At 45.6% G+C, this 64220-nt stretch overlaps 4 protein-coding genes and 1 pseudogene across 4 annotated transcripts; all 5 read right to left on the reverse strand.

The window, feature by feature from the left end:
- Positions 1–17431: 17431 nt before the first annotated feature.
- On the reverse strand, positions 17432–18690 carry Krtap29-1 (keratin associated like protein 29-1). Its single transcript, XM_039087847.2, has one exon. The coding sequence runs from the start codon at positions 18688–18690 to the stop codon at positions 17671–17673; it is 1020 nt and encodes a 339-aa protein (XP_038943775.1). The 3' UTR covers positions 17432–17670.
- Positions 18691–23803: 5113 nt separating this feature from the next.
- Krtap16-1 (keratin associated protein 16-1) lies at positions 23804–25672 on the reverse strand. The gene has a single exon (NM_001402081.1). The coding sequence runs from the start codon at positions 25655–25657 to the stop codon at positions 24176–24178; it is 1482 nt and encodes a 493-aa protein (NP_001389010.1). The 5' UTR covers positions 25658–25672; the 3' UTR covers positions 23804–24175.
- A 6935-nt stretch (positions 25673–32607) lies between these two features.
- Krtap17-1 (keratin associated protein 17-1) lies at positions 32608–33322 on the reverse strand. Its single transcript, NM_001421311.1, has one exon. It carries the CDS (start codon positions 33265–33267, stop codon positions 32947–32949), a length of 321 nt encoding a protein of 106 aa, NP_001408240.1. The 5' UTR covers positions 33268–33322; the 3' UTR covers positions 32608–32946.
- A 7853-nt stretch (positions 33323–41175) lies between these two features.
- Positions 41176–41798, reverse strand: Eno1-ps3 (enolase 1, pseudogene 3; annotated as a pseudogene).
- Positions 41799–51270: 9472 nt separating this feature from the next.
- Positions 51271–56230, reverse strand: Krt33a (keratin 33A). The gene is made up of 7 exons (NM_001008757.2): positions 55817–56230; positions 54758–54840; positions 54106–54262; positions 52591–52752; positions 52375–52500; positions 51977–52197; positions 51271–51795 (listed from the first exon to the last, which is right to left on the reverse strand). The coding sequence occupies exons 1-7, from the start codon at positions 56162–56164 to the stop codon at positions 51678–51680; spliced, it is 1215 nt and encodes a 404-aa protein (NP_001008757.1). The 5' UTR covers positions 56165–56230; the 3' UTR covers positions 51271–51677.
- Positions 56231–64220: the final 7990 nt, after the last annotated feature.

The following is a 64220-nucleotide window of genomic DNA, read 5'->3' on the forward strand; positions in this document are numbered from 1 at the left end:
GATAGTCAAACAAAGAGACAGGAAGAACTCCTCAAGTCTGCCTTTTCTGGGATACAGTCAAGGAATATTGATGGGATAAAGACCATAGTGACCCACGGTAGAGGCATAGCAGGTGGATGCAAAGTGAACTCATCCAGTTTGAACATGGGCAATCAAACGCCATGGCCTTTCCAGGACACGGGTGAAGAAAGCAACATACCAGGGTGGTTGTCCACCCTCTTATCTTGAAGAAATCACCCACAGAAATGTCCACAGTCCCAGTTGAAGTATCAATGGCTTCAACCCCATTGGGTTAGATAAGAAATCTGTCCCTGGAAAACATCTTAGGCAAATGCTATCATGAAGGCCCACACATCATCATCAGTGTTTTCTATAGCAAAGTCAGTGGTCATATAACAACACGGCCTAGCACAACCTGTAAAGTTGATGACCTCTAAGATTAAAGTCAGCTAAAAGAGAGTCATTGAAGGAAAAAAAGAAGATCGAACTGACTGTCAAGCTTCAAGTCAGCATTAACCTCGGTTCCTCTAGGGAGGATGCGAGGATGTGAGGATGCAATTCGGAGATTTTGGAGTTCATTTCGATTTCTTACTTCAGCCTTAACAGCATGGTTGTGTCCACTTCATGCTGTTCTCCTGAATTGGAAATTAATTATTATGTTCATTTAAGATGATTGAGAGTTCTGAGGAAACCTGTCAATGTCCCTGGTAAGTTGAGGACCATAGCAGCAACCCGTAACTCCTCCCTTGAATAAAAAGAAGATAGAATGGTAAGGCAAACAGAGTAAAATACAGATAGACAGGAAGAACACTGATCTAAGATCACTAGCCCTACTTCCACACAGGTTAGAACTGTATTTGTCTGGACCCCAGTTTGTTCAGGTCAGCAGCAGTTATATGACCAAACATCCTCTAGACTCATCTCATTTTATCTCAGACCTGGGAAATGAGAGCAAGACTATCACTGTATCCATTAATACCTCCCCCCTCCAGGGTATCCTGCTGCTTCAACGTCCTTGCGCTGACTGGCTAGGCTCTACTATGGAAAGCATTGTGCTTGACATCCTCTTCCCAATTTGCCTTTTGTTTTTCTTGGCAGCATCTCATATAGCCCAGGCTGATCTCAAACTCCCTATGTATCCAAGCATAACCTTGAACTTCTAATCCTCCACCTCTAACTCTCAAGTACTGAGACGTTAGCTATGCGCTACCATGCCTGGTTAATACAGTATTAGGAATTCACACCCTAACCAAGCATCCTTCCAACTGAGCTACATCATCAGTCCCTCACCCCAAACTGCCTTTGATGCATCTGGAACAACCAAGCAGAGGAGCTGGTACTGAGACAGATGCCCAGATGAGCCTATGGAGTCAGGCTTCTGTGAGTGAACAAGGAGCTAGTCATTCAGGTCATTTCTGAGCACCGCCAAGCCTCTCTCCTGAGTCTCTTCCTAACCTAAGTAGAGCCAAAGGAATAAAACTTTAAAGGGAGCCTCCTAGGGTTCAAGAGTGATCACACCATCAAGTGCCTGCAACGGTTTTTATTTTTTTAAATGAGTTGTTCTCAATTAAGGTCATTACTTTGAAAAACTTCATAACATTGAGAGAGCAATGCTTTCTTTGACAACATCAAACTGAATATGAAATATTACAGGAACAATGAAAGACATGCTGGTATGCAAAAGGCCTACACAGAAAATTGTCATTGTATTCTTGAAAACTGACTATTGAACAGAAGGCTAACCCCCCACTCTTACTGTTCCTCTGGCCGACAGCCTAGCTGTTGCAGAATCACCTGCTAGAGACCAAGCGGTGAGACCAGCTGCCGCCAGTCCGGCTACCAGCCCAGCTGTTCTGGGTACTCCTGCTGCCAATCCCAGTTGCTGCAATCCCAGTTGCTGCACACCCTGTTACCAGGCCAACTGGGCCAACCAACTTGCTGTGAAACCATCCGCTGCAAGACCATCTTCTGCATCACACCCTGCCACCATCTCTGCTGCTGTGGGTCTAGCTGCTGGAGGCCATGATGGTGATGGTGATGATGATGATGATGATGATGATGATGGTGGTGGTGGTGGTGATGATGGTGGTGGTGGTGGTGATGATGATGATGATGACGATGGCATCTTACTTGCCACACTGACACAATTCACTTCTTACCTTTCTGGTAACCACCAGGCTAGCACAGATAGTGTTCATCATCTCTGTTTTAAGAGATTCTGAGCCACTCTGAGGCAATGCAGAGATCTTGCTCTTATTTCCTTACGACTTATGGATGCATATTTTATAACCACATGTCCTTCATGTGGTCATATTCTAAAACCAAGGTCTTTAAGAAAACAATTCTTTATGACAATTGCATAGTTTTATGCAACCAACCCATCCCATTTAAGACTACCATTTCTTCTACAGTGAATTCTAGATTATACACTACTCTCTCCTTCCTGTCTACTTTAAGTTGTCTATCTAGGTGCGAGAATCCTCTGTAATTCTTAATAAAATCTATCCAATGATTTGGTCTGTTTATTTTTCAGTTGGAAGAACACTCAACATGAGGCCTACATATTCAAAGAGTGCGGTGCACACCTGGTCATCTCTTTATCACACACCATAGATGTCACATTATGCAGCTATCCTGCAAGTATCTGTTTTGCATGAATTAAAGTTCACATCCATTGACTTCCAGCTCCCCATTTCCCTCTATGCTTAGCCTCTGAGAACCGCCATCTAATTCTTCTTCTGAACTTTGCTATTTATTCATGTTATTTGGATGAAGTCAGGTAGTATATGACCTTCGTACATATCACAAATGGGAGGATTTCTTTCTCTTTAAAGGCTGAAAACTGACAACATCTCTCTCTCTCTCTCTCTCTCTCTCTCTCTCTCTCTCTCTCTCTCTGTGTGTGTGTGTGTGTGTGTGTGTGTGTGTGTGTGTGTGTGTGTATGCTGCCTGCATGTATGTCTGTATATGACATATGTGCCTGGTTCCTGCAGAGGAACAAAGATGGCATTGAACTCACTGGAGTTGCATACACACAACGTGAACCACAACGTGGTAATGGAACCTGAGTCTTCTGGATGAGTACTCAGTGGTCCTAATGCCTCAGCCACCTCTCCAGACCCTAATGAAGTTCTAAGCTAATCATTCATGGTAGAAACTTGAATTGCTCCCATATCCTGACTGTGGCTATTACTAATGCCCTGAATAATTCAATGCTTTGATTTCTAGAGTTACCTGTACATTCCAGATATTAACATCTTCTCTGATTGGCAAAGGTTTTTCCCATTCTATAGGCATTTTCTTTACTCTCCTGATTGGCTCCTTTGAGGTGGAGCATTTACATTTTCTGTCATCTCATTTGTCAATTCCTGGGATTAGTTTCTTGCCACCAGAGTCTTTCTATGTCTGTATCTTGAAGCGTTTTCCTTATATTTTTCTTGAGCAGGGCTAATGTTGCTGCCTTTCATTGAGGTTTTTGATCTATTTTAAATGGTTTTTACGTAGAGTGAAAGACATGAATCTAGTTTTATATTTGACATGTGACCACCTAGTTTTGCTGCTACCACTTGTCAAAGAGATTAATTATCCTTTAACCACTGTGGGCTTTGGGTGCTTTTGCCAAAGATTAAGTGCCTGTAGCTATGCGGTTTTATCTGTGGGTCCTCTCTTCTACTTTGTAGTCTGCATGTCTGGTTTTTCTTTTTTGGGGGACGGGGGTTATTATGTTTTGTCTGTGTGTGTGTGCCAGTACACGACCTAAACTATAAAGCTCGTTAAAAATTAAATATCAAAAAGTATAAATCAGTAAATGGACAAATAGAGTGTGTAGACAGTTCTCAAAAGAAGAAGCAAATTAACCAGCCCTGCGGAGGGCTGGCCTGACGCTGCTTATATTCTACTGCTAAGATTGCTTCCTCAAGATCTGGTTGCCCCAGAGAAGAGGGAGTTCGCCTAAGGACCGAAGTAACACTATGTGACCTTGCTCCCAAGTTATTTCCGATTGGTGAATAAAGATGTCGACAGCTAATAGCTAGGAGAAGAGACATAGGCAGGTTTTAGGATTTCCAGGCCTGGGGAGGGGGCAGGGGCAGAGGAGAAGGATGAGGAAGGGAGAGAGGCAAGGAAGAAGGAGAAGCCACCATGGATGCGGGGAGTTTGTGAAAACGTGGCCCTAAAGGCTGGCCCATTGGAGTTAAGAGCAGCCCAGATGAAACATAGCAAGTAATAACTTAGGGATATCTGTAGGAAAATAGATTCTACTAACATAGAGGGTAGATATCTGCCCAGCTCGTGTGCTATTTAAGGCTTATTATAAATAACAAAAGTTGTGCGTCTTTTATCTGGGAACAACGGAATGATCAAGGTGGGATAGAAATTCCAGATTGGGATTCAAACTTTCTACAACACAACCCACACCTGAAAATGCCACATCCTCGCCCCTTATGTCAGTGCAAGTCACTTGCTTTGAAATTCCGTCTTGCTCCAGTCCAAATGGCTCTCATAAAGAAAACAGAGACATACATCAATAGACATACATGCAGGCAAAATTCCCATACACCTAAAAATAAATGAATACTTAAAACAACAGCAAATGTTGGTGTGAGTATGAGAAATGGGGGCATTTATACACCACTGGTAGGAAAGCAAACTAGTACAGCTACTTGTGGACATCAATGTGGGGGTTCTTCTAAAAGCTAAAAATGAGAAAGTATTAGGGGAAAAGAGGGGTTAACAGGAGTGAGAGAGAAGATAGAGGATATGACAGTATGAGCAGAATATATTCCGCAAATGTATTAAAGTGTCATAATGAAACCATTATTGGCTGTAGTTGAACATGAACCTGGGAGTAAGCCAGGAAGCAACATTTCTCCATAGTTTCTGCTTCGAGCTTCCTCCTTAAGTCCGTGCTTTGGCTTCCCTTAAAAATACACCATAACCTGCCAGCTAAATTAAACAATTTCCCCAAGTTGCTTGCCTGTCATGTGTATCACAACAGGAAGTAAACAGAGCAGACTGTCAACAACTAGGTTAAGAAACAGTCTATAGAGTTGTTAGAGCACATTTCAGATTTGGGATTCTCCAAACCCTGGATCAGCTCAGCTTTCCTTGACAGAGCTCTGTGAGGGGAGCCCCATGATCTACCTGGTCTCTGGGTGTTTTGAGGCAAAACTGAAGCTGAGGACATAAAACTGGGATTTGAGAAAGAGAAGAAATCAAACACACCTAGACGTCTTATTGGATGTAATGGGTATGAATTTTGTTCTCCAAAGACAGAATAAGCATCAGTATAAGCAATATACTCAGATGCATAATAGTTTCTGACCAGAACTAGCTTGTGGTTAGTTAGAGCTCAGATGGACAAAGGAATTCTGGGAAGGGGCCACCAAGTTATCTTGTTTGCTACACGCTTACTCCCCTGGTCCATGATGAGGAGAAAGGTGAGCTGGGAAACTAGCATCTATTGATTATCTACTGGTATGAACCTGGGTATTTTCTCCTCCTATCTAATTCATAATCATTTTATCATGTCCATCTTGCACACGTGGCAACGGAGGCAAGGTGAGATAAGGCAGTTCATTCAGGGTTCCACAGCTAAGCCAAACTGTTGTTGCTATGCTCACTGGGAGTCCTACACAGTTTGCTCATACATGTCTAGAGGGATTGACGGAGCTATATAGACTGTGAAATTACCAATGATTACAAATTACCTGATCTGTCCACACGGTTTGACTGCATTTTCCTAATTGAGAATTCGATATGGAGAATGAAAACGAAGACTTCTGCCTGTTAAAGTGGTCCTTTGTGTCGATAGATTCATGGAGCACTTACTATAGAAGTACTGTGCCAGATGACAGGATTAAAGACATGAGCAAGACCCTCAAGCCATCTGCCGTCATTGTCTTGAAGAACGGAAAGAAGATAAGAAATGTGCATATCAGGAGTGAGAATCATGGACTCCCATCACAATTAAATAGGGACAGAAATGAAAGGGGTTTTACTCTGACTCACAGTTCCACAAGGAAAATGGCCTGTCGTAGCAGAGAAGACAAGACAGTAGGTAGGAAAGTCATGGTGACAGGAGCAGGATGCTGGCTGGTCACATTGGATTTATACTCAGGCAGGAGAGAGTCAACAGGAAGCAGGACCAGGCTATAAAACCTCAAGGCCTGTCCCCTTCCCTTATGACACCCTCCAGCAAGGATCCGCCTGCCAAGGGCACCACCCACTGGGGACTGAGTGCTCAAACACATGAACCCTTTGGGGAAGAGTTCACATCTAAACCACCCACATCAAAGACAGTAATATCTAGCAGGATGATGTCTTGCCAACCAAACAAGGCAGAAAAGAAGGAAAGAAAAACATTGAACACACAAATCACCGTGCAGGTGAGACAGCAGGGAGACAATGAGAAACTGGTACAGACGCTTCCAAAGTAAGTTCAAGTAAACCCAGTGGGAGCTGCAGGGACAGAGTGAATTCTCAAGTAAACGGAAGAGGAATGATGAGAATGTTCATGTCTCTGGCTCACGACCCAGCCTTTCCTGCCTCCTTCCACAGAGGGAAACATGCCGGTGAACCTAAGAAGAAAGATACAGACATGAGCTCTCTGTATGGGCATATCATACAATCTTCCTGGCAAGAGACAAAAGAAAATTAGTGGTGTGCTAAAGATGTACATCACAGAAATAGTGCACAGGCAGGCATGGCGGCACATGTCGGTACACCCAGCACTTGGGAGGCAATGGCACAAGCACTGTAATCTCAAGGCCAGCCTAGGCTGCACAGCAAGTTCCCAGTACAGCTGGATCTACAGGCTGAGACACTGTCTCAAAACCCCCAAATAAATAAATGGGTACATATGCTAGGAGAGGGATAATAATAGGAGAGGGAAAATAATAGACAATAAAATAATCTAGACATTTCCTGGAGACCTCACGCAGTACACCTAAAATGCAAAGCTCTTAGGCATCCAGGAAAACCACTCTGAACTTTAGGGTAACCGTGGTAGGTCCCACTAAACATTAGCGATGATAAATTTGCCGCCAGAGGACCTCTAAAATTTTGTATTAGCAAGGCAGAAAGGTATTTGCTTGTTAGAAACTGTATACCACATCAAAAGGGGGAAAAGTGCCACTGTGTTTAGAGAAAAATCTCTCTGACTTCCTAGCAAAGAGCCCCAGGTAGAGGATGGACATGACGACAGAGACGTGCTCAGAAGTACCATCCGGATTATCCAGCAATGTTTGCTGCTGATGGGGGAACATTTAGAGGACTCGGAATAGCAATAAACTAAAAGGTGGAGAAAGTTTGCAAAAGGCCTTCAGGGAAACACCCACCAGACCATCCATTTTCATGAAAACCAGGAGTTTTCAGCCAGAAGACAAACACTGGATCTGGCAACTGTCTGTCAGAAGATTCATGAGGATTCTTTCCATGCCTGGAATTCCCTGAGCTCTCTAAGCATTCTGCCTCGGCCTGTCATTACTAGATTGATTTATTGCCAAGCAGATTGCCCTCTGAAGTCCACAGCATTCAAACAGCACTTAAGGAGAGCAGATATATGGCTATGAACTACAGTGTTCCCTTGAAAGAATGCTACCTTCAAAGGACATTTGGGGCAGAACTCGCAGTTCTGATAAACTTAGAAGGATCTGGCCTTTAGCCTTGCAAACTCAGACTCATTTTTGTTTATATACCAAGGGTGAAGCCACCGCTTGGAGCCAACACACGCTAAGGAAGCCTATAAAACCAGGGCATCTGTTTATTAACTTATGGTAGTGTTAGCTTACAGAAACTTCTCATCCTCCATATGACCAAGAAATCAACACAGGAAATGGAAAGAACAGAATGTTGGGGGACATTGGATATGCTCATTACATAATGTCTCCCCAGTGAAGCATGAGAATTCACAGTCCCAAGACTAGTCCCCACCAGCGTGCCTCCATGGGCCGTCCAATGGCGGGGCACTGGCAGGCTTGTCTTAACTCTTGAGTGTCCATGCTTTGTCAATATTTTTCACATTTTTATATACTTAGTCAAGATCTCTGTCAACTCTTGAGATTTTCAAGATGTCTTTTCTTAAGTTGACTTTACATAGCTTGGTTCGAATGTTTTGTAAGAGAAATTCCTTTTTTATTGGATATTTTATGTATTTCCACTTCAAATGTTATCCCCTTTCCTGGTTCCCCTGTCTCCCATCCCCCCTTCCCCTGCTTCTATGAAGATGCTCTCCCTCCCACCCACCAACTCCTACCTCAACACCCTGGCATTCCCCTACACTGGGGAAACAAGTCTTCACAAGACCAAGGACTTCTCCTATTGATGCCAGACAATGCCATCCTCTGCTACATATGCAGCTGGAGCTATGGGTCCCTCCATGTGTACTTTTGGTTGGTGGCTTAGTCTCTGGGAGCTCTGGAGAGTCTGGTTGGTTGATACTGTTGTTCTTCCTATGAGGTTGCAACCCCTTCAGCTCCTTCAGTCCTATCCAACTCCTCCATTGGGTCCCCATGCTCAGTCTGATGGTTAGCTACAAGCATCCTTATCTGTATCAGCAAGGCTCTGGCAGAGCCTCTCAGGAGACATCCATATCAGGCTCCTGTCAGCAAGCACTTCTTGGCATCAGCAATAGTGACTGGGTTTGGTGGCTGTATATGGGATGGATCCCCATGTGGGGCAGTCTCTGGATGGTCTTTCCTTCCATCAATGCTCCACTCTTTGTCCTTGTATTTCCTCCCACAAGTATTTTGTTTCCCCTTCTAAGAAGGAGTGAAGGATCCACATTTTGGATCTTCCAAGTCAGAAGTAGCATCTAACTGTGGCTTCCAACTTGAGGTGACATTTCGCCAACACCACTGTGTCATGAATTCCCATGGTGGAATTTATTTTGGTATAGTTCATGCTATCTCATCAGAGTATTTTCAAGTGTCTTTCAAATTTTGCTGTTTATTAGTCTTTCTCTTGTCTTCTAAGGTCTTCAAACTTGAGAATTCTCAGTGAGGTAGAACTATTATACAATGTTAATGTGGAATTATCATCATAATATTTCCTGGGCAAGTGTATGTGTATCCGTGTGTCTATATATTTGTTTGTGTGTGTATGTCTGTGAGCATATGTGTTTATATGTATGTGTGGTCTGTGTGTATATGTGAGTGCATGTATGTGAGTGTATCCATGTGTGTTTAAATGTGTATGTATGTGTATATGTGCCTCTGTCCATCAGATTATGATCCAGCATCCCCAGCTTCATATAACTCTCTCTCTCTCTCTCTCTCTCTCTCTCTCTCTCTCTCTCTCTCTCTCTCATACACACACACACACACACACACACACACACACACACACACACCATATAACTTTCCTCCTTCAATATAGTGTACTAAAGGCTGTATCATAATTAGTGTTCTCATTGTTTAAATCAAACATGAAAGACCATCTCTGGGTTGGCCTTTCTTTAATCCATATTTATTTGATCTTTGAGAAACACATATATAAAAGCACTAAACTAAGAGGGACAAAATAGACTTATTCTACATGTATGATGTTGGTGCGAGCACAGGCAAACCTTATAGGGAACATGGGGACTTGAACTGTATTTTTTAATCTCTTGTGCGTTTAGGTATTGAGCTTTCCATCCACCCTTCTGAACCTGAGGCTGCCCTCCCCTCATCTGAACTGCCCCTGGTGGCCCTTTGCCCTTTGGCTTCTATCAGGCCTGTGCAGCAAATCCAAAGTTCTCAGTCATCCCCACCTTTCCACCTCAGCATCAATAACATAGAGAAAGACTTTTTTTAAAAAGACTAAAAAATGTTTCCATGCCCAGAGAGTGGACCCTAGACAGGCCTTACTCAGCTTCAAAACTGACAAAGGGATTTCTTCCTCTTCCAGAACTCCTTTTGAGAAATCTTGATTATGTCACTAGAGAGAAGCTGCTAGCTGCTTCCTCCATATAGAAAGCACAAGGAGGAAGTCCTGAGTTGTATAAATAATTTGATAAGGAGGGCACATACTCTTGCCCACTTTTATCATAGCCGTATTGGTAGTTGTTGTAACCTGACCCGGCCAGAGAACCCGTAGACCCCTTCTAAACAAAAGCCTTCCTCATCTGAGACTGCAGAAGGCAAGACTCGGGCTCTCTATCTTAAAGCAGATTCTTCTTTGAGATTAAGAGAGAAGGGAACAAGTTTCAATGATGTCGGTCCCCCTTGGGACTGATTCTCAGCAACATTAACCCAGTTCTTCCCAAGCATCCTGGTTAAGTGTCTCATAGTCATAAATATAACAGTGCACAAGTACACTAACAATCCATTAAGAGCCGAAGCAAATCCCCCATGAGACAATCTGCCCACACCTAATAGATGAGTAAATGAAGAAGTAAGATTTCAATGAGGGTCCTTTGGTTTAAAGAATGTTTATTATGGCCTAAGGAGTCTATACAATGCTGTCTGTGTATTAAAAAGTAATGTGTGGCCAGGCATGGTGGCACATGCCTATAATCCCAGAGCATGGGAGGCAGAGGCTGGAGGATTTCAAGTCCCAAGGCAGCCTGAGCTACCCAGTGAATTCCAGTACACACGGGCCTTGTCTGAAAAGCACAGGCTGTTATGTTTTCATACATGTTACACAGACTGAAAGCATGCACACATACCAAGAACAGGTTACCTTTATAAGGGAAGAAGAAGGGAAAATTGAAATGTTTCCTTCTGAACTGAATTGGGGAAATGAGAAAGACAGACAGACAGACACAAAGACCACAGACAGACAGACAGAGAAAAAGAGATTTTATTCCTCTTGATTTTAACATGACAGTTATAATTGCCCCCCCAACAAAAACCAAAAACCAAAATGCCGGTTTGCTGTGCAGTGGGCATCTCTGGGTGTGATTGGTTACTGATTTGTTTTTATCTTCAGGATGCATTTGTAGCCACCCCTCATCTAACTGTGACCCACAAACACGGATCACACCAGCACCTACACAGATATAGACTCCTAAAGGGAGTCTGGGAGTCTGGAATCCTTGGTTCATTGGGACACTGGAAATTGAGATTGGACAGAGAGGTACTGAAAGAGTGACGCGAAGGAATGTATGCTGGGCTGGAGACTTACGGACATGGCTTCTGTCTCTTCAGATGACGGGGAAAGACTGTGTTCTAAAGACTGACTGACTCACAGACACCGAGAATCTCTGAGTCCTTATTGCTGCACAGTCTGCATGCTTACGTCCAGAGCAGTTAGAGGCTGGAAGTGCCACAGGCTGGTCTTTGAGAAACCTTAGAAAACCGAAGCTGCTTGGTGTGTTTAAGACAGGCAAACACCACACTAGGTTTTCAAGTTCCTACAGGCTCTACCTCTAAGCTTGATCTTCTCTCAAAAAAAGAAAGAAAGAAAGAAAGAAAGAAAGAAAGAAAGAAAGAAAGAAAGAAAGAAAGGAAGGAAGGAAGGAAGGAAGGAAGGAAGGAAGGAAGGAAGGAAGAAAGAAAGAAAGAAAGAAAGAAAGAAAGAAAGAAAGAAAGAAAGAAAGGAAGAAAGAAAGAAAGGAAAGAAAGAAAGAAAGGAAAGAAAGAAGAAAAGAAAGGAAGAAAGGAAGAAAGGAAGAAAGAAGAAAAGAAAGGAAGGAAGGAAGGAAGAAAGAGAGAGAGAGAGAAAGAAAGAAAGAAAGAAAGAAAGAAAGAAAGAAAGAAAGGAAAGAAAGAGAGAAGTTAATTCTAGAATGGCTTATTCAAAGGACTCTTTGGGATTGTTTTGGAAAAGACAAAACATACCACCAATTAGACCAGTCATTTCAAACCATCCAATGTTTTGTTTTTGCTAGAGTATGCCGATAGGCGAAGCTCGGTGTAAATGATCCTGGATTCTGCAGGATGGGTGAAAGACCTCTCTTAATGCCTTAGGAGACAATGTGAAGGTATGGATCAAATCCAGTGGCAATTTGCCCAGGCCTGTTTCATTGTTATTATGGTCTTACTTCATCCAATCTTAGTGAGAATTTAAGCCCAAATTCAAGCTGAGATCCTGGTTAGGAAATGTGTCAGAGGGCTGGTTAGGCAGGCAGCCCGCCACAGAGGTACAGGATTTCCCAGTATAGGATTTCAGAGCATTGGAAGTTCTTATCAGCATTTCACTCAGATCCTAATTTAGAGGTACCAAGCTGAGCCACACCTGCATTTCTGTCCCACAGAAATACCAAGATGCTACGTGTTTATTGCTCTGAACAAATACTTTTTGAAATCATTTCTTTTGCAGCATAGATCATTAATAAAACTAAACAGATTTTCATGTTTAAAAGTGCATAGTTCATGTGAGCGTGTATGTGTGCATGTGTTTATGTGTATATAAGTGCATGTGCACATGCATGTGCTCATAAAGAACAGAGGTCAACTTCCAGAATCTTTTCTCAGGAGCCATTCGCCTTGGTTGTTGAAACAAGGTCCCTTCCTGGGACCTACAGTTCACCAGCCAACTCGCCCCACAGATTCTCCAGCATCTGCTTCTCTGGCCCTAGGATGTCAAGCACCCATCACCATACCTCCCTAGCCCTGTATGTGAGTCCCGGGGCTCAAGCACAGGCTTGCATTCTCTCACAGCAAACACTTCTCCACCTGGGCCAACTCCCCAGATGCACTGCTCTGTAAAGCAGTTTGAGAGAAGAATGAATAAGTGACACATTACATGGCGTATAGGAATCTTGAAGTTTGTACGGCCTGCATAGACTTTACTTAAACACTTCATGGGTGATACAGACTGTCTCCAGATGTGGATAAATAACAGTGGCAAGAACTACGCAACAAGGAAATCTCGGGGGAGGTTGGATCTAAGATGAGCTAAGGTGAGAGGATACAGAGGAGACGTCACCGCATGGACACCACTTTATTTCAGCTACATTTCTGTAAGGATCCAAAGCAAATGTTAAAAAAGAAAAGGAAGGAAGGAAAGGAGGAAAGGAAGAAGGGAGGGAGGAAGGGAGGAAGAGAGGAAGGATGAGAGGAGAGGAAAGGTGAAGGAAGAGGAAGGGAGGAAGGAGGAAGGGATGAAGAAGAGAGGGAGGGAGGGGGACGGAGGGAGGGGGAAGGAAGAAAAAAGGAAAAATTGTCTATGGTGGATGTTGGGCACTGGCATGCTCTCCTTATGTTTTGAAAATTGTTTCTCTATTCCAGACATAAGTGTAAATAGGGATTTTCTTATGATCATGTTCAGACTGAACGCTGTTTATAACAGGAGGTTCAGATGTTTTGTGGGCAAGTTCTAGCAAACCTACAAGAAGCAAACAAATGTTATCTGACCTGATGCCAAGCATCATTAAAAAGAAAACAAGTCACAGGTCTTCCCACCCCACCTCTTAAAGCCATTGTGCTTGCAGCCTACGGTCCGTGCGCTGACAGAGGAGCACTAAGTTGAGAAATCCATAACTGTGACCATGAAAAGAATAAGACAGTTGGATCTGGTAGCCCAGACGCTGGTTCAAAGGCTAACGCTAGCTACTCGGGAGATTGAGGCAGAAAGGTCTTAAGTTCAACACCTGCCTGGGGTTCACAATAAGCAAGTTCAAGGCAACCCTTGAGGGCAAAACTTTAAAAGAGTGAGAGGAGAACTCTCACAGTCCGGTTTTGCCTAACATGTGCAAAAACTGTAGCTTCAGTCACTGGCACCACAAAACCTAATTAATTTATTTATGGAAATAAATTTGATAGACCGAAAATACTGCAAAAGACTCAGGCATGCTGACATCTGGTATAGCTAAGGGAATTATTGGAGGAGATGGACCCTCCCCTGAAACACTGTAACATAAGGGACATTCTAGAGCATCCCCATCCGTAAAGAGTAAGAGGCATCCAACATGCAAGATCCCATCTCTTCCCCCACAAGACTGTCATCTTTGTCTGTCCCTACCTTTCATTTGGGACTCCAGTTACAAATAATGGGTAATTGTAACAGACACATCAACCAACAGCAGGATTGAACACTGATTCATGAAATCACACAAATATGGTCAGTTGACTTTTGACAGGAGTTCTAAAGGTCGCCCACAGAGAGAGACTAGTCTTTTCTGCAAATAAGGTTAGAATAACTAGACAGCCATATCCCAAAGCTAAAAGAATATCTCCACATTTTTCTGTTCTAAATTTGTTTTGTAATCCCTTCCTGCCATGAAAACCGATATGGGATCAACATTGTGATTGTGCTTTGGGGGGAGGGGACCCTGCTACTCTTGCCCTCATGATGAAAGCAGAAGGGTTCTGGGCCCCTGTGTATTTCTGCATGGAATTCCATTTTTCCCTCTCTTCTCTGCATGTTGAACCAGAGATTCCAGTGTCTCTATGTGAAGATGAACAGTGTAGCATTTGACAACGTATCTTCCTTCTCTCGTGCCATTGTATGTGTGGGGGACCAATTCTCCCCATCCATCGCGTGGGCACTTGGGAAAGTCACCAGAACCTACAGGATTTTATTTAGAGTGGATAATCCATATGATAACTTTTATCTTCAGGGTTTTCTTGTTTTCCCCTGGAAAGGAAAAGTGGTGCTCCGTTTTAAACTTTAAATGTATAAAGGTTTTTGATTACGGTACAGCTAAACCTGCACTCAGAGAACTGGATGCTTTTCTCTTGGAATAGAACTGTGGCCTTCCCAGATGGATTTTTTTTTATTAACTTGAATATTTCTTATTTACATTTCGAGTGTTATTCCCTTTCCCGGTTTCCAGGCAAACATCCCCCTAATCCCTCCCCCTCCCCTTCTTTATGGGTGTTCCCCTCCCCATCCTCCCCCCATTGCCGCCCTCCCCCCAACAATCTAGTTCACTGGGGGTTCAGTCTTAGCAGGACCCAGGGCTTCCCCTTCCACTGGTGCTCTTACTAGGATATTCATTGCTACCTATGAGGTCAGAGTCCAGGGTCAGTCCATGTATAGTCTTTAGGTAGTGGCTTAGTCCCTGGAAGCTCTGGTTGCTTGGCATTGTTGTTCATAAGGGGTCTCGAGCTCCTTCAAGCTCTTCCAGTTCTTTCTCTGATTCCTTCAACGGGGGTCCCGTTCTCAGTTCAGTGGTTTGCTGCTGGCATTCGCCTATGTATTTGCTGTATTCTGGCTGTGTCTCTCAGGAGCGATCTACATCCGGCTCCTGTCGGTCTGCACTTCTTTGCTTCATCCATCTTGTCTAATTGGGTGGCTGTATATGTATGGGCCACATGTGAGGCAGGCTCTGAATGGGTGTTCCTTCAGTCTCTGTTTTAATCTTTGCCTCTCTCTTCCCTGCCAAGGGTATTCTTGTTCCCCTTTTAAAGAAGGAGTGAAGCATTCACATTTTGATCATCCGTCTTGAGTTTCATTTGTTCTAGGCATCTAGGGTAATTCAAGCATTTGGGCTAATGCTTATCAATGAGTGCATACCATGTGTGTTTTTCTGTGATTGGGTTACCTCACTCAGGATGATATTTTCCAGTTCCAACCATTTGCCTACGAATTTCATAAAGTCATTGTTTTTGATAGCTGAGTAATATTCCATTGTGTAGATGTACCACATTTTCTGTATCCATTGCTCTGTTGAAGGGCACCCAGATGGATTCTTATAACAGCATCTTCCTCAGACTTGGTCACCCTAACTTTGTATCTTGTAGGCACGTTACAGGCTGACCTCCAGGCTGTGTAGATTGAATAAGGAGATCTGACTCAACGTCTTACTGTTTCCATAGCTAGACAACGTGGGTAGTTTGCTAGTGTAGGCTTCTACACTTGACTTTTTTTACTCTCTGTCACTCTTTTAAATAAGATTTAGTTACCCCGATACTACGGTAATTGTGTCTGCGACTACTGTCCCGCAGACCTGTTGCTCAAAGTCGAGGTATACAGAGGGCAGGTAAAAGTGGCAATACAAACGCTGGCCAAGAAGATGAGCCATCGTAAGAAGTTCGCACTGGCAGTTAGGAATACTTTCACTCTCTCGCTGGGTGTGTAGCAGGAAGTTCTTAGATGTGACCGTGGAGCTCTGAATAAAGAGGTCTTTCTGTCCGATGCCACCGTGAGAGAGAACCCCTGACTGCCTAAGCTTTTCAATGCTATAAAGCAGAGCTAAAATTCAATGCCTGATCAAACTCAAAGTTTTTTGATGTGTAAACTTTCTGAATTTAACTATTCCATCAATAAGCAGTGTGATCGAAACCTGTCTGCATGGGTAGGGTATCATTCCTGCACAGGACTTTGTTTAGTCAATGTATACCTGTCAGGAGTCTTGCCCCAGTAAAGAAACATATTTAGTATTTTTAGTTTTATTTTTTTTTCGGGGCTGGGGACTGAACCCAGGACCTTGCGCCTCCTAGGCAAGCGCTTTACCACTGAGCCAAATCCTCAACCCCTTTAGTTTTATTTTTAATTGGACATTAAATAAATTGTCTGTTTTTTAAAAAACCCTTAGATGGGCAATGGTGGTGCATGCCTTTAATCCCATTACTCAAGAGACAGAGGCAGGTAGATCTCTGAGTTCAAGACCAGCCCGCTCTACAGTGACAGTTCTAGGACAGCCAGGGCTACCGAGAGGAACCCTAATTCAGGAGATGGGGTAGGAGTGACTATCATTAGTTGAATATCCCTAAGCTGTCCTCCATGACCAATATCTCAGATTTGTGTTTACCTATTTCTATGTGGTCAGGTTTGATCTGGTTGGTTTGGTTCAATTTGAGGTCTCTGTAGGCCAAAGTAGCCTGGCATTCATTGTGTATCTGAAGATGTCCTTTAGCTGTTGTTCTTCCTCCCCGGTGCTAGGATTTCGGGAATGTACCAGCATTCAGTTTAGGAGGAGCTTGGGATCTAGCCCTGGGCTTCCTATATTCCAGGCAAGCTCGTTACCAACGCTGCTTCATCCCTGACCTATACAGCTATTGTTGTTATGGGATCTCCTTATATACCCTAGGCAGCCGGAAGCTCATGATCCTCTCAGTCTCCTGGGTGCTGGGGTTAAGGGCCTGCTACTTTACACTCAGTCCACAGGTTTGTGTTCCTCTAAAGCTCTCCTGAATTATCTCTGTTTTGAGTTTTTCAAATCCACTCGTCATGGAGAAACTAGGGCCACTCAGTTCCAAAGAGCTCTTGGTGATCAGAAGATCAGAAACAAGCTAGTTACTTGTCTTTTCTCCTTGCCCATCTATAGTTCCAGATACCTGCTACCCATGTAGATCGATGCAGATTTTCTGACCAGAGGGCTCCGGTCAGTGTGTTTAAATGTGACCTAAATGAATGCAGTCTGTAAGCTTTACACGATACATTTAACCACTCAAATTTTTATTAGCAGCCAGCAGCAAAACCGTCTCCAGGAACACCAGGCAAAACCAAAAGAAAGGAGAATTGGAGAGAAGGCTTTGCTGACATGAAATGAACTGACATCAGGAAATGCATTCTGAGAGGGCCGACCATGCCTGCTGATATGCCACTGTTGGGTAAGATCTCCTCAGAGCTGACAAGTGCTCTCCTCTGCACTTGGAGAGAATGAAGGTCTGAACTCCAGTAAAGCCAGAGAGGAGGCAACATCTGTCCAGGGCTGGAGACAATGTCTGTGAAGGGCCGGAGGTAGGCTCCCACAGGATAGTTCCATACTTGTGGACTATAGCACACCCTCAGAAGGGCTATGTAGAGAGTTCCATCGTGAATCTTGGCCTTAGGGAGGCTGGACTCACAGCTAGGTTGTCAAGAAGTCGGCCCACAGGTGCCTGCTTGGCATATGTCTGGTGAGGTTGGTGGACAGCAGCCACTGCTGGAAGGTTTACCTACACCAGTCACACAGCAAGGGGGATGGCAGGAAAGAGATTCGCAGCCACTCTGATTGGGAGTGGGTTCACCACAAATCGATTGGCCAGAAATCATAACACATGAGGCTGATTTGCTGCTGTTCTTTGCAAAACAGGGGAACTGGCAGGGAGCCGCTGGCTGGCAGATGAAGGAGATTAAAGGTGCTGGTTGACAGTGAAGTAACTGGCAAGGGGAGGGCACACAGCAAGTTTGACCGCAAGAACACATACATGTTACCGGCTGGCAGGAGACAGGCATGCAGGGAGCTGACTGGCAGGACTTAAGAACATAGCAGATGGGTTGGTAATAAACTGACTGGCACGGCTGACCTTCACCTTTGGGGGGTTGACATGGCCCTCCTTGGTAGGTTGGTTGGCACGAGCCAGTCTCACAGCTGGATGGTAGACACGGAGTCTGAGCACAGGATGTTACTTCAGAGCAGGATGGCTGGCAGGATCCATCATCACAGGAAGCTGGTGGGTCACGTGCTGTCTGGCATGGCGCCGATGTGCAGGCAGATCCCTGGCCGGAGCTCTGGCCGGAGGAGCTGTTCTCACAGCACATCGTGTGACGAGAAGCAGATTCCAGACAGGAGGGCTGGCGTGAGGCAGCAGATTGAGGAGTCCCACGGGGGCCGGATGCACAGCCCGCTGTGTGCGAACCTATGGGCCGGCAAACAAAACCCACACAGGGAGTTTCTGGAAAGCACGTTGCTAGGCAAGAAACAGGTTCAGAGATAACTGGGGCACTGTCGGGTGTTGGACGGTTTTCTTGATGTGTAACCAATTGCCACGTCCTGCTCTGGCAGGAACTGGGCAAATGGATAGTATTTCTAAGGCAGCCACCATTAGAGCATGTAGAGATGGTGGGCACCGCTGGAACAGCCGTGGGGGTTCCGGGACGACAGCTGTCTGCCATGGCGCTCCTTCTAGCCACACTGGAAGGCTGCAAGCTCCATCCCTCTGAAAAGACATCTGACTCCAAGAGGATTTTATAGTCCTTCCCTGGGGTGTTGGCCCTGCCTACAGCATCTTTCCTTGTTACTGTTCTTATTCATTTACATGTAAACACCAGGTAAGGGCTTAGGGGCCCTGGAAGAGGCCCCCACTGGGAGTTTTCTTTGCCAAATTTGGATGCACTCTGGGATGAGCTGTCTCTTTTACAGGTTGTTCCTCAGCCTCACCGAAGCCAGCCTTTCCTCAGTACCCTCTCATCAGGAGGCCTCTTCCAAGAGGAAGCCGCTCTTCCTCCAGGAAGCAGTTCTGCGCCATCAAGTGAGGTGGAGCGTTGTTGGTATTCAAAGAGAAGGTGTGATATCAAAGACGAAGAACAGAAAACTAGTTTGTAGATCCCAAGGATGCTTACGAGTGCCCCCTCTCCCGAGAAACCTCACATCAGTGCTTTGGACTTAACTCTCAATTCGGTGCCGACAGTTAACAGCTGTAATGTCTTCCATTGGCACAGTTACCGTATACGATTGGGCCTTTGGTGGCATCTTTCATTTATCCTTGAAATGGCCTTAGCTAGTAAAGTATGGGTGACGTCCCTATTTTAAAAGTAACAAGACGAACTTGAGTTTAAACTATGATTAAAACAAAATGCAAATCCAGAGTGGTCCGCTCTGCTGGATTTCCCGAGGAGGTACAGAGAGTACCAGCAGCAGGTACAGAAAGGTTGAGCAGGACATTCACGCATCAGGGCTGGCCCGTAAGCAGCATATCCAGGCCCTGTGATGGGGATCATCTCCCCAGCGTGGTGTGATGTTAGCTGGATCAAGCAGGATGAGTGTTTACCTCTATTTACTTATAGACCCAGAAGGGTTGCTGTAAGTTCAAGCCCAGTGTGGGCTGCACGGTGAGTTCCAGCTCACCCACACCGAGGCGTGAGAAACTTCTCAAACACTTCTGGGGAAGTAAGACAAACCTTCAAATGTTTCACGAAGGAGTATTAAACTCATAAAATGGAGATCAACAGCTTATGAATCCCACAGAGGCAAAACGCCGGCAACCAGAAAAACCAGGTCATCTCTGCAAAGCATTTTAAAAGTTCAAGCAATCTCTCACAAGAAGGATTGGTGATGCTCTCTCTGGACCTGTCCCTTTTTCCTCTGGGCTCAAGTGGGTGGCTGCACTGACCAACTCCTGCATCCCACGTGAGTGCACATCCTGGCCTGGATCCTGCTGGGACTTGCGATGGAACAGAAAAATGATGGTGTGGGGTGGCAGGCAGGACAGGTCTTGACTTCTGGATTTGCAGCTCATTCTGTGGAATGAAATGGCTCATTACCCCCATCTTCAAAGTACCAGGACGTCATAAGCTGCCTTGTTGTTTCTTGGGTTAACTCGGCTGCTTCAGAAACATGAAATAGCTGGAGATTCAGGAAGGGTATAGCAAGGGAACAGCTGTGGAATCTTGTCTTTTTTGCTCCCTCTTCTCCCTCCATTTTGAAAGAAGAGAAACTCCTGGGCAGAGCCATACCTGAGAGACACTCACCGTCGTCCTTAAAGAGCTCTTCTCTACCACTGTCTTTCCCATCGTGGTGTGGATGGCTCCTGGCACCCTCCTCCTCATGCTTTCATTTTGTCATCTTTAAAACTGCAGCCATTGCGAGCCCCTATAATGCTGATATGTTTACCCCAAAGTTCTTCATCCCCCGAAAGAAATGCATTTAGTCTCACCAAAGAAGTCAACCAGACTAAGAAACACAAATACTTGAAAATGTAGCATCAATTTCAGTTTGAAAACTGAAATTCTGTGCTGAGCTGCCCCGGTTGCGTCAACGGAAAACTTCACTTCTCATCTATTTTTCTCCAAGTGATTTTGCTTTTATTTTTTTCTTAAAAACATACCCCAGTTGAGAGAAAATTTTATTTCCTATCAACTTAATACAATTGAAGGTTCTGAAGACACCTGTAACATCATTCAAAGACATCTCGTGACTACAGCATAAGAAACAGTGATAGGGCTGGAGAGAGGCCTTAGCATTTAAAGTGCTTGCTACACAACCATGAGGACCAGAGTTCAGATGCCACATTAAACAGCTAGTCATGGCCATGGATGCCCATGTCGTCGACATAGTTAGAGTTTGACACACAAAGATCACTAGCTTTCGGTGGTCACCACCCTAGCTTCAGTGAGAGGCCCTGGGTCAGGGAAACAAGTCAGAGAGTGAGCCAGTAGGACAAGCAAAGTCCTCCTCTGACTGCAGACCAAACTCACATCTGCGCACGCGCGCACACACACACGCGCGCGCACACACACACACACACACACACACACAGAAACAGAGACAGAGACAGAGAGAGAGAGACAGAGACAGAGACAGAGACACAGAGAGACAGAAGGACAGAGAGAGACAGAGACAGAGAGAGACACAGAGACACAGAGAGACAGAAGGACAGGGAGAGACAGAGACACAGAGAGACAGAGACACAGAGAGACAGAAGGACAGAGAGAGACAGAGACACAGAGGCAGAGAAAGACAGAGACAGAGAGACAGAGATACATATGGATATACACAGCATACATTCTCTGGCTCTCTCTCTCACTCTCTCTTAATCTAGTATAGTTATTCATAATTACTTTCTAAAAAACAGACTTTGGACCCAACTTCATGTTTAAATAATTTGTTACTCGCTAGATATATATATATATATATTTCATGTATATATGTATATATACACATATATATTTAATGTAAGATATATGTCTTTGTATCTGTGTATTTATATATGCATGTATATCATACATATATGTATAGGTTGTTTGTATACTTTAAGTATAAATATCATCTTCTAGGAATTATTTAAATCAATCAACATCCTTATTAGGGCTCACCCGTGTTGTTACAGCGATCTTCCCCTTTTTCACTTCAACACAATACTTCATAGTGTTAATTAAACCATATTTTATTTGTCTTTTCATTGGCACTTGGCTTGATTAACCTTCAGATTATTTCATCTCACACACAGGAGAAAAACAGGACAGGGAGAAATCTTACCTTGAAGAATAATGATGGTTTACATGAAACACTAAATCTAGTGCCTAGCACCAAGAATGGAAACCCTGGACAACTCCTCATCTGAAGGAGATAGGTTAAATCCTATTGTCCTGTCACGACAGTAACTCCAACCAACACCCATGTGCAGGTCAGTGTCACTATTGACTTTCTCCCTCTGCTGTTGTCTAATCTACAGATTCTCCAATGGCTGCTTTCATGATTCCCTCAGTTGATAGGAACCAGGATTTCTGCTTCATGATCTCCAAGGCTCCTCAGAAAATGACTGTCCCATTCAAATGTCAGTGGTGGCAAAGCTGGGAAGCCCTGCTCTCTCCTCTTCTGTGCTTATAATTGTTCATGGAGGAGAGAAGAGACACTTTATCCTGTGTGTGAAGTAAGGATGTGACAGCTTGTAAGAGAGACGATGTGTTTCAATTGTAAGAGGCAACATTTAGATAACAAGTGTCCGTGGGGCTCAGAACGCAGTGCTCTCCTACACCCCATTGCCCGACCCTCCTCACTACAAGCAAGACTCCCATTTGCTGTTCTCATTCCTCTTCGACCTCCCCCTGCAGAAGACATGTTTCTTTCTGTTTCTCTACATCCAAGACCATGTCTTCCCATTGAGTTTTCCACACCAAGGTCAAAGAGACTTTCCAAAACCCATTTTTCTTCATGCCCTGTCCTGCATACAGCCCCTCCATGACTTCACGTAAGTCCTTCACCAAACCAAACATCTCTCTATCCCACAAGGTTCTCCATGGGAAGATCACTGTCTGCTACCCACCATCAGGGCTCACCTTCCCTCGAAGGACTCCTCTGCCCAACATCGCCTAGTAGACAGTTGGCTCCCAGCCCTGCTCATCTGTCTGTACATTTCCTTCCCAAGGAGCTCCTCTTCTGCACCTGGTTTACTCTTACTTGTACCAAAGGATATGAATTCTCTGCTTTGCATAAAGGAATATAGTGACTGTCTCGTTGACATGTGTCACCACACCACAAAGTGATTTTCCTGAAGACTGGGGACTGAGACTTCTGTCTTTTGACTCCTAGAACATTAAACTATCCATGTCACTTACCTAGCAGCTATTCTCTAAGCACCACTGATTGCCTAGCTAGATGCATGATTAGAAGGATGAGCAGGTTGGAAAGGAGGAAGGAGAGGAGGGAGAGAAGGAAGGGGGAAAGATTGAGGGATAGAAAGAAATAAGAACAAGGAGAAAAGGGGAGAGGGAAAAGAGAGGAAGGAGTAATAGAGGGAGGAGAAAGGGGAAAATTAAAATGAAGAGAAACAAAAAAGGAGGAAGAGAAGAAAGGAAGAGAAGGGGGAACAGAGGAAAAGAGGGGAGGGGGAAAGGGAGGGGAAGAGAGAAGGAAAGGTAAAGAAGGAAGACTTGGTGGTGATAACAAAAGACACTTTAAAAGAAAAGAGGAAAAAGAGGAGGAAGTAAAGAAGGAAGAGGGTGGTAAGAACAGAAAGGAGGTTGAGAAGTATAGAAGAAAGGGGAAATAAGGGAGGAAAAATAGAAAAATGAGTAAGGTAAGAAAGCAAAGAATGAAGAATCAAAAGAAGCTAATGAACAGTAGAAGCTGTGAAAGAGAAGGAGAAAGAGGAAGCGAAGGAGAGAATAGATGGGGGAAGAGAGAACTATAACAGCTTTAAAGGAAAGGGGAGGAAGTGGAAGGACAAAGGAGAGGTTGGAAGGTGGAGGAAAGAGAGAGGAAAGGAAAGAAGAAAGAAGAGGAGAAAGGGAGAAAACACACATGGAAGAAATAATGGATGAGCAAGGGAGGGAGAGATTGAGGCATGAATGAATCAAAGGAAAGAGATTGAAAAGGGATAGGTGGGTAGAAGAAGGGAGAGAGGAAAAGAGAGAGGGAAGGAGAAAGGTGGAGTGAAGGGAGAATGGGTGGTGTGATACCTGGAAGAATAGAAGGAAGAAGGGAGGGAGGAATAGAAAGAAGGAAGGATGGATGGAAGGAGGGGTGGTCGGGGGCGGGGGGGCTTTCTCCAAGAAAAGCAAGACCGTGTGTCACTTCAACTTGTCCACTTTTATTGCACAATTAAATATATCTCGCTGCAGATGCTCCCAAGGAACACAATACACGAGGACAGAGCTTCTTGAGCAAGAAAGAGCCCAGATGGTGTGGCAACACAGTTCTCGGTGTACTGGTGACAGAAGACTAGAACATTCCATTCTCTGTGCGGGAGAAAATATCTTCACTAGGACCACTAGGAGGCTGGAACTTTTGCTAAGTTCTCTGAAGCATAAGCAAGTGGTGTGTGGCCGGGTAGAATGAACAAGATTCTAGCTAAGTCATAATGAGCTATGCACGGGGCTTTCCCAGTTTCTCTCTGGCTTTTGACTGTTGCTTTGCAGGAGCTAGTGAGCTGGGGCTGGCTTAGCGGTCAGCAGGCTTGCTGGCAGCAGTCTGGGGGCCTGCTGCCTCACGGGTGATGGGGCTGGCGGGTTTGATCTCAGAAGGCTGGCAGGGAGTCTCATCTGGAACCTCTGTCTTGCCAGGTGTTGAGTCAGCACAGTCGGGTTGACTGGAAGTTGGCTTTTTGCAATCAGTCTTATCGCTGTCAGAATCGGTGCAAGGCTGGCGGGAGCAGACAGGGCGGTAGGAGTAAGAAGCTAGGCAGGTGGGACGGCGTAGTATGGAGTAGCAGGAGCGGTAGCAGGCAGGGCGGTAGGTGATGGATGTCACATATGGTTGCCTGAAGGTGATGGGTCCAGAACAGATGGGGCGGCAGATAGGGCGGCAAGAAACTGGACTACAAGATGGCTTGCAGGAACTGGGTATGTAGAAAGTCCGAGGTGGGCAAGCTGGTTGGCAGATAGCAGATGCAGAAGACCCGGGACGGCAGCAAGCAGGTTGGCAGGAGGGAGATGGGCAGGAAACAGGCTCACAGCAGACAGAACGGCATCGTTTGACTATGTAGCAGGAAGGTTGGCATGGACTGGGCACACACACCGATGGTAAGCAAGGGCTGGGCTCAGGGCAGACAGGTTGGCAAATACTGGAGACACAACATGAGGAGTCTTGGCAGCTGCTAGAACCACATGGTGGCTCACAAGGGCCCTGGACACAGCAGACAGGACGGAGACAAACAGACTCACACACCAGAGCCATACAGGCAGTTGGTTGACAAGCACTGGCCTCTGAGCAAGGTGGCTCACAGGGACTGGACTCACAGTCGACTGGCTGGCAGCTACTGGTTGCAGAGCAGACAGATGGACAGCAGCTAGGTGTCGGGCATACTGGCTGGCAGCAAGCAGGCTCACAAATCACAGGCTCACAGATCATTGGTTGGCAGGAAGCAGGCACAGTGCAGACAGCTGAGCAACAGCTGGGCTCGCAGATGACTGGCTGGCAGCAGCTGGGTTTACAGATCACTGGCTGGCAGGAGGTAGGCAAGCAGAGGACAGGCTGACAGGATGTAGTCTCACAACACACAGGCTGACACATGGTGGCCTCGCAGCACACAGGTTGGGCACAGGTGTTCATGGAACAGGAAGGCTCACAAATGGTGGCCTCACAACACACAGGTTGGGCACAGCTGCTCACAGAACAGGAGGGCTCGCAAATGGTGGCCTCGCAACACACAGGTTGGGCACAGCTGCTCACAGAACAGGAGGGCTCGCAAATGGTGGCCTCGCAGCACACTGGCTGGCAGCAACTGCTCACGGAACATGAGGGCTGACAGCATTGGGAGCCACAGCCAGATGACCCACAGCTGTCCTCACAAGTCACCAGCTGCCATGTCTGACTCCGGCAGGAGCTGGGTAGACAGATGGGTCCTCCGCAGCTCACCTCGGTAGAGCAGAGGGAGATGGCGGGCAGGGAGGGGCATTTCCTAGAGCAACAGCAGCCAGCCATGGTGGAGATACCTCTGTCTTGGAGTGAGTGCTGCCTGAGTGTGGCATCTCCCTTTTATACTCCCTCAGCAGTGCGTGCTGTTTGGAGGCCCCCTGCATCTTTTCCTCATTGTTGTTTGGGCCCTGTTTCTGGGGGAACATCTTATTATGCCAACATTTGTTAGTCTGGAAGTTGTTTGTCTGCCCATAAAGAAGATGTTTGTTTACTGGCTTGCTAAATAGGGAACCCTCAAAGCTACAGGTAGTCACGGGATGAGCATTGTCACCTTCACGATGGATGGTCTCCATCCTGGCATCCTGAAGAAGGAAAGAGGAAAGGAGCCTATTATTTAGCAACCATCTATCTACCCTTCCGTCTCCTGGGCTTAGACACAGATGTCTACATGAGGATGACTGCCTACCCTGCAGCAGGCAAACAAGCCAGGAGCAGACTTAACCACACTGTCATGATAAGCTCCACAGAGACACACAGTGAGGAGTTCAGCTGTGGATGGGACTTCCAAAGCAAACTGTCAGTGGCCATAGTCCACAGCCATCCTGTGTGGGTCAGATTATTCTCCCCTGTTACAGACGGAGAACTGAGGGTAGAGGATAAGAAAGGTTAAGTCGCTCGCCGGAGGTCCCTCCCATCCTCTCCACTGGTTCGCTTTCAGCGAACGGAAACCCCTTTAACAAAAGAAAGCATTGCCATTTATTCACTGTGTATATGCATACATGTGCAGGCACATGTATGTGCATGCATGTGCCATGTGCATCCGTGGCGGTAAAAAGACAATTCAGGAGTCAGTTCTCTCTGTCTGCCGTGTGGATCCTGGGGATTGAACTCAGGCCATCGGGCTTGGTGACAAGCACCTTGACTTGTCGAGCCACCTCACTGGGTCAACTTTCTTAGCAGATGTCATCAATGTCAGATGTCATCAATGTCATGTGTAATAGGCTCATCCAGTGATGTCCCCCTTCCATCCTGTTCTAGTAGCCACCCTGCTCAAGAACATGTTCTCTCTGTCCTTAGGAAGGGCTTTCTCCACGTCTACATCGTTTCCTTCCATGTCTACCCCAAGCACTCAGTGGATCTGCAGAGTCTCCTTGTCGCAGAGGCTGGCCTAGCACTTGTACTCATTCCCAGTGTAGGGCAGGGACTAGGGGATGACCTGCTGAAGGGCCTGGCTGGTCCAGCTTCCACACAGGAAAGATCCACTTTGAGAGGCTTTTGAGTGCTCTTAGTAAATACTGGGCCCAGTAAGATGGCTTAGTGAGTAAAGGTGACTACCACCAAGCCTGACGACCTGAGTTCGATCCTGGGACTCACACAATGGAAGACGAGAACCAACTCCTGCAAATTATCCTCTGGCACACATACATATGTCATGTCCCATACATGCCCCACATACATACAAAATAAAGACGTGTAGAAATATTAACTTTTAAAAACTTTTTATTAATTATTTTATTTATTTACATTTACGGTCTCCTCTTCACGATCCACCCACTCCATCCCCTCTCCCCTTGGCCTCTAAGAGGGTGCTCCCCCACCCACTCACGCCTCAGACCTCTAGCATCTGCATTTATTTTAGGATGAATTTATTCCCATGTCATAAGTTTTTGTTTCTTCAGTTCTCTTCTGGGATAGATTTTTCTTCTGTGCAAACTCCTCTTCTGGCTTTGGAACAATCGTTCCTTTTCAGTAAGGATCATCTCACGTAAATTTGTCGGGATATCTCAGGTGCTTTGTTGACTGGGTGTGTTCAGTGACTAAAAAAATCTACATCTAAACCCTGAAGTTTGGCATGACTCCCTGCAGTTTTAAGCATGTGCACCAAAAACTCTATTTTTGGCTACTGACGCTATTACCCAGCCCCACTGTTTGACCTGGACACATTACCAACTCCACTGTAATATTGCCAGAAGAGCAATCTTTAAAGTGACATCTTTCAAAAACTTAGTGGCTTTACAAGTATGCATAACCTTGGTGGCCTGGGCAGTTTCATGGATATTCTTAAAGTGAACTTGGAGATTTGAATCTCTTGATTTACATAATTTTGTAGGGGTTTACTGGGTGAAGAGAGTAGTGAACCATCTTCCCGGGTCACCTCAGGCTGCTTACAAAAAGGGCAAATATTAAATCATTTGAAGATATTTCTAGGATTCATGAAGTGAAAAGAAAAAAAAGGTGGCTTTCCAGGTGGTGCCTAAGGCGCTGTGAATAAGACTTGTCTTGGCTGCTATGTGAGATTAGGTGAGAAATAAACCACAGGTTCTCAGACACCAAAGCTAGACCTTCTTGTCCAATGAAAGGCCAGTGTCTCCTGTCTTTTCAGCCTGAGTGTAGGTTAGCCTCCCTTGGAAAGTTGAGCACTGGCCATCATTCACCCCTCTCTTCATACATTAATGTGCGTAATTATTCACTCAATTTCTCTTTGGCTTGCCCATCAACTGGGACAGCACCAGGACCTGTGGGAGCGATACAAAAAGAGTGACCAGCAATTTCAATCGCAACATACAGGTTAAAAGAGAGAGATGTGCACCCCCGTGAGCAGTTGTGACATTACGATGATTGTAATAAAGAGATATGCAAGCACTGTGAGGGTAATGGGGAAATATTCATACGGGATTTAGGAACGTAGGAAAGCTTTCTGAAGTCATAAATAAGATAGCTGATAGAATCCTCTAGGATGATGAAAAAGCTCGATCTGTGGAAACCAAAGACACAAGAGCAGGATACATTCCAGAAATAATTTGACAGCTAATGGCAATTGACACAGTCAAGAAGAAGAACACGGAAGACAGGAAGAGACAGTATTGGAACCAGAGCAGTCACTTAGGCACCAAGCTTTAGAAAGTCTTGAGTAAGAAGTTAGATTTAATAATGATACTTGGTGATTTAAGCAAGGAGGTGGTGGTTTTGTGATTTTATAAATCTCTGCCTATGGAAATGGGAGACAGAGGGCAAATTTAAAGGTAGAGAGACCATAATGAGACTGGCCAATTACCCAAAAGCCTGCTGGTGACAACCTGGACCTGGAAGCTCTTTGGACTAGAGCAATAGGAGATGTTTTAAGGCAGCAGAATAGTTGAGACTAGAAAGGACCACCCTTCTTTGAGATATGCTTCTCAGCTATGGGGAAGGGGTACCTTCCGACAGCTTTGTAGAGGGAACAGTGGAGAGCTCACCAACTCCCTGTCATGCATAGGTCCTCTCCCTCTGTTTCCCTTCCTCAGCCCAGCCACTGATGGAGTTGTAGTTGTTAAGGACTCCCTCAAAAGAGAATACTCATAAACTCTCTGATAAGAGCTGACAGGGAATCATCCTTTATACTGTGTTGTTATCTCCTCCAAGAACCCTCCCCCGCTAAGTGGAATGGCAGCTCTTCTAACTATGTGGCCATTCCTGCTCGACTCATCTTCAAAGCACTGCTCTCCTCTCAGCATCCTCCAGGTGCCACAGGGAAAGGACTTGGTAACCTTCAGTGCTTGCATACCTGGTACCCAGAGTCAAGGCTGATTCATAGGCAGTGTGCAATTACTATTTATCGAATGGACTAATGAGAACCTGTGCATGTAGCTAAGAAGGGCAGCCCTTGTGGGTAACTCAAAGAAATCACTACCTCCACTCATGCATCCGAGTGGCATTGGCCATGAGCAATGGATTGATCAGCTGTGCTGACTCACAGGCACTCCGTACCCAGCCACTGGTCTGTTGGTTTGTCCCATTGTCCCATCCTTGGCAGGATGCTCCTTCTGTAGCCATGAGTCTGTTCTGGCAATTAAAAAGTCTCCCTTTAGGAGACCAGTTACATCCAGAGTAAAAAATAAATGAAATAATGGAGTCTGAAGTGGGAACAGAGCAAAGTAGGATCTCATATCCTCTGAAAGAAAGACACCAATATTTCATAAGAAAACCCCAAACTGAAAGCACAATATCAAAGGGAGAGAGCACATGCATGAACGACAGAGAGTTGATGAGCAATCCATCACTTCTCCTACAAGGCTATCGGAAGGTAGGTATATTGTGCTTTCCGAAGCTATAGAAATATACACATATGTTTGAAAACAAAAAGACTGATAATATCAAGTGTTTGCAAGGGCATGGAGTAGCTAGAACCCTCAGATATGGCTAATCGGAAGACAAATGGTAAACCACTTTGCAAAGTAATTTAATACTTTCTTACATGTTTAGACATCCAATTGCCATTTCCCCCAGAAGTATCACTCCTATGCCTTTTCCAGAATGAATGAAAACATGCTTATATGAAAACTTGTGCATGAATGTTTCCGAATGCTTAATTCACAATGATGAATAAATTATAAGCAGTACAAATATCTTTTATTTAATGGATGGATTTTTAATATCATCTATCCATACAATGGAACACTAGTCAACTTAAGGAGGGAGGAGGAGGAGAGGAGGAGGAGGGGAGGAGGAGAGGAGGAGGAGAACAAACTAGGGTTTGGGGAACTGACTCAGTAAAGTACTCATTATACAGGAACAAGAACCTGAGTTTGATTCCCAAGGGCCACATTTAAAAAGAAAAAAAGCTGTCATGGCAGCAAGTCCTTGGAGACCCAGTGCTAACAAAGTAGAGATGGTGAAATGCTGGAGCTCATTGGCCAGCCTGTCTGCCTACTTGATCATTGAGAGAGATCCTGACTCAAAGGGAAACAGGTGAACGGTGCCCAAGGAACACAACCAAGGCTGGCCTCTGATCTCCCCGTGTGCAGTCATACACAGGAACATGGCACACACGTTTCCACACAGAGAGGGAGAAACTTGATGCTGGCAGCAACGTGAACGAATATCAAAGCTGTTGCAGTGAATGAGAAGAATTCACACTGCATGGTTTCTTTCTTAATGAAATTCTAAACATGGCAGAGTGCCTCGGACTATAAGGAACCGATAGCAGCCAGGGGCCAGGGAGGGTTAGTGACTGAAAGAAGAAAGCAGGGAATGCGATAGGTGGTGGAGCCCTCCGCGATCTGCATGCAGCTGTGATACCACAAGGAAAGGATGTACAATACTCAGGTCTCATCAGGCTGGTAAAAACGGTAGCATTCCAATCACATAGCCATAAAATATATTGACCCATAAAAGTTTATGAAATTCTCATAAATTGAACAGTTAAAGAATGTTTAAATGAAACAGAAAAAAAATGAAAGGCATTACTGTAGGAGCCTCCCACTTGTGCTTGTGAGGGCCCTCCTGAGATACGTGTCAGTGAGAAAACCTGAGCATCCCACTGCCTCTTTCTGCTGCCCATTCTCCTATAGTTTGCTTCCTTTTAAGAATTACTGCTCTGCTTATAGTCAGGTACTGACATATAATATATATTCTTCATATATATAGTCTTTATATATTATATATTTTATATGATATATATCCTTTATATAATATATATTCTTTATATGTGCTACATGTGCTTTTTATATAATATATATCCTATATTTTATATCCTATATATAATATATCCTTTTTATATAATATATATCCTTTTTGTATAATATATATCCTTTATATATATGTATATATATATCATATGCTTTGTGTATATATATATCTTATATAGAATATAACCTTTATATATTATTTATCATAGATTTAGATTTAGATTTCTGGCTTTATATATTATTTATGATAGATAGATAGATAGATAGATAGATAGATAGATAGATAGATAGATAGATAGATGGATGGATAGATGGATAGATAGATAGATAGATTTAGATTTAGATTTAGATTTAGATTTCTGGCCAAGAATAGTGGTGTATGCCTTTATCCCCAGCATTAAGGAGGCAGAGGCAGGCAGATGAGTTAATAGCCAGCCTGACCTATATATAGGGAGTTCCAGGCTACCTGGGGCTATATAGTGAGACCCGGTCATTCCTCTGTAAAAGTAAAAATAAATACTGTTCCCTTATTGCAAGAACAGACTTTACTTATTTTAACCCACATGTCACTTAAAATCATCCCTTATAAGGGATCGATTCATCCACTATTATATGAGTTTTCATTTCCCAGCCAGGCTTGTTCTGTACATGTACCCCTTTCCTTCCTCCCAGGACAGTAACCACAGCTAGGTCCAGGACAAAAACAAACAAAACAAAAAGACAAAAAATTAAAAACAACAACAACCAAAAAAAGCAAGACCAGAACATGAGACTAGAGAGAATCGGAACCACGCAAACAACCTCAGAGACTGTGCATTCACGCAGTCTGACCGCAGAAATTCCTGCCGTTCACTACCAGCCTGGGGTGGGTTTATGATGCCAGTTACATGGAAGGCTGAGGCAGGAGGATTCTAAATTTAAGGCCATCTGGGGTACTCGTGAGACCCTATCTCACAATAAAAGTAAAAAGAGGCCTGAGATTTCAGTCCTGTGCTAGGGACCTTGCCTAGCAAGCTGTTGAAGCCCTAAATTCAATCTCTAGCATAGAAGAAGAGTCTTTGACATCCCTTTGCCTCCTCTGACTCTGCCCCAGGGTTCAGGCCAAGCATCCTAGAAGCACACTACAGAAAGCAGGCGTGCATCCTGAGCGTGAGGAAGCACAGCTAGAACCAGCACACCTTAAAGCTTTCAGAAACATGGCCCTCGGGCATCCCAGGTCCTAGAGCTAATGGAAACCACAGCAAGTGGTGACACCCAGGTCCTGTCAAAGCCTCCCTAAGTGACTCTCACACTGCACTCAACAGCATCTGTCTACAATCTGTCTACAATCTGTACAACCTCCAACCCTCCATGTAGAGAATTACCTGTGTTCCTACTAAAAACACAGATCCCCAGGCTACACCCCAAAGCACCCCTTATGTTTCAGGGAGGGCTCCAGAGCCTAGTTTTAACCAATCTCCCAGGACTTTGCTACAGATCAGCAAATACTATGCTGTCCTTACGTGGATGCCAAAGTAACTCTTGCTAGTATTCCCTAGGAAGGGTTAAAGGAAGAGGCAAGAGGACAGATAGGGTAGCCAGCATGCTTGAATTTATTAAAAGGTTGACAAAGTTTCAAAGGAGCAGAAAGCTGGAGTGAACCAACAAGTCCAAACACCTCATAGCTACAAGGCATTTGACTTCATGCAAATGAAGCCAGGAACATTGAACTTGGTGACCACCTCACTGAAACGCAGCTCCTTGGCCCCTGAGTGCCTTAGACACCAGGGCGAGCTCTCCTCTCAGAAGTAACAGGAGAGGCATGTTGATGTCTTGGAGGTGAGAACGAGTCAGGAGATGAGGAGGTCTCCATCTGGAGTGGACGGAGGCTGTCCCCAACACTGTCTCAATTAGATGGGGGAAAGATCTTCATTTCGTCTCGCACACAGGTGTAGGCTGACAGCACACTGGGCCACAGCACCCGGAGCCACAGCACCCGGAGCCACAGCAGCTGCCTCCGCAGCCCCCGCAGCCTCCGCAGCCCCCGCAGCCAGATCCGCAGCAGCCAGACCCGCAGCCAGACCCGCAGCCAGACCCGCAGCAGCTAGATCCGCAGCCAGAGCCTCCGCAGCCACAGCAGGAGCCACAGCAGCCACAGCAACCACAGCAGCCCTGCTGGCAGCAACACTCCTCACAACAGTCTTGTTCCTGGGAGCAGCAATTGAGGCAGTCTCCCGGGCAGCATCCCATGGTCCCAGCCGGTCAGGTCGCAGGTCAGGAACGCGGCCGAGCTTCCCCTAAGTCTGACAGTGGCCAGCTGGACAGCAGCTTTTATATCCCCCTCACCCAGGGGTGTTGGCACGGGGTACAGGATGTTTGCTTTGTTATTATTTATGCTGGTTTCCATAAGAACGTCTCATTAGCTGGCTGTTTATTTTCCAGCCGTGAGTACCTCAACTCATAAAAAGAAGGCCCCACTCGTCCCAACTGCTATTTGTCCAGAGGGTAAAAATATACCCGGGAAAAGGCCTGTCATTAGCCAGGTTGGAGAGAGGAAGGGAAGCTGGCCAAGGAATCTGCTCTAGCTCCTCCTCTCCCACCCCTTCTCTGGTGGCAAAAGGGAGATTCCTCCGTTGGCTTTGAAGCCTGTTTGCATGGATGCTGACCCTTGAAGACTTGAAGAGTAAGAACAGATGAGGCTTCTGACTGCACAGAGGCTGCAGGGGAGGGTCTAACGCTGTGGACCCTCCCAGGCAGAATAGCATTCTCTCCCCAGGCACGTGAGCAAAGCAAATATTTGTGTCTGTGCGAGGTATGTGGATGTGAGCTGCACGTTTATTTAGGCTTGGCAGGTGAGCATCAATCACGAGTAATAACCAACTTGTGAAATGCAGATAGACTCGCCATAAAACTGCGGAAGGCTGGGGAGCCGCATTCTCTCTCAGCTGAGATGAACTGAACATTCTCACTTCTCTGTGTAGGCAGGAAGAGCTCAGGGCAGCTCCTGCTACCCACAGCCCCAGGCCTTTCTGTAATGGAAGATGGAGATGAGTAAGGGAAGGAGGGGGGAAAGGAGGAAGGGAGAGAAAGAATGAAATGAGGAAACAAAATGAGGAAGGGAGGGAAGGAGGAAGGAGGAAATGGGAAAGGGAAAAGGAAATGGAAGGAGGAAGGGGAAGGAAGGAGAAAAGGAAGGAGGAGAGATGCAGGGACAGAGAAAGAGAGAGAAATGAAGAGGGAAGGTGGGTAGGAAAGATGAAAGGAAGAGAAGACGGAAACAGTGGTGGAAGGTAGGAAGGCCGGGAAGAGGAGGGGAGAGGGGATGGGAGATAAGGGAGGAAATGGGAAGAGAAAGAGTGAAGGAAAGAAGGCAAAGAATGAGGAAGAGAGAAAGGAGAAGGAAAGAAAAGGGAGGGAAGAGGGAAACAGGAGGAGAGGGAAAGAGAGGAAGAGGAAATGGAAGGGAAGAAAAGAAGGAAGAAAGGGAGGAAGTAGGAAGGAAAGAGAAGGGGAAGGAGGAAAAGAAGTAAAGAAGGAAAATGAAGAGGAAGAAGAAAAGAAAGAAAGGGGAGGCATGGAAAGAGACATAGAGGGAGGGAGGGAGGAAGGGAGGCATAGAGGGAGGGAGGGATGGATGGAGGGAGGGAAGGAGGGAGGGAGAGAGGGAGGGAGAGAGGGAGGGAAGGATGAATGGAGGGAAGGACGGAGGGGGAGAGGGAGGGAGGGAGGGAAACATGGAGGGAGGGTCTCTGAAAGCTAAAACACTCCGTTGAACTGGGAATGTTGCAGGGCTGAAGAGAGGGCTCAGGCCTTAACACTCATTTCTCTTGCAGAGGGCCCAGCTTTAGTTCCCAGCACCCACAGGCATCTTAAACCGTCAGCAACTCTAGCTCCAGAGTGGCCAGTGCCCTCTTTTGGCCTCTGTGCATACCAGGCGGACAAGCAGTGCACAGACATACATGCGAACACCCATACACATAAAATAAATAAATCTATAAAAATGAAAATGGGTATGTTGAATTCATGGGTGACTAGAACTGCCTTTGACGAAGCTATACATTTTGTGTGGTTGCTTCTAGGCAACCAATGTCAGTTAAAATCTCCCCCGGGGCTTCATTACTTCTCATAGGTTTTTCTTACTGAATTAAACTCCTACTTCAATTGAATGCTGAGTTTTAAGGAAAACAAACGTGGATATGACATAGAGCATCTTCCAGGATATGGCATCAGTGTGGGGTATCCCAGTGTTGCCCCAAGAAACCAAAGTCTTTGGGGAAGAGGTGAGGATGCTTGGGTTCTGAGATGGGTGACGTCTGTCTCCACTCTAAGCCTTGGGACCTTGCCATGCTCTAGGGACGATCACAGCAGCCCCAGAGCCCATGTGGCTCCACCTGAAGCCAAGGGGAGTGGAGTCCAGATGGGAATCTGGGCCAAATAGCACAGCCCCTCCCTTTCCTTTGCCTTTCTTACTGAAATGGGCTGGAAGTGAAGCGGCCTCTAAGAGAGGTTAGGCAGACTCAGGACAGGGCAGATGTGGCGCAGGAATGGGAAACACAAAACTTGGACCTTATGTGAATCCTACTGCTTTACTCAACGGGAAACCTAGGCATGAGGAATCCCTGAACCGTCATCAGCTCCGGTTACTAAAGCTACTTTCATGTCAGGATTCCCCGGAGTGGCGACTTCCAGGATGACACTGGGATCATACTAATGCCGCACCCTGGCAGACTTCTCCATCAGTGGTCCTCAACCTCTCTAATGCTGTGACCCCTCAATACAATTCTTCATGTTATAGTGACCGCCCCCTCAACCATATAATTACTTCTGGAGCTACGTCACAACTTAAATTTTGCTAAGGTTGTGAATCATTTAAATATATAACGTGCAAACTGTCTGATATGCCACCCCTGTAGCAGAGGTCACAATCCATGGGTTGGAAATGACTGCTCTCTATCTTACCCTCTTTTCCCTTGAAACCAAGCATTCAGTTAAGTTAGGTGTTATATGGCACGGATCATCTCCAAATGCATCCCTGTCTTACATTAAGTCAAAACCTGTGGGGCTGGGGATTTAGCTCAGTGGTAGAGCGCTTACCTAGGAAGCACAAGGCCCTGGGTTCGGTCCCCAGCTCCGAAAAAAAGAACCAAAAAAAAAAAAAAAAACTGAGTGGTTCTGAAGTTGTAAGCTTGAAAGTTCTAAGTTGGGTTAGACCATCAAATTTTAGCTACAAAACACTGACATAATTTAACACTGCTTAGACCGCACATACAACCCGAAAGTGGTCGTACTCTTTTGGAAGATGATACGTGTCCACGGGGACACATTAATGATAGATTGGAGTCATCGCTAGCTGTTCTGTTTTCTGGTTAAGTGTCCATGCCACAGTACCCCCCACCCCGAGGCTGGCACTTGGGAGAGGAACATAATGAAGCAATGACCACTCTGGCAAATACATCCTTCTATTCTGTTGGTTTGGGGACAGGCAATGCATTCTCAGTCTTAACTACAATGTGGATGAGGTTGAAGTGTGTTCCCTCAGACTGTGGTGGGAGCTTGGCCCTCACTGCAGCAATGTGAGGCACTGAACAATCTTTAAGAGGTGAGACTTAGTAAGTCGCTGAAATGCTGCCCACCGGAAGGGAATGCTGGGCTCCAGAGTGATTCTTCTCAGAGCCGGGTCTTATAAAAGCCGGAACCTGGCTTCAGTTGCCTTCTAATATCCCATTTGGAACAGAGCTAGCTTGCTCTCTCTCTGTCTCTCTCTGTCTCTCTCTGTGTCTCTCTCTGTCTCTCTCTCTGTCTCTCTCTGTCTCTGTCTCTCTCTGTCTCTCTCTCTGTCTCTCTGCCTCTCTGTCTATCTCCATCTCTCTGTCTCTCTGTCTGTCTCTGTATGTCTCTGTCTCTGTCTCTCTATCTGTCTGTCTGTCTGTCTCTCTCTCTGCCTCTCTCTGTCTTTCTCTGTCTCTCTCTCTCTGTCTCTGTCTCTCTGTCTCTCTCTGTGTCTCTCTCTGTCTCTCTCTCTGTCTCTCTCTGTCTCTGTCTCTCTGCCTCTCTGTCTCTCTCCATCTCTCTGTCTCTCTCTGTCTCTGTCTCTGTCTCTCTATCTGTCTCTGTCTGTCTCTCTGTCTCTCTCTGCCTCTCTCTGTCTTTCTCTGTCTCTCTGTCTCTGTCTCTCTGTCTCTGTGTCTCTCTCTGACTGTCTGTCTCTCTGTCTCTCTCTGTCTCTCTCTGTCTCTCTCTGTCTCTCTCTGTGTGTGTGTCTCTCTCTCTCTCTCTCTCTCTCATCTGGTACTGTATCCTTCCTTTTCCCCTCTCTCTCTCATTTTTCTCACTCTCATGTACCGATGTTGACAATCTGCCATTGAACATCCTGAACTGTGAGTTAAATAAACTTCTTTTGTAGATGTATACTCAGTTAATATTCAGTATTTTTAAAATACAAAAAAAGAGAAAGAATTCAATGACTTGAATTCAAAGAATTGAATGAATTCAGTCCTCTCTGTCTTCCTTGTGCCATCATTTAGTGTGTTCTTGCCTCCCAGCCAAACCCCCTCTGTGCTCCTACCTCCTCAACCGTTAACTGGACACTATGATAATAATGACAAGCCCCTCAGAATGGCTGTGATGAAATGCGTGCGTGCATGTAACAGATCTCCAGACCTTAGCACACCTGACACCATGTTGGAAGTACCATTCAGACCTTAGAATCCTGCACGTAGGCAACCATGTCTGCCAAAATCAGAACAAAGACCTAATCCAGTAAGATCTATAGTTCTGGGAAAGTTTCTAAACAATTAACTTTGCTTTTTGGCTTCTGTAGCTCTGCTTCTAACGGATCTTGCTAACTGAGGTGTGTCGAGCCAGGATGTGGCTTTGTGCTTAAACGCCCACCCCGAGAAAGATTTAGAACTGCTCTGGGGTCCTGAATATCCAGTGTAGTTGCTGACCAGCTAATAAACACTTCCTAATGGATTGAACCATATCTAAGTGGTCTACCCTGGTGGGTATGTCACAACATACATGCAGATAGAACATACATGCAGGGAACAACGGCCAGTCACATGCACTTAGAGAAGCATCTGCTATTGCAAATATCCAGTAGAGTGTGTACATGCGTGCATGTGTGTGTGTGTGTGTGTGTGTGTGTTCATAAAATGCATAAGGATAGTAATTTCAACTAGAAACCCAGATGAAAGAGGAATAGAAACTTCGGAATGGGATGAGTAATGTCTACTACCCTCTACAACACAATGGGGAAGAAGGAAGTCCTTGCAGCCTCAATGGTCAGCATGGAGCACACTCCCTTCAGTCTGCTGCCTTTTCCAAGACTTGCATAGTGGCAGCCAAGCCACTGTACTCCGTTACCCATCCCCCACAAAATATCTCGGGATAGGGAACGTGGGGAGTTAGGGAGAAGTGATAGGGATGAGCTTTGGCCTGGGTAGCATTAGGACTGACAAATGTCCAAGAATATCCAAGAAAACTAAGCAACAGAAGCCCCTTAGAGAAAAGGGGAGAACAGGTCTAGAGTAGAAGTGGGCAGAACTGGATGAGTATTCCCCTATGAACCATAGGTGTCTGGGAACCTGAGCCCCTCGAACCTCACCTAGATAAGGAGTAACCCCATGTCTCTGTGACTCCATCACTTCCAGGTGAGGACAAGATGGGCTGGACACCTATGAAGAGGGCCAGGAGGGTTCCATTCTCTCTGATCTTCCTGCACCCCAAAGAAAGCTGTCTGATCTAATTCAGAGACTACATAGAGCCAAGTGCAGTGAGCCCCACCTGTTGACAGAGACACAGACTGACTCGGAAAATGATCCCCTTCACCAGTTACACCTGCTACTGAAAAGGGGAACATCTCCAAACGATATAGACCTTAGGCTTCTTTAAGCTCTAGAGAGGCAGAGTGGTTCCAACCCAAGAGCCCAGAGGTCTGTTAAGGGAATGGAAACTCAGCAGACACAGGATGACTCTTAAGGCAACTGGAACCTCTTTCAGGAGACAGGCATATGAGTGTGGGCTATGCCATGAGTGTAGAAGGTGGTGAGAAGCTCATTTCCCTCCCAGGGCAGAGGCCCTGTGTCACTTGTCACTGTGTAGTAGAAGGGTTGAGGACATAACCAAGTAGCTGGCTAAGAGCCTAAGGCAGAGGAGCTGAGCTTCTCTAGTGAGAGAGCAGGTCAAGAGCCAGGCGTGGCCACGCCATCCTCATTCAGAAAGACTGCCAGAGGCACTCCTCCTTCTTTTCCTGCTTCTGCTTTGTCCCTAGATGTCCTCTCTGGAGCTGTGGTTTTCCAAGTCTCCCCATTCTCCCAGTCACCGCTTTCCTTTGATAGACCCAGATGTTGTCTAACTGTTCAGTCTAGTGATCCCTGCCAGCCCCTCTTCCTTGCTTTTTCTTTCCATGTCAGGAGCGCAAGGCTCGGCAGAACTTCAGGATTTAGTCCTCTAGTCTCTTTTCTACCTGCCTGATAGAAATGTCAGTAGCCACAGAGACATGGATTAGGCTGCTGGGCTCCAGCTCCAGGCCCTGCATAGTACCTGCTTGGCTGTGGTAGAAAACAGGCTCCATTTTAGCAGCAGCAAGAGCCAACCTCAGGAAAACCTCCCTGCACTTCCCTTTAGAGACCTACGCACACTGTCCTTAGTGCTGATACCCCAGCCCTGACGATAACTCATAGGCCATTTCATCACCAGGTACATGAAGAAGTTTTTCATAGGGTTATATTATAACAGTAGTCTGCATTAACCAGTTCCTCCCTGAAAGGCATTTAGGTCACTCCTACGCACTCTAGCCACGTTGTGGAGAATAACTGTAGTTTAAACCAGTTGACACATGTCTCGATATCTCCCCGCTGTAAGCTCTTTGGAATCACTGGGTCAATGAGTTCTTGTGTTTGTAACTTTCATGAATGTTGTCATCTCACTCTTTATAAAGGTACCAAATTACACCCCTTCGGCCCTGTCTCATTCCCTTCATGCTTCGCCTACAAGATGACTGTCAAGGAATGTGGCCTTGCCCATCGGATGCAGGGAAGATAGAAAGGTTAATTTGCCTCTCTATTGTGTGCATCTCTTAGATTAGCATTTAATGCCAGCTGAGCTCCCTCTCTGGTGAATTATCTTTTCATCCCAAACCATGGCCCATCTTTCTGTTGAGTTGTTGCTATTCTTTGGTGGAAATAGTTTGCACGACAGAAAATAAGTATTTCATTTCTATTTACTTGTATCTATGGTTTTATTTTTTTTAATCTTATACGGTTTATTATATATAAAACACTTGCAAGTAAAATCAACATCATGTAACAAAATTAGCCAAACCCGATATCTTTATATCCCACTGAGCTTCCGTACAGCTATATGAGGCACTTTAAATCAGTAGAACATTTTCACTAACTAATATATTCTTGTTATGGTATTTTTCAAAAGATTTACTTATTTTATTTATGAGTGCACTGTAGCTCTCTTCAGATGCACCAGAAGAGGGCGTCAGATCCCATTACAGATGGTTATGAGCCACCATGTGGTTGCTGGGAATTGAACTCAGGACCTCCGGAAGAGCAGTTGGTGCTCTTAACCACTGAGTGGTCTCTCTAGTCCTTTTTATGTTATTTTTTAAATGGGTTTTTTCATACAATATATTCTGATTTCCCCAGATCCTCTCCACTTCCCCACCCACCCGAACTCATACCCTTTCTCTCATTAGAATAAAAACAGGTATCAATAATGATGATGGTGATGATATAATAATATAAACAATAAGATAAGATGAAAACAAGCCAGAATAAGACAAAACAAGCAAATAGTAAAGTAAAAAGAGCCCCCCACTCCCAGCACAAGAAGCACAGACTCTGAGACACACATTTGGGGAGGAGGGGGCTTCTTCAGCTTTTGTTTTTGCATGTAAACCACTGGGCGAGTCTTGATGGTGTGGGCACCCTAGAGATCACACTGGAGTTCTGAGGGCTCCAGACACTGGCTGGGAAGTCAGGTGACAGAAACAATGTTTCTGACCAATCACATGATTACAAAGCTGGGGTCTCCAGCAGGGCTCCAGGTGGTCAGGGGTGGACATCTAAGGTAGCAGTGACATGGGAGGGGCCAGCCTTGAGCCGCCTGGATGACATCGGGGACAGAGGATATCTGGTCCATGCCTTATTTAGCCAGCAGGTTTCTGAAGGACCTGTCAGCAAACTTGTCTCTGCTGCCCAGCTCCTCCTCGATTCTAAGGATCTGACTGTACTTAGCCAGGCGCTCAGATCGGCAGGAGGCACCAGTCTTGATCTGCCCAGTGCAGAGCCCCACCACCAGGTTGGCGGTGAAAGTGTCCTCAGTCTCCCCAGATCAATGGGACACCATGACACCCCAGCCATTGGTCTGGGCCAGCTTACATGCCTGCAGAGACTCAGTCACAGAGCCAATCTGTTCACTTTGAGCAGGAGGCAGTTGCAGGAATTCTCGCCTGCAGCCTTGGCAATCCGCTTAGGGTTGGTCACTGTGAGGTCATCCCCCACCACCTGGATGCCTGCAGTAGCTGTGAACTTCTGCCAGGCATCCTAGTTGTCCTGGTCTAAGGGATCTTCAATGGACACCAGTGGGTAGTCCTTGACCAAGGACTTGTACAGGTCGGCCAGCTGGTCGGCTGTGATGTACCAGCTGGCGTCATCTGGAGACTTGAAGTCCAGGTCATACTTGCCAGCCCTGTAGAACTCGGAGACTGTAGACTGCTTCCTGCTGATTATGGGCATGAAGTTCCTAGGGACAAGCCCATTCTTCATCTCCACGATATCCTCTACTAGCAAACCAGCAAACCAGCAACAGCTGCAAACGAACCAACAGCAGCAGGGAGAGCAGCAGTGGGGCTCTGGCATTTACGCATTCTCTCTCCAGTCCCCAGAATTTGAAGCATAAGCTAACTTCAGATGGCAGGATCATGTCCCTGCCAGAGCATGAGACAAAACATCGTCAGCTGCTGTGGACAATCTGAAGCAGTCCCATATCCCACACCTGGGATTAAAACAAAAACATATTCACATAGCATAACCGGGTTTTTAAGGAAACCAAACTTCTCACTATAGGAAAACCCATAAAAAAACAAATCCAAAAAAATCAAAAAACATAATATATATGAGCAAAAGTTATATAAGAAAATGTAAAGAAAGCCTCTAAAATCACCATTTTGCTTATTTCATGTTGTCCATCTACTGCTGGGCATGGGACCTGCCCTTGGGTGTGATTTGTCTATGCAGGGAGACTCCCCTGGAGAAACTGAACTTCCCTTGCAAGCTGTTATCAACTGGGGATGGGGGACTGTTAGGGATGGGGCCTTGTGTCCACCTCTTCTCTCAACACTGGGACCCGTCTGGTTTAGACGTGCACAGGTCTTGTGCATGCTTCCATGGTCTCTGTGTGTTCAAATGTGTCTCAGTCCTGTTGTGTCTAGAAGGTCTCTTGAATCCCCACTGACTCTTACAATCTTTCCACCTTTCATTCCTCAGACTTCCCTGAACCCTGGGGAAAGGGATTTGATGGAGACATCCCATTCAGGACTGAGCGTTCCAAGGCCTCTCTACCTCTGCACATTGTGCAGCTATAGGTCTCTGTATTTGGTGATGTGTGCCTGCAGGATGTACTGACAGAGGCAAAAGAAGAAAGATCCAGAGTTTGAGGCTAGCTTGGCTCATTTTTTTCACTGTCACCGAGACAAAATGGCAGGCTACAAAGTGGGGGAGGGGTGACACTGTATTAAAGAACTATTTTCCCAGGTTGCCCCATCACGTTATTTTTATTATAATTTTAAATGTCTATGCATGTGGTTGTGAGTGTCTGTCTGTCTCTGTTTCTCTGTCTCTGTTTCTCTGTCTCTGTCTCTCTGTCTCTCTGTCTCTGTCTCTCTCTCCCTCTCTCTGTGCGTGCGTGTGTGTGTGTGTGTGTGTGTGTGTGTGTAGGTCAGAAGACAGCTCTCAAGAGTTGAATCTCTCCTTCCACCTTGTGGAGCCTGGGAGTGGTAGAATTCAGTCCACCAGGCTTGGTAGCAGGTGCCTTGAACTCTTAAACCTTCTGTCTCCCCTTCCCAAATGTTGTGATTACAGGCATCTTCCACTGGGACCTGCTCACCTGTATTTCTTCAAGTCTTGGAATCCTGAGGCTAGAGAGATGTCTCAGCAGTTAAGAGCACAGGCTGTTCTTCGGTGGGACCAGAGTTTGATTCCCAGCGCCCACATGGCAGCTCACAACTTTATGTAACTCCAGTTCCAAGTGGTTTAGTGGCATCTTCTGGCCTCTGAGGGCATCAAGTATGCGTGTGGTACACAAACATAGATGCCCACCCATACACGTAAAATACAAATAAATCTTTTTAGAAACCTTATTGTATGTCTAGTAGGTCGATTGAGAAATTCCATGTTTATTTATAACTAACCATTATTTTCCACAACTGATATCAGAGAGAGAGAGACAGAGACAGAGACAGACAGAGACAGACAGAGAGACAGAAAGACAGAGAGAGAAACAGAGAGACAGAGACAGAGAGAGACAGACAAAGACAGACAGACAGAGACAGAGAGAGGGGAGAGAGAACTTCCCTTAGTACACTACCTATTTCTTCCAATTTTTCTACTAAACTATTCATCTTTCCTGACTAATTTATAGGAACCTGTTTTATAGGAAGTATGTTCCATTTTTCATTATGTCAAATATGTTTCAAAATTTGCCTCAGAGCATCATTTAATTGTGTCTGTGGTGTCTTTAAGTACAGTTTTCTTTTTTTGTCGACAAATATATCTTTCCTTCCTTGTCCTGTTAAGTTTTGAAAACCATTCTCCATATCATAATCAGATGCGAGCCACTTTATTTATTTCTAGTTCTTCCAGTTCCACTTTTATATTTAGCCATGCTAATACTATGAATTTATTCTGGCATGTGGCAGACACCGCGGTTTTCCTTTTCGAAGAAATTCATACTTAAATAAAATGAGTAAATCTAATTTTAGAAACCATTTTTAAGGTAAGTGTGCTCACGGCCAGCCTTCATCAGCGAATCCTCTTTTTCCAGAGAACAACGCATGTAGAGACCCACGGCTGCACTGGATGCCGGGGCTAAGTAACAGTTGACTGCTGTGCCTTCAGAAACGCACCTGCATCTTCCCTGCTAACACTCAAGGAGATTGTTGTAGAAGGGGGTGGGGAAGACGTCATAGCAGAAGGCAAGGAGAAGGTGTGCAAACTGTCATCCTCTGGGCAACACACAGCATAGAGTAATTGCGACCACATGTTGCAGCAGGTCAGGCGTCCGCAAAACATGAGATCAGGGGCTGGAGAGATGGCTCAGCGGTTGACAGCGTTTGTTGCTTTGACAAAGGACCCAGCTTCGGTTCCGATCATCCACTTCAGTAACTACAGTTCCAGGAGATCTGACACCCTTGTCTGACCTCCGCGGACACCAGGCCTGCAAAGTGGTGCATAGACATATACACAGGCAAAACACTCATGCATGTAAAAATGAAATAACTTTTTTGAATAAAATAAAGAAGAAGATTGTCAGCGGTCAAGCATGGAAGAGAAGGGGGGTCAAGGACTCCCTCTCTCGCTACTGAGCCATTGCCACTGACAGATGAAGTGCAGGAGTCATAGCCACTGGTGACCCCCCCCAACACAAGCACACACACACACACACACACACACACACACACACACACCCATATACATAAAATACAAGATAAGATAAGAGGGTATATGAGAATTATCATAATACACACACGTGTTTGAAATTGTCAAAGGACAACTTTTTTGGTTTAAAAATAGAGTAAGCATGCCCTCTATTCTGGCGGCCTCTAGTGTTCATCTACTGACATTGCATGCACAGCATCATGGTCCGGACTGCACTGGGCAATTATAGGTAGGATTTGCCTCTGTAAGGGGTGTGTGTGTGTGTGTGTGTGTGTGTGTGTGTGTGTGTCTGTGTCTGTGTGTCTGTGTGTCTGTGTGTCTGTGTTTGTGTGTGTCTGTGTGTGTGTCTGTGTGTGTGTGTGTCTGTGTGTGTGTGTATCTGTGTGTGTGTGTGTGTGTGTGTGTTGTTCAAGCTTTACAATAAGCTTGGACTGGAACCCATATCTGCCTGCTCCTCCTTCACTACATACTTCCCCTAACTACAGAAACTGTCTCTCTGTCTCAAGGAAGGCCTCACTATCAGAATATCCCTTTTTCTTTTGGTTCTTTTTTTTTTCTGAGCTGGGGACCAAACCCAGGGCCTTGAGCTTCCTAGGCAAGCGCTCTACCACTGAGCTAAATCCCCAACCCCTATCAGAATATCCTTAAGTAATGCTTAGACTTGACGCACATACACACATGCACAGGGCTGTTTTAGTCACCAATTGACAGTGGTTAGTGTATATAGCACATTCAATAGGTTTCTGCTAAATGAAATCATCATTAAATGGGAATTGCTTTGTCTGATGGCCGTAGAGTGGAAGGTATCAGCTAGAAGACTCCCTCACCAGTCAGTGCTCGTTTAATGTTGGATCAGGAGTGGTGCTTTGCTATAAAATATTTTGTGCCAATAGAAATGTTCTGCTAATGGGGCGAGTGTGTGTGTGTGTGTGTGTGTGTGTGTGTGTGTGTGTGTGTGTGTAAGTACACCACTAAATGTACTTTCTAAGATTTTCTAAAGAAAACTTTCTATAACGCACTCTGCAGGACAGTAGACCCCAGCTGCCTGTGTCCACTGGACACTTGAAATGCATCTCGTGGTGGAGAAACTGAATTTTTATCTTCTTCTAGAGGTAACACATTTATATTGAATGACCACCCACATGCACGCGGAGCTGGTAGCAAAGGCAAACATTATTTCAGATAGATGGTAAGCGGGGATGTTTGAAATAACCCCCGTGCTACAAACAACTAAATGTGCTATTTGTTTCTAAGTCTAAATCGTTTTAAAAGCATCGGGGAACAGGCAACCTAGTGTGTGTACTGAGCAGTTGTCAGGAGAAGAGAAGTGCTCAGAAAGCCGAACTGAACATGGAGACGGCCTCTCCCCTGGGGCGTTTTCAGAACTTGGAAAACTTGAATTTCAACCTTTCTGACCTCTCAGGGAGGTAGAAACCACAAAGTCTTAAAATTGCCCTAAGCGGAAACACCTCTGTGACCATGAAGCTAGGTCTGCAAAGAACCACAGCCTTGCAGAATGATGGACTGGAAATAGGCTCCACCCACCAACGCCTACACCGAAGGACCGGAGGAAAGCTGTCTAACCCCATTGCCTGCATGGTCCACAAAGTTCCCTGACTGTTCAGAGGACCCAGCTGGTGGTATCCGAATGTCCTGGCAAAAATGAACGCTCATCCTTTTGGAGAGACACAGCACTATCTGCTTCAGCAAACGCCACAAATAACAGCCCCAGAGGAAGCACATAGAGCGGCCGTTAACTCAACTATTCCTGTCTGTCTGTTCTCTCAGGCTTTCCAAAGCGTGACAGGAATGTGCTCAAGTTCTGCTTGCTTTGGAACTAGGTCTGACCAAGAGACCTTCTTCAGCTAACAATGTAAATAGCAGTGAGGAGGGTTAATTTCCAGACCAAAGCTTCAGGCGGCAATGCACCTTTCTCCTCCCATTGTGTAGCTAGTATGTGGAAGGTCACATAGAGTTGGAGCCACAGCCAGCCTGAGTTTCTCCAACTAGATTTTAAAATGAAAAACATTGAGAGAACTAGAGGTATGGCTCAGTGGTTAAGAGCTCTGGCTGTTTTCCCAGAGGACCTGGGTTCCATTTTCAGCACCTACATAGCTGCTCAAAATCCATTTGAAACTCTAGTGGGGGGTGGCGGGGAGTGCGCGGGACGGGCGGGGTGGTGGTGTCCATCACCCTCTGGTGGCCTCCACGGGTACTGCACACACCTGTTGCCATTGCCTGCACATAGGCAAAACATACGCAGAAAATAAAAACAGATACATTTTAAAGAACGTTGAGGAGTTTCCTGACTTTCATACACATTTTTATTTCAATTTTCGCTTGTCATTAACATTATTAATAGATAAATGAATCCTATGTACATACATGCATGCATGCATACATACATAGCGTTGTAGTTTTATAAATGAATATACAAATCCAAGCTTTTTGGCTTTGGTTTTGGTTTGGTTTGTTTTACGTCTTGTTAGATCCATGAGCAGATAGTTTTCAATGTTTAATGGAGTGTACAGTTCACATAAGATTGCTTATTATCAGTTAATTCAGCAGAGTGCTCACTAAACAAGAAGATAGCCTTGATCACACCCTGGTTCTCTCTGTTAGAATCTAAACCTTTCTTTAATGCACAGCTCATGAGCTATTGTTGCATTCGGCCAACTCTAGTTCAAATGCCCCTCGAGCCTTACATCTAGCAACAGAAACCCCATCCTGGAGAAGCTCGGTAGGGACAAGCATGAAGGGATGAAGCCGGGAGGAGCCATGAGCCACACAAGCTCCTGCCTCTTCCCTTAATCATTTGATGAACTGGAGACAGGGGCACTGGCACAAACCCAGTCATTTTGTGGCCAAATCACTTAAGTTCTTAATTTCTCCTTTGCGGCAAGCTTCGTTCAAAAGACCTCTGCAACTCTGTTCTTGTCACTGAAGTGCTTTCAAAAGCAAGTTCCGTGCCTAATCCTGTCCGCGGTTGTTATCACGGCAAAGCCGTTCCTCCTTCAAACAATACAGTGCCAAGATGAAAAGGAGACGGTTGTTAACATGGGAAAGCCATTCCTCCTTCAAAGAGCACAGTGCCAAGGTGAAAAGGAGGAGGGAGTGTCCCACAGGCTGTGAGTACAGCTCTGAGAGATGTGAGTGGAAAGAAAGAGGAAGATGGCAGTGGTAGCATTGGTAAAGTAAAACAGCAATTTACAAATTTCCAAGACAAAGGACAACTTTCTTCTCCTTGTGCTTCCTGCTTTTCCACCTTCTCTTCCCCCTCCCTTCCTCCCACTCACCCCCCAACTCCTTCCCCTCTTCCTCCCTGTCATCCTCCTTCCTTCTCTTCCTTCCCCTCCTCTCTCTCTTCCTCCTTCCCCCTCTATTTTCCCTTCTTTTCTTTCCTCTCACACCAGCCACAGAGCAGAATCTCAAACTGATTTCCATGCACAGGAATCAAACAGACGTAAGGTCTCCTTCCTTTCTGATTTTGGTTTTGTTTTGTTTTCTGATGGCTTGTGTCTTTTTTTTTTTTTTTTTTTTTGGCTTTTGTTTTGTTTCATTTTCTGAGACAGGATCTCACAAAAACCCCTGCTGACCTCAAACTCCATAGGGGAAGAAGACCTTGAACTTCTGATCCTCCTGCCCTCACTTTTCTGAGTGCTGGGTTTGCAGTAAAGACTACCAAGCCTATCCTTTGCCGTGCTTAGATCGAGCTTCCGGCGGCGGCCTGCTAAAAAGGCATCCTACACTCTGAACTACATCCCTACCCCAGTCACTGTTTAAAAAAATCCTTCTCTTGCATCCAAACGCTGACTGAAACTCAGTGCATCTTATTGCCAGGATTCTGAATACGTACTCAACTGATCCCCAAACCAAGGAATCTCTCGACTCCCACCTGTCCACCACCCATGTCTCTGGAGATGAGCCGCCTTGGGGTTACTGCTAATTAGACATGGAGTGTGGCCAAGAGCAGCCTTGATGCTTTCTTGTTTATCATCTCCCTCGCCCCCATAGAACACCTTTCTCAGAAGGATTTCACTCTGAGTAGAGATGCTCTACTCCTTGCCACATGGCCTGCGGGAGCCACTCCCAATGGGACCTCTGCCTTCTCTGGACGTTTAGCCACAGACCACACACATCTCTCCTTCCCTGGCACCATTGTTCACTTATCAAATTCTTTCTTTTTCCTTATTCTTTTGTTCATGTGTTTGTGCAAGCACGCGTATGTGTGTTCACATGGACGTACCCGTGCACATGGGTTGTGTGCAAGCATGTGAAGGATCAAGGTTGATGTCTCAGGAGTCTTCTGGTACCACGTTTCCGCTTTATTCTTTGGAGGAAGGGCCTCTTGATCAACCCCACATCTCACCAGCATACAACTCATCTCACTAGAGAGCTTGCTCTGGAGATGCGATCCCCATCTTCCTGGTGCCAGAGTTATAGGTAGGCGGCCATGCCTACTCAGCCTTTAGGGGGGTTCTGAAGATCCAAATTCCTATCCTATTGCTTTTGAGGTGAGCATTTTAACCACTGAGCATCTACCCAGCCCACTGAGCTATCTTCCCAGCCTTTCACATCTTTCCCTACTATCTGCAGCCAGCCACACCCTACAACCAACCAACAATGTATCCAATATGGAAAGATAGGAAAATGAGACACAAATATGCAACATTTTTACCAGGCCTTCGGTGATAAACTTAACTGTTGCATTCTTGAATGAAGAACAGGCATAGGATTATTTTCAGCTATCATGAGTGAAAAAAAATTACCTTGACATTGACACTGATAGACCCGTACTCTGTTTCTGTTCTCTTAGGATGATTCTGATGATCATCATTGGTGACAATACCATATGTGCTGATCATAGAAATGTCCTCCGAACACCACACACACACACACACACACACACACACACACACACACACACACACACAGTGGGGAGGATAAAGATAGAAGAGGAAAAATTAAACAGTAAGGTGGGGTTTTTTATTATTCTTTCTTTCTATAACTCAAGAATTGAGGCTCAGAGAGGCAATATAACACACTAGGAACCAAGACAGTTATAATTAAAGACTGAAAGGAAAACATCATTTTTAAACCCCAAATCTGGGAGAGGGAAGCTTACATTTTTATCACCTTTTAGTCACTTTTTAATTTTCAAATATCTACATTCCTATCTGTCACGCCCTAAACCTTTAATAGCAGCATATGGAGGCCACCACCAACCTTCCTGGTCCTTCGTGTGAAGCCATTTGCATCCACACTGAATGCTCCAACCATGGTGAGGCACAAGTCTTAATTTCTTATGGACATGTCTGTGAGGACCCCATAAGGCCCTTTAGCCTTTACATTTCAGACAGATGACTATCCTTGTATGTTTTAAAAAACCAGGAGAGATTGATACCTCCGCCCATACGCCCGCCGTGGGCTCCTACGAACCAGGTGAGCCTTGCCCATCTGCCTGGCTGGCCCATGACATTGTCAAGGTGTTAGTGTGAGTTTCGTAATGACTAGGGGCACGATACATCTTGATCCTATCTTCTGGTAGTTGGAGCAATTCATGTGATTTCTGGTACCCTTATCTTACTCTCCTCTCACGGATGGAAATGTGAGCAGTTGTTCACGTCAGTGATTCCTTTTCAGATCAAAACAACTTGACTTGTAGCTGTCATCACCACCTCAGAGACTTCAATCTGAATGTTCTGGGAACCTGTCTCCTACTCAACCACCAAAACAGCCTTTAATGGTGATACCACTTAATCCAGCCTTAGACTCTCCTGGAGTGCTTCTCGTACTTGAAATAAAATCAGGGGGCTGAGGACAGTTGTGTCTGTCATGTGCTTGCTGGTTTGCATTGGAATCCCTAAGACCCACATACAAAGCCAGATGCAGTGGAGCCTGCAAACCCAGCACTGGGAGATGGGGGAGGCAGGAGGATCCCGGGACTTGCAGGCCCATGAGTCTAGTCAACTGGTGAGCCCTACGTTCACTGGCAGACACTGTCTCAAGTAACATGGACAGTGACAGAGGAAGGTGTCTAGTGTCAACTTCTGGCTTCCTTACATGCACACACACACACATACACACCACATACCACACATATCACGTACACATAACACATAACACACACACACACACGAGTAAATAAATAAATAAATAATCAGTTTCTCCCAGAACCAATGATCCCTGCACACCTCCAGCCAACTACTCTCCACTCTGCCCCGCTGTAGGCACACTGCTCCCCTCCCCCCATGCTCCAAAGGTACAGCTTTGTTCCCTCCCTTAATCCCTGCTGTCTCCCTGGAATGTTCTTTCCCTCTGGATGTCCCCTCTCTGGTTTCAGGTCTCAACACAAATGTCATCTATGGGCAAACCTTGGCCATGGTTACTAACACCACCTAGACCTGGATCCAACTCCTCTCTCTGTTCTCTTAATGTGGGTCTGGCCATGGGTGACCTCAGAGAGAGGCTTTTCCCTTGAAGGAAATCACAAGACATATATGGGGGTGACTGGACCTTTCACCTAGTGGGGAAAAAAACTTGTTACCATTGAGTGAATCCGATAATACAGATTTTTTTTTTTAAGCCAGAATAAGAATTTATTGGGAAGACAAAGGATTTGTATTGTCTTTAAAAGACAAAAAGTGTAACAAAAAAAGGTTACACCCACTCATGTTCTGCTTCAAAAGCATGCCAGCCAGATCCCCCACACTCAATGGAATTATTTACAAATCACAGTCAGGTGTTTTAGTAAAGCGAAACATTGAGTATGTAAATATGGCTTTGTGTGAGTAGATGGTACTCGACCCTACCGTAGATTCCTCCAAAGACAGACTTTGCATTTCCTCAAACCAGAAAATACATCATGGACTGGAACTGACCCTAAGAACCGGTCTGTCTTTGTCCAGTGTGGTCACTTTTTAAGGTCTTGAGATGAGGTGGAGTTAAGGTGCAACTCATATCTTTGTCCCCCTTCTGGCGATGGTATCTTTACCGCACGAAAGTGTTGCAAGGTCCACACCGAGGTCTTGTGACACAAGGGTTAGAGACACAGGGCCCGATGGGCTTATCACATGCATTGGTTGTGGCACAGGGATTGCAGGGGAGACTGAAAACAAGAAATTATTGGAGCAAGTTAGGGCAGAGTGAGTTCAACATATAGAAAGACACTAAAAACAGTCAGATTAGCACCCTTCCTTTGGATGTCTCCAGGTAAAAGTGTGAAGGAATAAGTTAATTCCCACCAAGAAAACAACTCACCCAAGGAAAAGTCATTCAGCCATACTCACTTGCAGTCCTCGCTCTCCAGCAGGCCCCTGTACGTGTTGATCTCACACTCCAGCCGGGCCCGGATGTCCAGCAGCACCTGGTACTCCTGGTTCTGACGCTCCAGGTCAGCCCGGATCTCACCAAGCTGGGACTCCACGTTGGTGATCAGGCACTGCACCTGGGATAGCTGGGAGCTGTAGCGAGCCTCACTCTCTGTCAGGGTGTTCTCCAGAGAGTTTCTCTGTGGGAGAGAAGGCAAAGGCTGTCACAGAGCTGTTCCCTCTCAAGGGTCCTGCATGGCCTTCCAAAGAAGTCACAGGCCTCAAGAGATAAGAAGAGAGAGAGAGGCCCCAAGGACACCCCAGTGACTCTCCTCCCCACTCCACACTGCCCAGCAGCAGGTCTGGACACTACACACCAGGTTGTGCTGGGCCTGCAGCTCGATCTCCAGGGCATTGACTGTGCGTCTCAGCTCAATGATCTCGGCCTGGCAGGACTGCAGCTGCTCTGAGCTGGACACCACCTGCTTGTTCAGCTCCTCAGTCTGCAAGAGGCAAGGGGAGGGACAGGATCAGACCCTGCCCTACAGTCCTTGGGGACTCGGTTCCTGAGTGACCATGAGCTCAATGCCCACCTGTGTGGTGAACCATTCCTCCACTTCCCGGCGGTTGGTTTCCACCAGGGCCTCGTACTGACACCTGGTCTCATTGAGCACACGGTTCAGGTCCACAGTGGGAGCAGCGTCCACCTCGACGTTGAGGCGGTCTCCAAGCTGGCAGCGCAGGGTGTTGACTTCCTGGTGTGGGAAAGGGGGAAATTCAAAATATCACAAAGGACCTTGAGGCTCTCCTTGAGAGAATGCAGTCGGGTGCCTGGTGCACTGAATCACTCCACAATCTCCATTCCGTTCTTTCCCAGCGTCCTTTTCCCTATGGCCACTGACTGACAGATTCCCCTTCCAGACCATACCTCATTCTGCCCTTCATGCTAAACATAGCACTTTTTATTCAGAGGGATAGTGCAGTTTCGTATCAGAGCTGAGACATGGCAACCATTTCAATTCTTCTCCCTAAAAGGCCAGTTCAGAGGTCTTGCTGAAACATCTCACCATATCTGTAAGTGTTTTTCTCCTTAAGCCTGGACAAAGTTTGACCACAAAGAAAACAAAGCGATCATCTCCACATTTTACTATTGACCTCTTTGTGGAGCCAACAGAACTTGGTTCTGGGCTTAGGTAGCCATCAGACAGATTTAAATTATATCTCATCTTTAACACTCCCATATAACTTCTAGAAACATCTAGAACCATGTTTCTCAACCATCCTAATGCTGCGATCCTTTAATACGGTTCCTCAGGTTGCGGTGACCCCCCCCCCAAACATAAAATTTATTTTCATTGCTACTTCATAACTGTAATTATGCTACTGTTATAAATCATAATGTAAATATTTGATATTTCCGGTGGTCTTATGTGATCCCTCTGAGAGGTTTATTTAACAACCCCCCCAAGGGGTCGCCACCCAAAGGTTGAGAACCGCTGTTCTAGAATCTTTAAACTGCTCATCTCCCCCACACCCCTCTGAAGCTCTCAAGTGCTTAGCACAAATTTGGTGCATATCAAGCTCTTGGTTAGCATTGACTCACTACATACAGAGTTCTAGCACGTGTAGTTTACAACCCTATGTGTCCTGGGTGGTGGTGACTGATGAACACATTGTTCTGTGTTTCCTCCAAGCAGCACAAACAGCAGAAAGAATTTTGTATGGCAGTGAAGGACCACACCCTGAAGTGTGTTCTGAGTCCATCTCAGCCCACTTGTTGGGCATCCTAAGCCACCGCCCTTTGCCGTTCAAAGCAGAGAATCATAGTCTGCAATGGTGTCCACACACACTCTCCCAGCAGCTGCCTTAGCTCTGACCTTTCCCCATTACTGACTGAGCTAGCCAACTTCTTTTATTCTTGTTCCTGCCTCTGGCTGAAAATCTTAATCTCCTATCACGATTAGTCATTCTCTACAAATCCATTTTTGTTTGGAGAACAGCTTTCTGAGCTAATTGAGCCTCAACCCACGGGCTCTCCCGACAGCCTGTGGCAGTTAAAGACATGTCCTGGCCAGTCCAACCGTGCGCTTCACTTTGGGAAACTTCACCTGTTCGTGGTTCTGCTTGAGACACAGCAGCTCCTCCTTCAGGGACTCCACCTGAGCCTCCAGGTCAGACTTGCAGAGGGTCAGCTCATCCAGGATCCTGCGCAGGCCGTTAATGTCTGACTCCACCAGCTGCCTCAGACTGAGCTCTGTCTCATACCTAAAATCACAGGAGAATCAGGGACAGACTGTAGGAACGGGCCTAGCCCCAACTCTGCTTTGGTTTGCTTCGTTGGATAACTAGGAATGACAGATACGAGTTTTTATAACTGTCTCCTACTTAAGCTGTCAAGATCCAGAAGTAGATCCTGCAGGGAAGTACATGCTAATGACTTTCACAAAGACAGTGAATCTGAGGAGATAAGAGTTTGTACACTTCCGAGACTTCCAGGATGAATGTATTCCCACATTCTCGTGACTGAGTTTTGCACACAGTAGAGAACTATGCTAGTCACAGACATATAGTTTGATAGTATTGAGGTTGGGACTGGAGATGTTATTCTACAAAGGGGAAGAGGGAAGAGGAGGGAGTGTGGATTTTGGAGAAACTACTAGAGGAAATCTTGATCAACATTGGCCTGTGTGAACAACAGAGGAAGGGGTCGGAGAGAAGAGAGGTGGAGACCAGCAACGCCCCATCGATCCACCCACTCACTTGGTCCTGAAGTCATCAGAGGCCAGCTTGGCATTGTCGATCTGCACAACCAGCCTGGCGTTCTCAGATTTGCCACACAAGATCTAGAGATCATAAAACATTGTATAATGAGCAGTGGGGTGGCTCTTTTCATCAAGAGAAATCCTGTTGATTTGTTTACATGGAAACATCAGAATTAAAAAAAAAGACATATCATGTTTCATGTCTGTTAAATGCTGTGTACAATAAATGCTCAAAAATTATCTGAGGGACTAAATCTGGAGGCAGGCATGCATATGCACAAAGAAGCATCAGAAGATGATCTTATTTTTCCCCTTTCTTAATAAGAAATATCAAGTAGCTGATACAAAAAACAATTTGCGTTCGTTTAAAACAACTGATATTTGGTTGGAAAGGCTCTAAAAGCTAAAAAATATTCCATAACTTAATAAACGTTCAGTCAAATTGGCAAGATGAAGACGTAAAGCAGCAAGCGCAGGGGCCTAGGCAATGGGGGCTGTTCCGTTCTCCAGGTCATCCTCGATGGCTTGGGACCATGTTTATTTAGTGTCTAATATTTCTGGGTTTAGCCAAATACTCTGATTCCCCACTGGACATGGTGCACCGAAAGAACCCCATGGGCATCCAGGTCAAGACAATGAGATCAGAGTAGTAAGGTGCCCAGAAGAGGTCCACCAGAGGTCAGAGCATCACCATGCCAACCAAGTTAATAAAGAAAAATAATGGCCCTTCCTACTACGTGACTTCCTCCTTCAGCTCAGTCCTTTTCTCTTACTTCAAGGAAATACTTTCCGAGCTCAGAAACACCCACAGGCCACTCTTAACCATTGTCGGGAGTTCTCTAAACTCCTATGACTTCCACTGAGTCTAATTTCTGCCAAGATTCAAAACTAACAGTCTCCAGTCTGCAAATAGAAGAGTCCACAAGAAAAACATGCTTAAAGAGCTGGAAGTGTGGCTATCGAATTTTCCACCACACCAAGAGGTCACGTCAATTCTGTCTCACGCATTCTCCTGTCAACTTCCTTCTAGAAATGCTGTGGTTGGCCATCCCCTCACCTTCTGCTGCAGCTCCTCAATGGTCCTGAAGTAGGCCTGGTAGGCGGGGCACACCAGGGGGTCCTGCTGCTGGCTCCTCTCCTGGATCCTGCTTTCCAGCTCTGCATTCTCTCTCTCCAGCTGCCTCACCTTCTCCAGGTAGGAGGCCAGGCGGTCATTCAGGAACTGCATGGTCTCCTTCTCATTGCCATTGAAGGAGCCCTCACAGAACCAATTGCAGTTGCCCACATTGGCGGGGATGTTGCAAGCCCCGGGCAGGGTGCAGCCATGGCAGCTGGGGGGCACGCAGGGCCTGGAGGAGCAGCTGGTGCGGCAGCTCAGGGCGGGCAGGCAGCAGTTGTATGGCATGGTGTTGGAGGAATTTGAAGTGCCGGTCTGAAGTCACAGAGTGAATCCTCCAAGCCTCAGAGCTCTGAGTCCCCTTCCTCTGATGAGCATTTATACTCACTCCAAAGAGGGTGTGGACATATAAGTTGACCTCTCTTTTTTTTTTTTTTTTTTTTTTTTTGGCTTTGCTCATTTAGTGATGGTCAAAGGCCTCCCCATTCATTTGCTGTGCTTCCTCAGAAGACTCCCTCACCTCATAAAAGGCTTTACTTGGGCTTCTCCCTCAGTCAGGACTCCTTGCCATGCTGTACATCATGAGGTAAGAGCTTGGTGGTATGACTTCAAAGGATAGGTCTCATGAAAGGCCCAGCCTTCATTAGTAGGGTGTGGTAGGTCAAGGGTCAGTGCTGCTACTCCGTGAGGGCCCTGACACTTGAGTGAGCCACTGGTCCTGCTTGATGAAGCAGAGAAGCAGAATTCTTCCTATATCCAATTTCCAAATGTCAGAATCACAGTTTTCAAAACAAAAAATCAGGGGCTAAGACACCCTAGCTTCTTTGTGACCCTGCTTGTAGATACCATCCCCCAAGACAGCACTAGCATCATGGCCTGCCAGGCAAGGTACTAGACACTTCAAGGAGTGCAAGGTGGTCACGTGCTACAGACAGAGGGAACTCCCACTTGCTGGATGCCTGTACAGTTCCCAGACAGTCCAGGTTGGCATTTTTTTTCACAAATCTTGGATCTTCCCAACCCTCGATAGGCATCTTCAAGGCAAATGCTTGAACACAGCAAAACCAAGTGTCGCAGGTAGAAGGTGGCTACAAGTCTAGCATCAGCGTCTGTTCTTTTTTATCATTTTGCACTGCAACTATACAAAGAGCCCAGCTTCCATCTGACCCTCTTTGGTCAGGTCTTATCTCCTCTCTGAGCACTCCTTTTGTTCAACTTTGAGCATGACTTTGTCCTGACTTGTACCTTTATCTCTGTTTGAGCTTCTGACAGAAAGGACAGGGCTCAAATTCATCCTTGAGCCCCAGTTCTAGGACCTTGCTACGTGATGAACACATTGAGTGAGTGCGGGCCAAATAGATGAAGGCATGAACAAGAAGTAAATATCCGAAGCAGGAGGTGACAAGTAGCGTAGAGAGGTTTGCAAGTTGGGAAAAGCAAGCATCATCCAGATTGCAGGCTCACAGACATGGATCTGTGCTGGGAGGCAGTGCAAAGTGCTGTCTAAGAAACAGAGGGAGAAAAAACAGGAAGTCCAGGTGAGATCTGGGGCATGCACCATAACACAGCAAGAAAATTCAGCACGGTAGAGGAACCCACGTAAGTGAAGCGAAGGGAAATGGTAGAAGACAAAGCTGCTAATGAGGCGAGAGACATATATATCTGCCAGTCCCCAGGGAAGACTTGGACCACCCTGGTATCAGCATCCATGTGAGTCTTAGGTATGACAAAAGTTTTAAGGCACCATTTCAACAAATGGTTACCATTTCCTGTATAAAAAGCTAGAAGCAGACAGACCAGCAAGGAGGTTGTTGTAGCAGTCCAGGCAAGCAGCAAAAGGGGACAAAGGGAGTCCAAGGATAGAGTTCACAGGAGGCATGTTAACGACAGATGTGGGCATGGTTGGGGTATAAGTGTGAGAAGTATAGAGATGGGCAAAGGGGAAAGAATAGAGAGAGAAAAGCAAGAGCTGAGGGCCAGACTTTGGAAATTCCAGAGAAGTGGAGACAAAGGAAGAAACAATGAAAAGAGTGAGTTTATGTCAGCACGGATGAGCAGGGAGAAGGGTTTATGAAAGAAGAGGCCATGCAGGCCAGCGAGATGGGTGTCAGGAAGGGGCTCGCTACGCAAGCATGAAGATCATTCAGATCCCCAGCACCTACATTTGAAGGCAGGTACAGAAGCACACAGCTGTAATCACAACAGTGGAAAGATAAACACGGAAGCTCTCTGAAGCTCTCTGGACAGCTAACCTAGCCAGGTGGTGAGCTCCAGGTGCAATGAAAGACTCTGTCTCAAAAACTAGGGTGGAAAACAACTGAGGAAGGGACCCAACATTGACCTTTGGCCCATACACACATGTACAGAGACAGACAGACAGACAGACAGACAGACCAGAGACAGAGACAGAGACAGAGACAGAGACAGAGACAGAGAATGGAATGCACCTTGTGAGAATGTCCAAGTACACCGGCAAGATCATGCACAATCAGGACCACGGAGAGGGTGTCGAGTAGACGGAAAAGTTGTCAGGACCTTCCTAGTGTCACATTGGTATGCCTACTGTGTATAAGACCCATGTCTATAGAGTAATATCCACACTAAACTTCAGTAAACTGAGTTTTCAAACATGCAGAGGTAAGACGTCCATTCCTTAGAGAACTTCCTCCCTTCTACATTTGTACACTTGATGATAAAGCGTATGAGCTTCGGTCTCAGGGAATCAGAGTTTTACACAATGGTTGGACCTTGAAAGATAATTGCCCTTGAAGCAGTTCAGAGATGCTTCACTTGTTTGAACTCGATGACTCATAACAGTTTGTGATTTAGGAACAGTCATCCGAGAGGCACAACAGTGTAAACTGCCCGTGCATAAGACACCGCCTCGGCTCTGTGAAGAAGAGCATGATTTGAGATTCAGTCATTTAGCTCTAGAGCAATGCGTCATCCAGGCAGGACTTCCCACTGTCCTCACAGCAGAGGACAAAGTGCAGCTCAGGGAGAGATGCTCCCCAACAGATCCGAGCCGTTCAGCTACAGCTGCACCTCAACTGCCTGACTTCTTTTCCACCTTCTTGTGTAGACCCTAAATGCCAAAATGGTCCAAAGAGAGGAGATCTTGGAACAAAGGGATATCAGGGTCTTGTAATCTTCTTGTCTACGTGGCCCTTGTTTACCAATGGGGAAACTGAGGCTCAGAATAGATAAATGGTTGTTCTGGATCCTATCATTAGAACCTAATCAGCCCACTGATCCTCACTGCGTCCCCAGCCCCATCACCATGCTGCAGAAATGATGAAAAATTTCAAAAGAGTCTGACCTGACATTTCCTGGAACCAGAAATCAAATGTACAGGGGGACTTCAAAGGCCACCAGTATCCATTGTTATGGTCTGTTGATGAATTAAGGATGCACTAACAGAATCTAGCAATACAAGATTTCCTTGACATCTCCTTGGTTTTAAATGTTCTTTTTAAGTTGACAATATATTTCTCGCATATAAATGTCGGTGCAGCCATATCCTAGCCGGCATAGAACTACATCTAATCAGTCAGAAGTAACTTAGAATGGTAATTGGTACCACTCCCCAGCAGTACACTTAACTCTCTCCACAAACACAATTTTAATAAATATTAGTAGCTGGTGGGTCAATAAGATCGCCCAGCAGGGAAAGGCACCACAATTATTTGTCAACTGTGTTTTTATTAAGATTCACTCTGCAGGCCTTCACAGAATTTCGGGAGTCTTCGCTCTGGGTTTTGATCTGGGTTTTCTCTTCTTCTGGATGGCAAACTCACTTGTATACAATTGAAAGGATCTCTAAATAGTTTTTGCGGGTGTCTGGAGTTGGTTGCTCATTTTGTTGGATTTCTGGCAGAGTGTTCTGCGTATCCTTGTATTAAGATGTAGAATATACGTTTCCACACCCACCATTTTTTCTTTCTTTCTTTTTTTTATGTGTTCGGGTGTGATTTTATGAGTCAAAGTACTATTAGCCTTAATGACTGGCTACTATTTTTAATAAATCCAAATATCTTTCTTTAAATTGCATTTACTGAGGCCAGTGAGATGGCTGAGTGGATAAAGCTTTGCTGCCAAGGCCTAAGGCCCAACCCGGGAACCCACATGTTGGAAGAAGAGAAGTGACTCCATATGTCATCATTTGACCTCCCCATGTGCGCAGTGGCCTGTGAACCCACATGAGTACACACACACACACACACACACACACACACACACACACACACATTCAAATTATTTATTTCTAAAACAAAAAAAAATTTAAAGCTAAATCTAATTTAAAATAAATACTAAAACATCCTTATTTCTAAAAGACTAGCATCAATTTTAAAGCCCAACAGACTTATTAAACATTAGATTAAATAGAGGTGGAAGGATAATAACTGAATTAGAAATCACAGATGAAGAAATCGTCAGCCTACAGCACAAACAGGTCTAAAAGCAGAAACATTGAAGAGGAAATGAGAGAGAAGCTATGGAAGTCCAAGATCTGCAGAAAGGAGTCCAGAATGATGTTATAAAGAACTCAAGGATAGTCTTCCTTCTGGAAGACATTTGTTAAGCCACTCAAAATTGGTAAAGAAAATCAACATCCTTAATGAAAAGGTTTACAAAAAAATACTAAGACGCATGGGCTCAAAATGCTCATAGAAATGTTGTGAGAGCATCAAGGGATTTTAGCGTCTGAACGCCCTTGTTTAGCCCCGTTGTAAGAGAATCGGGAGAGTCTAGTGTCTGAATAAGGGACTGTGCCTGTTCTTCACAGTTCTGCTTTCCCTAAGCATCGTGGGCCTGGCATTGAGTGGCAGTCCCAATTCATCTCAACAGCCAAGACACATCAGCAAATTCTATTCTGCACAACCTGACCCTTCCTTCACCCACCACCAGTTTCCTACACATTGGACCCAGGCAGGATGGCCAAGGAATGGTCCACCCCTTCTCCCTCCCATACCTCAGGGTGGTGGGTAAGATATCCTCATGGATACAACAACCAAGATGGTATCACCTAGAAACAAATCTCTAGGCATGTCTGTGAAGAATTACCTAAAGTTAAATGAGTTGAAAAGACTTTCCTGTGACATAGTTGCATGCACTGGAACCCTAGGCTGAATAAAAAGAGGACAGAAGACGGGACACAACTATTCATCATGGTCTGTTTCCTCACTGGGACAACAAGGTCTCTAGCTACATTCTGCCCTTGCCACATCCCTTCCCTTTGCCATGATGAGCTGCCCCTCTGGAACTATGCATCAAAACTATTCCATCCTCAAGTTACCTTTGTAGAGTAATTTGTCACAGCAAGTTATACAGGCACAATGCAGATGACAGTATCCTGCAACTGACTTTAAATTTCAACACAAGACCCAACAAAGTCCCAGCTAGCTTAGGCATAGCTATTGGCAAGATGGCTCAAAAATTCACGTGGGAATGGAGTCAAATCACCGAAGTAATCTTCAAAAGAGAACAGAGCACTGGAGGAGTCACACGTGCTGGCTTTAAACCTTCCCGCAAAGCTCTTCAGTGTGGGTTCCAGTGAGACTAATAGAGGAAAGACGCTGCTTTTGATGAGCAGTGTCAAAGTAACGGGGCATCCACGCGCAGAAAAGTAGAGCTCCACCTTTGGTCACGTCACACATTCCTACGCATTCCTACAACCGCAGTACTCGTGAGGTCGAAGGAAGATGACGAGTTTGAGTTCCGACTAGGATATGCAGAAAGATGCTGTCTCGGAGGCTAACAGTAAGAACTCCGGGGGAAAAAAAACCCTAGAAAATGTGAGGGTAAGGTAGGAGGAAGCCTTCTCAATCTTGGATTAGGAAAGAAAGTTTCTTGCCAGGCACCGGGGTGCGTGCCTTTAATCCTTTAATCCCAGTGCTCAGGAGGAGGCAGAGGCAGGTGGTTCTCTGTGAGCTCAAGGCCAGTCTGGTCTACATAGTAAGTTCCAGGACAGCCAGGGCTACACAGGGAGACCTGTGAAGTAAAAAAATAAATAAAGGAACAAAAAGAAATATTTTTAACATATGTCTCAAATATCACAAATGATAAAAGTAAAAGGGGGGACGCCGGAGGGGACACCAGAGATGATGTAGCAATTGAGATCACTTCCTGCTGTTCTGGAGGACCCCAATCAGCTCCCAGTTCCCACCTCGGGAGGCTCACAACCACCTGAATTCCAGCTCTAGAGGATCTGACACCCACTTCTAGCTTCTACAAGCACCTGTATTCATACGTGAGTGCTTGTATGCACACGTGTGCATGTGCACACACGCAAATGCACACACACAATTGAAAATAATTTAAAATTGTTCTAAGTAAAATTAGATGGAGTTCAAGATTCCTGTAAATTAGATTGGACTTCAGGATTCGAAACTCTTCTGTAGCAAACAGACTTTGTGTCCACCAAGAAAGTGAGAAAGGGAAATGTTTTTGATAGGAAGGACATGAATAAATCATCTGCTGGATATGCGTCCTGTGTCCCGACCTTTAAAAGTACACCTACGACTTAAAAGAGAAGTGAGCCAGGCTTTAAAGCCGAGGCAATGGATCTGAGTAAACACATCTCCAAAGATCTGCAAACAGCCTGCACACACATGAGAAGAAGGGTGATGCCGTGAGTCATCACAGCAATGCAAACCAAAACCACAGCGAATGCTACTTTGCGTGCACTGGGATGACCTGTGTTTCTGTTGTTGTTTTGCAATATGGAAAAACGCAGGTGTTTGTGGGAACATGCAGAGGCTGGAGGCCTCTCCTTCAGTCAGGGAGAATGTCAACTAGCACAGAGACAGGTCTAGCAACCACTCAGCTTTTGGAAGTGTGCAGTTATGACATAACCTAGCAATTTTATTCCCGTGTACCTATACCCAAAGTAGCTGAAAATATATGCCCAACCAGGGGTGGTAAGTCGCATAGGAAGCCCCAGGACTTGGAAGTTTGAGGCAATAGAATGGCCATGAGTTGGAGGCCAGCCTAAGCTATATAGTGAGTGCCAAGCAGCCTAGGCTGCAGGATAAGACTCTGTCTCAAAATAACAAATATGGTATGAGGAGGTGCCTCCTTGGTAGAGCACTTGCTAAGTGAGAATCTGAGTTCAGATCCCCAGCACCCACATAAAGCAGCTGGTGGTTGGCTCGTGCTTGGAATCCCAGAACTAGGATGTATAAACAGAAGGATTCCAGACTGTCATTGGCCAGTCTAAGCAAATCAGCAGGCTCTAGGTTCAACAAGAGACCACGTCTTCAGAAATAAAATGGAGAGCAAAAGAAAACAGGCAGCACTGTCTTCTGCATTCCATAAGTGCACATATGGGCTGCGTACCTCTGTGTGAGCATGTGTGCGCGCACACACACACACACACACACACACACACACACGTGCCACAAACATACACAAAGCACACATCACACACAGAAAGAAGGAAGAGGGAGGGAGAGAGGGGAAAAAAAGCATGTCCACCCTAAAACTTGAACACAAAGATGTAAGGCAATGCTATCTTAGAAACAAAAAAGAATGAAAAAAAATCCCGAAGTGCAATATTCACAGTACATGTTGCTTGCTAGAGGATGGGTGAATCTAAAGACACGATTTATGCAAAAGAAGCTAATCACAGAGTATCATGTGTCTATCCTGTGTATCTACTCATATTGTTACCGGACTTGGGGTCACAGCCAGCCTGTGTGACAATAAGCCAATTTCAACCACCCATCTTCAGTAAAACCCACAAAAACAGTCATATTGCTAGAGAAAAGCAAAAGAAAGAGTCATTCAATGTCCACACTGGGAAGAGAAACAAGGAGATCTAATAATGTACCCCAAGACTTTCTTTGGGGTTCTGAAGCCCAAATCTAAGTAGAGGTCTGGTATTATGCACATCTAGGTAGTGTGGGTCAAAGTGTAGTCCTACCCATTACCCATCTTTGTTTTGGTTCTACTCTTCCGCTAGAAATATATAACCTCTTCCAAGAGAGAAAATATTCCCCTCTGGCTTTAGGATCTCTCTTTTCTCAGCGTGAGATTCCTGGGGAATTCTAATTCCTAAGGCCTATGGATCAAAGTGAAAGACACACGTGACGGTTTAGAGTTTGAGATACCTAGAGTGAGTAAATCTACAGACACAGTGCTATGGGTTCAGGTTAATGCTTGCATTATGGGTCTCCAAATTGCACAAGGATCCTGCATGTGAGATGCTGAGGGTCCCTGCCCCAGCTGGTTCTAATTGGTAAACAAAGTTGCCAGCAGCCCATAGCTGGGCAGGGAGTCAGAGACGAGATGCAAGGGAATCTCGGGAAGAAGAGGGATTGAGTGGTGCAATGGCGGGGAAGTG

The sequence above is a fragment of the Rattus norvegicus genome, chromosome 10 (genome assembly GCF_036323735.1).
Source record: "Rattus norvegicus strain BN/NHsdMcwi chromosome 10, GRCr8, whole genome shotgun sequence".
NCBI lineage: Eukaryota > Metazoa > Chordata > Mammalia > Rodentia > Muridae > Rattus > Rattus norvegicus.

What these genes read in the sequence shown, in the direction of transcription:
- Krtap17-1 (NM_001421311.1), bottom strand. Translation starts at nt 33,267, where the DNA reads ATGGGATGCTGCCCGGGAGACTGCCTCAATTGCTGCTCCCAGGAACAA.
- Krtap29-1 (XM_039087847.2), bottom strand. Translation starts at nt 18,690, where the DNA reads ATGGCAGACAGCTGTCGTCCCGGAACCCCCACGGCTGTTCCAGCGGTG.
- Krtap16-1 (NM_001402081.1), bottom strand. Translation starts at nt 25,657, where the DNA reads ATGGCTGGCTGCTGTTGCTCTAGGAAATGCCCCTCCCTGCCCGCCATC.
- Krt33a (NM_001008757.2), bottom strand. Translation starts at nt 56,164, where the DNA reads ATGCCATACAACTGCTGCCTGCCCGCCCTGAGCTGCCGCACCAGCTGC. An exon ending in AGGAATGGTTCACCACACAG is followed by an intron (nt 52,501 to 52,590) that starts GTGGGCATTGAG and finishes TGCCTCTTGCAG; the next exon opens with ACTGAGGAGCTGAACAAGCA. An exon ending in CTGGAGAGCGAGGACTGCAA is followed by an intron (nt 51,796 to 51,976) that starts GTGAGTATGGCT and finishes TCTTGTTTTCAG; the next exon opens with TCTCCCCTGCAATCCCTGTG.